We start from the raw sequence: 71794 nt of genomic DNA on the forward strand, positions 1-71794 counted from the left end.
AATTGTTTTTTCATTTCAAAATTTCAGAATGGAATACCGTCCACAACAACGACTGAACTAAAGATAACCACACAAGCAAACATGAACGAACATATTTTCTCCTGTAAAATTTATTTCAAATAGAAAAAGAGAGACCAAATTTCAAACACTTTTTTTTTTCAGAATAAAACCCTTTACATTGTTTTAATATTCCATTCCCTGAAAAGAAAACTATACTTACATTTTCGAAATAGACGATAAATTTTTTTATTAGTAGAAACAAATGAAATATTTATTTTGTTTCACGTACCACGAGCTTTAGATTTAAGATTGTTGAGAGCAGATTCTACAATATATCAGACAAGAATTAAACTTCTTTTTTTTCTGCACAAAAATTCAAAAGAGGCGTTGTCAATTCCCTTCATATTTTGTACATAATTTACAGTAATGCTGCTTAATTAACACGCGGCTCCCCAGACTTTTTTCCATGTTGCTCGCGATATAATAGGTGTTTCCAATTTCATTATTCGTTATAGGCTGTAAAGAATGAATTTTGATTTTGGCGTGATTGTCACGGCCATCTACATCCAAATGTAGGGTCGCTTCATTACGAATGTATCAGACGAACTGTGATTGTTCTCTTTTTTTAGCATTATTTTCTGTTCTTTTTTTATTTCTGTACTGACATATGATCTTGTTAGGTTTTTCAAATGTAGTGGGCAATAAATTTCCTTGAACTTTCACATATCTGAAAAAACTTATTATGCATAAAATACACAAAATGATACTTAAAGTTATATACATGTGATACTTGGATGAAACATGATTAATCCTTACAGAATCATCACAACGATAAATGATAGTTAATTGAAAAGGTCACTTACCACACAGTTCCTCTAAATGTCAATTATTCTCCAAAAATATTAATCCTCAATTTTTTTTTATACAAAGAAAGCAACGAACGAAGGGAATTGCAAAAAATAGAAAGTTAACCGCAATATAACAGTGGGCGAAAGGCAATATATTCGTAGAAGATTTAAGCAAATAAGAAATAATGGGGCTTGCACCGAATAATGTTCGTTGGGTGTTTGCGAACGTCAAATGCGTAATATATAAGATACCTCTCATTCATCACAATCAAGATCGCATCATCCACACACAAACGTGCTCATTTTACAAGAAACTGGTAATACTGAATGTTGCTTTGTCGTGAGAAATGTCATTTTCGGGTGTGTTTAAAGATGAAATTAAATCGTACTGGAACGACAGTTTGTGTACAACTTTATTTGCATTGTGAAATTACTTTTTCATATAAGAAATTCACGATTAAAATAGCGTTCCACATTCCTATACTGACATATGATCTTGTTACATGTGGGGTTTCCAAATCTAGTGGGCAATAAATTTGAGAGAATAAAATTTTTATATACCTGAAAGAACTTACTATATAAAAAACATACATATTGAGACTTAAAAATATATAAATGTTAGAGTTAGATACAATATGAATAAATCGTTCACAGGTTCTCAAACTATCGATGATAAACCGCAATGACACAATGATCGCGTGTGAAAGACAATTTATGACAATTTATACGATACACAATGGTATAAACGTTAGATACGTTAAACGATAACTCTTTTCAAAAAGGGTGTGGTTTAATCGATTGTCTATGTAAACATTTAACAAGACAAGACTCGTCAGACGAATGATAAATATGAAGTGGATAAACAATACTTACAATTACAAAGGTCACTGACCCTACAGTCCCATTTTAAATAATAAGTCATTTTCTGAAATTATAATCTTGGAATTATTTTTATACAACCCAACGGCCAGAGGGAATTAGGCAGAATATTAAAAAAATATTAGATGTGAAATATAGTCGTAAAGTATTTGAACAAATAGGAATTGATGAGACTTAATAACGTTCATTCGTTTGGGGAGTTATAGAATGCGTTATAATACTTCAAAATTAATCACCATCATGATCAAAACATATCACCTTCCACGCGAGCAAACGTTTTGTTATATTATTTTACAAGAAACTATTAATAATGAATATTATAGCCTTGTCTGGAGACGTGTCATTTAAAAGCGGATTTAAAGAAGGGATTTGAGACAAATGCCAATTATTCTCCAAAAATAACAATCCTTAGATTTTTTTTATACAAAGAAAGCAACCAACGAATGGAATTGCGAAAAATAGAAAGTTAACCGCAATATAACAGTGGGCGAATAGCAATATATCCGTAAAAGATTTGAGCAAATGAGAAATAATGGGGCTTACGCCGCTTTAATGCTCGTTGGGTGTTTGCGAACGGCAAATGCGTTATAGATAAGATACCTCTCATTTATCACCATCAAGATTAAGACCTACCGCATCCTTCACACACAGACGTGCTCATTTTACAAGAAACTGGTAATACTTAATGTTACTTTGTCGTGAGACATGACATTTTCGAGTTTGTTTAAGGAAGGAAACTGATAAAATGCACTCCAGTACCCTAAAGCCTTAATCGAACTAGAGAGACAGTTTGTGTGGAACTTTGTTTGCATTGTGAAATTACTTATTCATTTAGAAATTCACGAATAAAATAATGTCCATAACAAAGTATTACCGAGCAAGATGGTGCTGAGACTGAACTAAATATAATCACACAAATAAACAAAAAACAAAAATATTTTCCTAATTGAAATTATTTTCAAATAGTCATCACTTTAATAAATTTCATAACAGCAATAATTATTAGTAATCCAAAATCTCAATAACAATTTCAAACTCTTGTTGATTCAATCTTCAATCTCTTGTTGATTCAATCTTTTTACATTTTATGATCATTCCATTCTCTGACATGAATCAAAAATATCTGATAAATACATTTTCTGAATACAAGAAAAATTAGTTGAAAGTTAATGAAATACATACCTTGCTTCACATGTCAGGAGCTTTAGATCTGAGTTTGTTGAGTGCAGATTCTGCCATGTCAGCTCTTTCTTCAGCATCATCCAATTCGTGTTGCAGTTTACGATATTTTGATAAGTTTTGGTTGGCTTGTTCCTCGGCTTCTTCAGCTTGTCTCTTGTATGTTTTGACCTTGATTTGAAGTTTTGTCAACAAGATCTTGGATGCGGGTCAGATTCTTTTTGTCTTCTTCTGCTTGGTATGTCACTTCCTTCAACTTGCGTTCGTATTTACGTTAATCACCATCATGATCAAAACATATCAACTTCCACGCGCATAAACGTTCTGTTATACCATTTCACAAGGAACTATTAATAATGAATATTATAGCCTTGTATTGAGACGTGTCATTTGAAAGCGGATTTAAAGAAAGGATTTAAGACACTGCCTTCTCGTGCCCTGAATCGTATTACGACTACACAGCTTGGGTATAACTTTCTTCGCATTGCGGAATTGTTTTTTCATTTTTAAAATTTCAGAATGAAATACCGTCCACAACAACAACTGAACTAAAGATAACCACACAAAAAAACATAAACGAACATATTTACTCCTGTAAAATTTATTTCAAATAGAAAAAGAGAGAACAAATTTTAAAAACTTGTTTTCTTTACTAAAGATCTTTACATTGTTTCAATATTCCATTCCCTGAAAAGAAAACTATACTTACATTTTTTCGAAATAAACGATAAATTTTTTCATTAGTAGAACCAAATGAAATATTTATTTTGTTTCACGTACCACGAGCTTTAGACCTAATATTGCTGAGAGCAGATTTTACCATATATCAGACAAGAATTAAACTTCTTTTTTCTGCACGTAAACTCTAAAAAGGCGTTGTCAATTCCCCTTCATATTTTGTGCATTATTTACAGCAATGCTTCTTAAATAATCCGCGGCACTCAAGACTTTTCACTGTTGCCCGCGATATAATAGGTTTTTCCATTTTCATTTCCATCAATTGTTATGATGATTGTGGCGTGATTGTCACGGGCATCTACATCCAAATGTAGGGTCGCTTCATTACGAATGTATCAGACGAACTGTGATTGTTCTCTTTTTTAGCATTATTTTCTGTTCTACATTTCTGTACTGACATATGATCCTGTTAGGTTTTTCAAATGTAGTGGGCAATAAATTTACTTGAACTTTCACATATCTAAAAGAACTTATTATGCATCAAACACACAAAATGATACTTAAAGTTATATACATGTAAGACTTGGATGAAACATGATTAATCCTTACAGAATCAACACAACGATAAATGATAGTTAATTGAAAAGGTCACACAGTTCCTCTGAATGTCAATTATTCTCCAAAAATATTAATCCTCAATTTTGTTTTATACAAAGAAAGCAACGAAAGAAGGGAATTGCAAAAAATAACCGCAACATAACAGTGGGCGAAAGGCAATATATTCGCAGAAGATTTAAGCAAATGGGAAATAACGGGACTTGCACCGATTTAATGTTCGTTGGGTGTTTGCGAACGTCAAATGCGTTATATATAAGATACCTCTCATTCATCACAATCAAGATCGAAACATATCGCATCATCCACACACAAACTTGCTCATTTTACAAGAAACTGGTAATACTGAATGTTGCTTTGTCGTGAGACATGGCATTTTCGAGTGTGTTAAAGAAGGAAACTAAATCGTACCGGAACGACAGTTTGTGTACAACTTTATTTGCTTTGTAAAATTACTTTTTCATATGAGAAATTCACAAATAAAATAGCGTTCTACATTCCTATACTGACATATGATCTTGTTACATGTGGGGTTTCTAAATCTAGTGGGCAATAAATTTAGAGAATAACATTTTTATATACCTGAAAGAACTTACTATATAAGAAAACATACATATTGAGACTTAAAAATATATAAATGTAAGAGTTAGATACAATATGATTAAATCGTTCAAAAGTTCTCAAATTATCGATGATAAACCGCAATGACACGATACAATGAGAGTGTGTGAAAGACAATTTATGACAATTTATATGATACACAACGGTATAAACGTTAGATACGTTAAGGTTGAACGATAACTCTTTTCAAAAAGGGTGTGGTTTAATAAAATCAATTGTCAATGTTAACATTTAACAAGACAAGACTCGTCAGACGAATGATAAACATGAAGTGGATAAACAATACTTACAATTACAAAGGTCACTGACCCTACAGTCCCATTTTAAATAATAAGTCATTTTCTGAAATTATAATCTTGGAATTATTTTTATACAACCCAACGGCCAGAGGGAATTAGGCAGAATATTAAAAAAATATTAGATGTGAAATATAGTCGTAGAGCAGGGGTTCTCAAACTTTTGGTGTTGCGGAGCCCTTGGAAAGGTTGACTATTATTCACGGAGCCCCAAAATAAACGTAAAAATTGTTACTTTCCGATTAATCTTCCTGAGTAAGTTAAACGTACTTTACTCAATTGAAATACTAAACCCTTTCAATAGGGTTAATACAAGTCATAAATAAATCTAAATTTCAAAGATAAATTGTATATATTAGGGCTGTAAATTAGGGGTCGATTCTTTTCTCCTCTTGACATTTTTTGAAGACTTAAAAGGCCGCTAGTAACGTGCGCGATTGCATTTTGTTACAATCGCCGATTGTTTTCGTCAGCATGGCGTGTTTTTAAACCTCAAACATCTTTACGCCGGTGTTTATTCTCCCTAAATCAAAAATTTCCCTCGGCATATACATGTTTTGTTCTACAATGACGACGATAAATGCTTTTTCGTTCTCGTGGGGAATTATGAGTTCAATGTGAAAAACATGTTACCATAATATAATCATCGGCGACGAAATACAACAAAATAATAGTTAATAAAGAGGTAAATCCGCAATTCAAATTTCTTGATTGAAAAGCGGCGTTCTAAAATATTAGAACTAAAACTTAAAATGGAAGATAACACTATAAGTTTTGTTTCAGCAGACTCACATCAGAATAAAAACGCTTTTATAGACATTGTAAATCACAAAATTTGGTGTTATGTTAGGTTTTCTTCGGTTATTCAATTAGGCTTGCACGTAATTTACAAATTTACGGAATTACGGAATTATTTCGAATTACGCAAGCGAAGTCACGAATTACGTAAAGTCGTAATTATTGGTCGAGCGCTTTCGCGATTGAAACGAGCTCTCTTCAGAGCAGTCAATTCCGTCGATTGTAAAAAATTAAAGTTTAAGTAAAAGAAGTTAGAGTTCCGGTATTCGCAGCCGTTTTTCTCTCTCTTGTTAGGCAGATGGGGAGGGCATAACGCGTCATTTACTAACCTATTATCAACTTATCTAAGATGGCCAATGTACATATTAACCGTAAATAAGGAATAGAATTGTGTCGAGACCGATGGACGCCAACACACCTGGTTTCAACTTCTTCGGGTGAAATGAGTGAAGAATGTAAGAGATCAACTTATAAAACATGGTCTATTTGTAAATGTCGTGATAATTAATGTCGCGCTTATCAAACAGCAAGAGACGGAAGAGAAATTGCGTAATGAACCAACGCAACTTAGTCCTTTCGGCATCGGTAAAGCGATTGAGACGGCAGAGAAACAACATTACGACGGGATTTCCCGTGTTTATTCTGCGCGAAATCCATTTTCTATTACAAAATTTGATGTTCTGTTACCGGTTTTATCGTTATATATCTGTCCGGACTTGGCATTGCTCAATATGTTTTTCACAATGCCTCGCAAATCGCAATATGTCGGCCAAATATGATTACCTGTCTTTACCAAATGCGGCAACTTATTTTGATTTATCGTCGACCTGAATACCACCGGCACTCGACCAAACTTGTGTCAATCTTGGCAAATAGGATTGTCGACTTGAGTTAGAAAAATAAATTAATATTTTCATGAGTGCAAAATAAATGTCACAAAATGCATTGTTTTGCGATATAACTTTGTATTTTCGGAGAAGGCATGTCATATAAGTACGGTATTTTAAATAATGCGCGAATAATTAATATTTGATCTAAATTTATCGTAAATAATGTTATCACATTTAGGCCGCGAAATGATTTAATGTAAAATGAAGCATGGAATTCGGAATATCGTCAATAAGTCGGCATCAATAATTATTATAAAATGGTAACTAAGTAGTAAAGTCGGATATTGTAAAAAACGGTGAAATAACAAGTCTTCGTCGCGAGGCAAGCGAAAGTATAATCAAACGAGAGAATACGCTTGTAGTTGATTAATAAATTAGCAACCCGGAATTTTTATTCAATACGAAAGTCGTATTAATACGTCAATACGATTTTAAAAAAGTGAACTATCGTTTCTTAAATATATTACCAGTGTTGGTAATGATAAAATTGATCGCATAAAATTTGGTGATAAAGTTGATAAAGGAAAATCAAAGCTAATACAAAAGATAAAAATCAGAATAAAATTATTTTGAATTCACTCCTTGATATTTGTCTTTAACATCTGTCTCCGGCGTGTGGTACTGCCGGGAATATGAAAACCAAACTTCGATGTCCCATTCGGAATAGAAGTGGATTAAATTGGTTGGTATGCTAGGTTTAAATGTGTGAAAAAAATATCGCAATTACGGGGTCATTACGTAATCGATTTGGCCGTAATTACGGAATCGATTTTTGTCAATTACGTGCAAGCCTATTATTCATCGTAGTAACTGCGAAATTGAAACACAGTCAATTAATTATGCGCACGATGTACCATTTTTCCATTCTGAAACTACCGACGGAGCCGCATGCACCAAAATAAATTTTGCCAAGACCTTGTGATTTTTCAAACGGCGATATCTTGCTTAAAAATAATCTCGAGTGCGAAAGAACAAATCAAATTTAACAAATCCCAAGTTCGCAAAAATACGACTCCAATTTATTTATAGTTGGCAGTTTATCACGCAGTTTATGTTATTTTACAATAGTATTTTTTCATTTCAGTAATCCTAATGGTAGTCTCGAACGTGAGTAACGATGAGCACAATTATATTATTGCGACAAGACACTTCAAATGCTCGCAACGGTAATGAATTGAACATTTTACGCAACAGAAATCTCCTTATTGGTTTTTTTTTTAATCGCAAAGAATGTTGCGCTGAAATTTCCGATTCCAATTGTGAACCTCCTCCCTCCTAAGAATCCTGGCTGCGCTCCTGCTTATAAATAATGTCATTTTAATTCCGTCACTTTGCCATATTTCGAGGCTATATTGTTGTCAAATTTTATCAAAGCTGTTATTGCTTCTAGGAAAAGTTTTGAATTAGCCAAGTCAGTATTTTGAAAAGTAATAGAATAGCTCGCGGAGCCCCTGGTTTTCTCTCGCGGAGCCCTGGGGCTCCGTACGGAGCACTTTGAGAACCTATGTCGTAGAGTATTTGAACAAGTAGGAATTGATGAGACTTAATAACGTTCATTCGTTTGGGAAGTTATAGAATGCGTTATAATACTTCAAAATTAATCACCATCATGATCAAAACATATCACCTTCCACGCGCGCAAACGTTTTGTTATATTATTTTACAAGAAACTATTAATAATGAATATTATAGCCTTGTCTGGAGACGTGTCATTTAAAAGCGGATTTAAAGAAGGGATTTGAGACAAATGCCAATTATTCTCCAAAATTAATATTCCTTAAATGTTTTTTATACAAAGAAAGCAACGAACGAATGGAATTGCGAAAAATAGAAAGTTAACCGCAATATAACAGTGGGCGAATAGCAATATATCCGTAAAAGATTTGAGCAAATGGAAAATAATGGGGCTTACGCCGCTTTAATGTTCGTTGGGTGTTTGCGAACGGCAAATGCGTTATAGATAAGATACCTCTCATTTATCACCATCAAGATTAAGACCTACCGCATCCTTCACACACAGACGTGCTCATTTTACAAGAAACTGGTAATACTAAATGTTGCTTTGTCGTGAGACATGACATTTTCGAATGTGTTTAAATAAGGAAATTAATAAAATGCGCTCCAGTACCCTAAATCGTACTAGAACGACAGTTTGTGTCGAGCTTTATTTGCATTGTGAAATTACTTTTTCATTTAGAAATTCACGAATAAAATAACGTCCGTAGCAAAGTATTACCAAGCAAGATGGTGCTGAGACTGAACTAAATATAATCACACAAATAAACGAAAAACAAAAATGTTTTTTTCATCAAATTTATTTTCTAATAGTCATCACTTTAATAACTTTCATAACAGCAATAATTATTAGTAATCCAAAATCTCAATAATAATTTCAAACTCTTGCTCTTGTTGATTCAATCTTTTTACATTTCATGATCATTCCATTCCCTGAAATGAATCAAAAATATCTGATAAATACATTTTCTGGATACAAGAAATATTAGTTGAAAGCTAATGAAACACATACCTTGCTTCACATATCACGAGCTTTGGATCTGAGTTTGTTGAGTGCAGATTCTGCCATGTCAGCTCTTTCTTCAGCATCATCCAATTCGTGTTGCAGTTTACGATATTTTGATAAGTTTTGGTTGGCTTGTTCCTCGGCTTCTTCAGCTTGTCTCTTGTATGTTTTGACCTTGATTTGAAGTTTGTCAACGAGATCTTGGATGCGGGTCAGATTCTTTTTGTCTTCTTCTGCTTGGTATGTAACTTCCTTCAACTTGCGTTCGTATTTACGTTGGTTCTTCACAGATTCACCATTTCGGCGTTGCTCGGCATCAAGTTCATTTTCAAGTTCACGCACCTGCAATGTGTTTACAGTGAAATAACACATATTCGTATTTTCTAACCTTGAGATATTCTAGCTGGATACATACCCGGGTTTCAAGTTTTTGAACTTGTTTCTTTCCCCCTTTAAGAGCAACTTGTTCAGCTTCATCGAGTCTTTGTTGAAGATCCTTCACAGTTTGTTCCATATTCTTCTTCATTCTTTCCAAGTGAGATGAAAGATCTTGTTCTTTCTTCAATTCTTCAGCCATTGTTGCAGCCTGATGATAAATAAATTATTTAAATATTTTGAAGACAAAATTGAAATAAATTCAAAATCGAAACCCATAAAACCAATCTTACGTCAGTGATTGCTTTCTTTGCCTTTTCTTCTGCGTTTCTTTGTTCTTGAACAGATTCTTCAACTTCTCCTTGCATGGTTTGCAATTCACCTTCTAACTTGCGTTTCTGGTTAATAAGAGCAGTATTTTGTGTATGAAGAAGATTCGATCGTTCGCTGCTTTCAAGTAGTTCGGTTTCGGCGAGTTTGCGACCACGTTCTGCTTGTTCAAGTGCTGATCTCAGCTCTTCAATTTCAGCCTTGAGTAAATTTTCTCTACGATCAATGACAGCAAATTGTTCTTGAAGATCTTCAGAGTGACGTTGAGCTTCATCAACTTGCAATTCCAAATCCTTCAAAACAAAATATTTTTAAATATTCATAATGAACATTAGGAATATTAATAAAAATGAAAGAATAAGGTTACTTTAACATGAGCTTGAGCAGCTTTAACTGCTTTTTGTGAATCAGCGGCTTGTCTGGTTGAATGTCCAAGTTGAATTTCAAGATCATTAAGATCTCCTTCCATCTTCTTCTTCATACGAACTGCTTCTTGTCTGGCTTTGCTCTCAGAATCTAAAGTAGTTTGCATAGATTCCAAAGATCGTTGTTGATTGCGTCTAAAAAAAAAAAGTTTGTTTATTAAGCATAAAATGAATGAATGAATAAATCCCAGCTGCTAGTAATAATAAGCATATAATTACGCATTAACTGATGAATTGCTCACCAAATACAAAATTTATTTCTTTTATTTTAAACAATTTGTACATTTTGAATAGACGATTAAACATGAAAATGAAAATAACATCGCCACTGGCTTTATATTACAACACATACCTCTGATTGTCAATTTCTTCTTCTTTTTCGCTCAGTCTTCCTTCAAAATCTTGTTTAATTTGAGCCAATTCAACTTGTAAACGAAGGACTTTGGATTCTTCTCCTTCAATGGCACCTTCTGCTTCTTCCAGAGCAGCCTAAAAAAAGTATGCCGTTGAAAATGATGTACACTGTATACAAAATACCGGAGATACGAACTTTCTATTCACCTGAATTTCATTGCGCTCATGTTCAAGTGTTCGTTTTGCTTTTTCCAGCTCATGAATGCTTTTTCCTCCTTCTCCTAGTTGATCAGTAAGATCAGCAATTTCTTCTTGAAGATTTTTGTTTTCTCTCTTGACAGTTTCAAGGGCGTCAAGAGATTCTTCATATGCATTCTTCATTTTGAACAACTCGGTTGACAAACCTCGGGCCTCTTTTTGAGCTTGTTCTAAATCAACTTGCAATTCTTCTTCCTTTTGCTTGTGCTCAGCAAGAATCTGAAGTGTTAGTAATACGATTAAAAATCTGCTCATTTATACTTGGTAGTACGCCATATATTTATTGGGACCATGCAATGTGATATCTACCTTATCGAAATTTCTTTGCTTCTTATCCAAAGCAGCAGCCGCCGAGTTAGATCTCTCAAGATCAATTGTAAGATCTTCCAATTCTCCTTGGAGACGATTCTTAGTTTTTTCAAGACTTGCACATTTTGCTTGTGTGGCTTCAACTTGCTCTTCAGCTTCTTGTAAACGAGTAGCCAATTTTTTTCTACATGACAAATGAAAGTTATGATAAAAAAACACTGCATGACCGGTCAGTATGACTAAGTAGTTGTCAAGACTTACTTTGCCTCCTCCAATTCTTCAGTTCTCTGAATGGCGTCGGTTTCATATTTGTTTCGCCATTGTGCAACTTCGGCGTTTGCTTTCGATAACGCTCGTTGAAGTTCAGCCTTTGCCTCTTGTTCTTCTTCATATTGTTCACGAAGGAGATCATTGTCGTGTCTTGAAGCTTGCACAGAATGTGCAAGAGCAGCTTTTGCTTTGGCTTCTTCTTCAACCACTCGCTTGAGTTCTTCAATTTGTTGTGATGAACTGTTCTTGGTTCTTGTGAGTTGAGCCATCAAATGCTCACGTTCTTCGAGTTGTCGTGAAAGTTCACCTGTACAAAACAAAAATCCTGAGTAAGTAAAATTAAGATCATTCAAATTCAATTAGATGTTAGATTAGGTTTGATCGCGAAGCTAACACGTTTTATGGCTGGAGTCAATGACTCATGGAGAAGCTAATCTTTACACAACCTGTTGGACATACGTTTATATCATAGGCCTTCCCCATATTCGGATTTCCTGAAAAATTGCAAATCTATTAAACCCACCATTTTCAGAAGCAAATCTAGCTTTAGCAGCGTTCAGTTCATTTACTTCTTTGGTCAAGTTGTCGCATTTAGCCTTAGATTCACCAAACTGTTCCTCGAGGCTACGCGCCATTTTCTCGTAGTTGAGCTGTAATATTAGTGCAGAGTGTTAATTTCACTTATTTTAAATCTACCGAAAATGTGTCCAGAATTTGCTGACGTTTTACTCACTTTAGCTTTGGTAACACTTTCAACGTTGGCAGCGAGATCATCAATTTCCATTTTCATTTCGCTCTTTTCTTTTTCCAATTTCTGTTTGACTCTTTGCAAATTATCGACTTGTTCGCTCATTTCAGCACTTGAATCAGCATGTTTCTTACGCAATGTTGAAACCGTTGCTTCGTGAGAAAGATTAGATTCTTCAAACTCACGGCGAAGTTTAGAGAATTCTGCCTCGCGACGCTTATTGAGCTCAACCTGGAAAATGAGTATTATCATTAGTTCATATTTGTGTTGGTACTTTTCATGAATTCAATCAACAATAGCACTTACCTGAGCAGCAGTGGCACCACCTGCTTCTTCAAGTCGTTCACTTAATTCTTCCAACTCTCTTGAAAGATCAGCTCTTTGCTTTTCTACTTTTGCTCTTGCTGCACGTTCAGCTTCAAGTTCTTCTTCGAGTTCCTCAATACGAGCTTGTAGTTCTTTGATTTTCTTCTGAAGTTGCATAACAAGAGCTTGTTCATCTTCAAGTTTAGTTGCAAGTTGACTGTATTCAAATTCTTGCTTCTTCAATTTCTCTTCCAATCTCTGCTTATCGTTTTCAAGATCCATGACTGTTTCTTGAGTAAGTCTCAAATCTCCTTCTAACTTTCTCTTAGTTCTCTCCAGATCCATGCGAAGTTTCTTTTCTTGTTCGAGAGATGCTTCAAGCTAGAAATAGAATATCGGCAATTAGCAACTAATATTGCTCTGAAAATTTAACTGATATTGTAAACAAAAAAAATCACATACATCATCAACTTGTTGTTCAAGTTTTGCTTTTTGCTTAGTAAGACTGTTGACTTTGTCTTCTTCTCCTTGCAAATCATCCAATGTTTGTTGATGTGCTTCTTGAAGAGCTTTCTTTTCTTTTTGAAGTTTTGCGATCTGTTCATCTTGGGATGCTAGTTCTTCTTGTAAATTTTTCAACTGTTATTAAAAATATTACATATAGAATATTCGGTTCAGCCACAAATACGATTCTACAAATAATATATGATATACATACCTTGTTTTCAGTCGCGTGTTTTTCTTTCTCCACTTTAGCAAGAGTGATTTCAAGATCATCAATATCTTTCTTTAATTCGGAGCATTCGTCTTCTAGCTTGCGTTTCTTAGAAACCAATTCATTGTTCAATTCTTCTTCATCTTCTAGTCTCTCTTGTGTTTCCTTGATTTTTCCGTCTAATTCAACTTTTGTTCTAATAAGTTGATCGCAACGATCTTCAGCATCGTCAATTCTATCTTGTTCCTGTCAAAGAAAAAAATACCTTTAATTTGATAAATCCTATGTTTTACACGCATCCACGTGTAGGTACTTACAGACTGCAGCTGCAAAACCAAATCGTTCTTTTCTTGGATGAGAGAAACTTGAGATTCTTCAAGTTCCTTTCGTCTCTTAGATTCTTTTTCTAAGTTAGTTTTGAGATCTTCATTTTCGGCTTCTAATTGTTCAAGTTCTTTTGCGGCTTCAGCAGTTTGAAGGAGTGGTTTGATCTTGAACATAAGTTTCATCCATTCCCAGTCACGTACACCAAAGAAAGCACGAAGATTAGATTGAAGGACGCGGACTGCAACTCTAATAAATAAGTATCATATTGATAAGAACTGTAAAAATGGTTATACCATGCAAGATATATTGGTTAACCTAGTACCTTCTTTCGATGAGTTTATTGTATTCAATTCTCATCAGTTTACCGCGCATACGAGCTTGGATAAGTTTGAAGATGGAGGACAATTTGTTGTCACGAAGTTCTTCCAAAACACCCAACATACCAGCACGGAAGAAAACCTGAATGTATTTACATACGTTAATTTTTGTTGCTGTTTAATGGAAAAATAAAAATGTACAAGTTACGAAAACACCTGGAGAATATAGAATTTCTGCAATTCTTGTCACCATTATTTAATAATACCAATTATATTAAATAAGCATTTAATGTGCTGACCTTAGTATGACCTAACTTGTATTTTTCGTGATCGATGCCTTCAAGAGATGTGAGAATCTTTTCGGAAGCTTTCTTGCTGTCCAAGAACTGACCATCGGGAACGGCATTTGGATTGAGAATACGATATCTTTGCTTGAAATCACCATAAGGAAGTCTGTTGGGGAAACCTTTGCGGCAAATACGAATACCTTCCAACACACCATTACAACGAAGCTGATGTAAAACGACATGAGGATCCATAACTCCTGGAGTTTTTGTTTCATTAGGAACAATGCAACGGACGAAATGAGGAGCAGTAGATCTATGAAATATTTTTGTTAGATGAAATCCCGAATTATTGAATAACGAACTAAATTAGATACAAATATTTGATACTTACCTCAGATTAGTCATAAGTTTGTTCAAGCTCTCTCTGTGCATGGAAGATACAGTGTTGAAAGAACCTCCCTTCTTTCTCTTTCCACCAGATTTTGCTGCTGCAGCAGCTTCTTCTGGGCCCATATACCCTTCCCAAATAGTTTGCATGAGTTTTAAGGATGACTTTTTGTACAAGTCCACAACGCTGCTGTTAAGTGGTTCCTTGTTCTTCTCAAGCCAATCAGTAATGCTGTAGCCAACCTATAATACAAATTAATACGATATTTTATTTTGAATATGACATTTTCAGCACGATTTGAAAAATCATGAAAATCGATCCAACTTACGGTTCCAGCGTAATGATGAAGTTCGAAGTGAGATTCGAATTTTGTTTTCTTGATTGGCTTTCCGAATGCTTTCGTTTTGCCCAAATGATTTTGGTACAATTTGTCCATGAACGACTTGTCAGTGGCTTTCGGGAACATGCATTCTTCTTCGAGGATGGACATGATTCCAAGAGGCTGATGAAAAAATACGGATAACAATTTATATCAACAGTTTGGGAATTGGTTTATTGAACGTCGCTTTGTGAGTACCAACCTTCTCGATAAGTTCGATGCAAGCAGCCAAATCCATACCGAAATCAATGAAAACCCAATCAATTCCTTCCTTTTTGTATTCTTCTTGTTCAAGAACGAACATGTGATGGTTGAAAAATTGTTGCAATTTTTCATTGGTGAAGTTAATGCAAAGTTGTTCGAAGCTGTTAAACTGAAAAATCAAAATTCTAATAATAGTATGTTAAGTTGCACAATGTAGGCTGTAATTAGAAAAATTTGAAAACTCACGTCAAAAATTTCAAAACCAGCAATATCGAGTACACCAATGAAATAACTTCTTGGCAGTTTAGTGCTGAGACTATTGTTGATGATTTTGACCAACCAGTTGAAATGTTTTTCGAAAACACCTTTGCTCAATCCGCCAACACCGTATGTAACTTGTGGAACAGTTTGTCCTTTTGTTACGTATTCGTTTCCAACTTTTACGCGTGGATGGCACAAGTACTTGAGAAAATCGGCAGAGTTGAGGCCGAACAAATATGCAACTTTGTCGGCATCTGAAAGCGATGAATAGCGTTGAGAACATTTTATACACTAAACTGAAACACTGTTTACAACGTCAATAATGCTATGTATCAACCTTCTGTGCCATCAGGTTCAGCTTGTTCCTCGCGTTGTTTGTTTTTGAACTTCATGTTTTGTTGGTGCATAATACCAGCCATGATTCGATAGATTCCACTAACTTCTTCCGGTGTGAAACCAAGAACTTTAAAAGCATCCTGTTACATAAAATATATTCTGTGTTTTCTCAGGCATATATCAGACAAGAATTAAACTTCTTTTTTCTGCACGTAAACTCTAAAAAGGCGTTGTCAATTCCCCTTCATATTTTGTGCATTATTTACAGCAATGCTTCTTAAATAATCCGCGGCACTCAAGACTTTTCACTGTTGCCCGCGATATAATAGGTTTTTCCATTTTCATTTCCATCAATTGTTATGATGATTGTGGCGTGATTGTCACGGGCATCTACATCCAAATGTAGGGTCGCTTCATTACGAATGTATCAGACGAACTGTGATTGTTCTCTTTTTTAGCATTATTTTCTGTTCTACATTTCTGTACTGACATATGATCCTGTTAGGTTTTTCAAATGTAGTGGGCAATAAATTTACTTGAACTTTCACATATCTAAAAGAACTTATTATGCATCAAACACACAAAATGATACTTAAAGTTATATACATGTAAGACTTGGATGAAACATGATTAATCCTTACAGAATCAACACAACGATAAATGATAGTTAATTGAAAAGGTCACACAGTTCCTCTGAATGTCAATTATTCTCCAAAAATATTAATCCTCAATTTTGTTTTATACAAAGAAAGCAACGAAAGAAGGGAATTGCAAAAAATAACCGCAACATAACAGTGGGCGAAAGGCAATATATTCGCAGAAGATTTAAGCAAATGGGAAATAACGGGACTTGCACCGATTTAATGTTCGTTGGGTGTTTGCGAACGTCAAATGCGTTATATATAAGATACCTCTCATTCATCACAATCAAGATCGAAACATATCGCATCATCCACACACAAACTTGCTCATTTTACAAGAAACTGGTAATACTGAATGTTGCTTTGTCGTGAGACATGGCATTTTCGAGTGTGTTAAAGAAGGAAACTAAATCGTACCGGAACGACAGTTTGTGTACAACTTTATTTGCTTTGTAAAATTACTTTTTCATATGAGAAATTCACAAATAAAATAGCGTTCTACATTCCTATACTGACATATGATCTTGTTACATGTGGGGTTTCTAAATCTAGTGGGCAATAAATTTAGAGAATAACATTTTTATATACCTGAAAGAACTTACTATATAAGAAAACATACATATTGAGACTTAAAAATATATAAATGTAAGAGTTAGATACAATATGATTAAATCGTTCAAAAGTTCTCAAATTATCGATGATAAACCGCAATGACACGATACAATGAGAGTGTGCGAAAGACAATTTATGACAATTTATATGATACACAACGGTATAAACGTTAGATACGTTAAGGTTGAACGATAACTCTTTTCAAAAAGGGTGTGGTTTAATAAAATCAATTGTCAATGTTAACATTTAACAAGACAAGACTCGTCAGACGAATGATAAACATGAAGTGGATAAACAATACTTACAATTACAAAGGTCACTGACCCTACAGTCCCATTTTAAATAATAAGTCATTTTCTGAAATTATAATCTTGGAATTATTTTTATACAACCCAACGGCCAGAGGGAATTAGGCAGAATATTAAAAAAATATTAGATGTGAAATATAGTCGTAGAGCAGGGGTTCTCAAACTTTTGGTGTTGCGGAGCCCTTGGAAAGGTTGACTATTATTCACGGAGCCCCAAAATAAACGTAAAAATTGTTACTTTCCGATTAATCTTCCTGAGTAAGTTAAACGTACTTTACTCAATTGAAATACTAAACCCTTTCAATAGGGTTAATACAAGTCATAAATAAATCTAAATTTCAAAGATAAATTGTATATATTAGGGCTGTAAATTAGGGGTCGATTCTTTTCTCCTCTTGACATTTTTGGAAGACTTAAAAGGCCGCTAGTAACGTGCGCGATTGCATTTTGTTACAATCGCCGATTGTTTTCGTCAGCATGGCGTGTTTTTAAACCTCAAACATCTTTACGCCGGTGTTTATTCTCCCTAAATCAAAAATTTCCCTCGGCATATACATGTTTTGTTCTACAATGACGACGATAAATGCTTTTTCGTTCTCGTGGGGAATTATGAGTTCAATGTGAAAAACATGTTACCATAATATAATCATCGGCGACGAAATACAACAAAATAATAGTTAATAAAGAGGTAAATCCGCAATTCAAATTTCTTGATTGAAAAGCGGCGTTCTAAAATATTAGAACTAAAACTTAAAATGGAAGATAACACTATAAGTTTTGTTTCAGCAGACTCACATCAGAATAAAAACGCTTTTATAGACATTGTAAATCACAAAATTTGGTGTTATGTTAGGTTTTCTTCGGTTATTCAATTAGGCTTGCACGTAATTTACAAATTTACGGAATTACGGAATTATTTCGAATTACGCAAGCGAAGTCACGAATTACGTAAAGTCGTAATTATTGGTCGAGCGCTTTCGCGATTGAAACGAGCTCTCTTCAGAGCAGTCAATTCCGTCGATTGTAAAAAATTAAAGTTTAAGTAAAAGAAGTTAGAGTTACGGTATTCGCAGCCGTTTTTCTCTCTCTTGTTAGGCAGATGGGGAGGGCATAACGCGTCATTTACTAACCTATTATCAACTTATCTAAGATGGCCAATGTACATATTAACCGTAAATAAGGAATAGAATTGTGTCGAGACCGATGGACGCCAACACACCTGGTTTCAACTTCTTCGGGTGAAATGAGTGAAGAATGTAAGAGATCAACTTATAAAACATGGTCTATTTGTAAATGTCGTGATAATTAATGTCGCGCTTATCAAACAGCAAGAGACGGAAGAGAAATTGCGTAATGAACCAACGCAACTTAGTCCTTTCGGCATCGGTAAAGCGATTGAGACGGCAGAGAAACAACATTACGACGGGATTTCCCGTGTTTATTCTGCGCGAAATCCATTTTCTATTACAAAATTTGATGTTCTGTTACCGGTTTTATCGTTATATATCTGTCCGGACTTGGCATTGCTCAATATGTTTTTCACAATGCCTCGCAAATCGCAATATGTCGGCCAAATATGATTACCTGTCTTTACCAAATGCGGCAACTTATTTTGATTTATCGTCGACCTGAATACCACCGGCACTCGACCAAACTTGTGTCAATCTTGGCAAATAGGATTGTCGACTTGAGTTAGAAAAATAAATTAATATTTTCATGAGTGCAAAATAAATGTCACAAAATGCATTGTTTTGCGATATAACTTTGTATTTTCGGAGAAGGCATGTCATATAAGTACGGTATTTTAAATAATGCGCGAATAATTAATATTTGATCTAAATTTATCGTAAATAATGTTATCACATTTAGGCCGCGAAATGATTTAATGTAAAATGAAGCATGGAATTCGGAATATCGTCAATAAGTCGGCATCAATAATTATTATAAAATGGTAACTAAGTAGTAAAGTCGGATATTGTAAAAAACGGTGAAATAACAAGTCTTCGTCGCGAGGCAAGCGAAAGTATAATCAAACGAGAGAATACGCTTGTAGTTGATTAATAAATTAGCAACCCGGAATTTTTATTCAATACGAAAGTCGTATTAATACGTCAATACGATTTTAAAAAAGTGAACTATCGTTTCTTAAATATATTACCAGTGTTGGTAATGATAAAATTGATCGCATAAAATTTGGTGATAAAGTTGATGAAGGAAAATCAAAGCTAATACAAAAGATAAAAATCAGAATAAAATTATTTTGAATTCACTCCTTGATATTTGTCTTTAATATCTGTCTCCGGCGTGTGGTACTGCCGGGAATATGAAAACCAAACTTCGATGTCCCATTCGGAATAGAAGTGGATTAAATTGGTTGGTATGCTAGGTTTAAATGTGTGAAAAAAATATCGCAATTACGGGGTCATTACGTAATCGATTTGGCCGTAATTACGGAATCGATTTTTGTCAATTACGTGCAAGCCTATTATTCATCGTAGTAACTGCGAAATTGAAACACAGTCAATTAATTATGCGCACGATGTACCATTTTTCCATTCTGAAACTACCGACGGAGCCGCATGCACCAAAATAAATTTTGCCAAGACCTTGTGATTTTTCAAACGGCGATATCTTGCTTAAAAATAATCTCGAGTGCGAAAGAACAAATCAAATTTAACAAATCCCAAGTTCGCAAAAATACGACTCCAATTTATTTATAGTTGGCAGTTTATCACGCAGTTTATGTTATTTTACAATAGTATTTTTTCATTTCAGTAATCCTAATGGTAGTCTCGAACGTGAGTAACGATGAGCACAATTATATTATTGCGACAAGACACTTCAAATGCTCGCAACGGTAATGAATTGAACATTTTACGCAACAGAAATCTCCTTATTCGTTTTTTTTTTAATCGCAAAGAATGTTGCGCTGAAATTTCCGATTCCAATTGTGAACCTCCTCCCTCCTAAGAATCCTGGCTGCGCTCCTGCTTATAAATAATGTCATTTTAATTCCGTCACTTTGCCATATTTCGAGGCTATATTGTTGTCAAATTTTATCAAAGCTGTTATTGCTTCTAGGAAAAGTTTTGAATTAGCCAAGTCAGTATTTTGAAAAGTAATAGAATAGCTCGCGGAGCCCCTGGTTTTCTCTCGCGGAGCCCTGGGGCTCCGTACGGAGCACTTTGAGAACCTATGTCGTAGAGTATTTGAACAAGTAGGAATTGATGAGACTTAATAACGTTCATTCGTTTGGGAAGTTATAGAATGCGTTATAATACTTCAAAATTAATCACCATCATGATCAAAACAAATCACCTTCCACGCGCGCAAACGTTTTGTTATATTATTTTACAAGAAGTTAAATATTATGGACTTGTCTGGAGACGTGTCATTTAAAAGCGGATTCGAAGAAGGGATTTGAGACAAATGCCAATTATTCTCCAAAAATAATAATCCTCAATTTTTTTTATACAAAGAAAGCAACGAACGAAGGGAATTGCGAAAAATAGAAAGTTAACCGCAACATAACAGTGGGCGAATATATATATATATATCCGTATAATATATAATAATAAAATATATAATAATATATATAATAATATAATATATAATATAATAATATAATAATATATATATATATATCCTATATACCCGTAAAAGATTTGAGCAAATGGGAAATAATGGGGCTTACGCCGCTTTAATGTTCGTTGGGTGTTTGCAAATGCGTTATAGATAAGATACCTCTCATTTATCACCATCAAGATTAAGACATACCGCATCCTTCACACACAGACGTGCTCATTTTACAAGAAACTGGTAATACTGAATGTTGCTTTGTCGTGAGACATGACATTTTCGAGTGTGTTTAAGGAAGGAAACTGATAAAATGCACTCCAGTACCCTAATTCATACTAGAACGACAGTTTGAGTGGAACTTTATTTGAATTGTGAAATTACTTATTCATTTAGAAATTTACGAATAAAATAACGTCCGTAGCAAAGTATTACCAAGCAAGATGGTGCTGAGACTGAACTAAATATAATCACACAAATGAGCAAAAAACGAAAATATTTTCCTATTTGAGTTTATTTTCAAATAGTCATCACTTTAATAAATTTCATAACAGCAATAATTATTAGTACTCCAAAATCTCAATAACAATTTCAAACTCTTGTTGATTCAACCTTCAATCTCTTGTTGATAATTTTTTTTACATTTTATGATCATTCCATTCCCTGAAATGAATGAAAAATATCTGATAAATACATTTTCTGGATACAAGAAAAAATTAGTTGAAAGCTAATGAAATACATACCTTGCTTCACATATCAGGAGCTTTAGATATGAGTTTGTTGAGTGCAGATTCTGTCATGTCAGCTCTTTTTTCAGCATCGTCCAACTCGTGTTGCAGTTTACGATATTTTGATAAGTTTTGGTTGGCTTGTTCCTCGGCTTCTTCAGCTTGTCTCTTGTATGTTTTGACCTTGATTTGAAGTTTGTCAACGAGATCTTGGATGCGGGTCAGATTCTTTTCGTCTTCTTCTGCTTGGTATGTAATTTCCTTCAACTTGCGTTCGTATTTACGTTAATCACCATCACGATCAAAACATATCACCATCCACGCGCAAAACGTTCTGTTTTACCATTTTACAAGGAACTATTAATAATGAATATTATAGCCTTGTATTGAGACGAGCATTCAAAAGCGGATTTAAAGAAAGGATTTAAGACACTGCCTTCTCGTGCCCTGAATCGTATTACGACTACACAGCTTGGGTATAACTTTCTTCGCGTTGCGGAATTGTTTTTTCATTTCAAAATTTCAGAATGGAATACCGTCCACAACAACGACTGAACTAAAGATAACCACACAAGCAAACATGAACGAACATATTTTCTCCTGTAAAATTTATTTCAAATAGAAAAAGAGAGACCAAATTTCAAACACTTTTTTTTTTCAGAATAAAACCCTTTACATTGTTTTAATATTCCATTCCCTGAAAAGAAAACTATACTTACATTTTCGAAATAGACGATAAATTTTTTTATTAGTAGAAACAAATGAAATATTTATTTTGTTTCACGTACCACGAGCTTTAGATTTAAGATTGTTGAGAGCAGATTCTACAATATATCAGACAAGAATTAAACTTCTTTTTTTTCTGCACAAAAATTCAAAAGAGGCGTTGTCAATTCCCTTCATATTTTGTACATAATTTACAGTAATGCTGCTTAATTAACACGCGGCTCCCCAGACTTTTTTCCATGTTGCTCGCGATATAATAGGTGTTTCCAATTTCATTATTCGTTATAGGCTGTAAAGAATGAATTTTGATTTTGGCGTGATTGTCACGGCCATCTACATCCAAATGTAGGGTCGCTTCATTACGAATGTATCAGACGAACTGTGATTGTTCTCTTTTTTTAGCATTATTTTCTGTTCTTTTTTTATTTCTGTACTGACATATGATCTTGTTAGGTTTTTCAAATGTAGTGGGCAATAAATTTCCTTGAACTTTCACATATCTGAAAAAACTTATTATGCATAAAATACACAAAATGATACTTAAAGTTATATACATGTGATACTTGGATGAAACATGATTAATCCTTACAGAATCATCACAACGATAAATGATAGTTAATTGAAAAGGTCACTTACCACACAGTTCCTCTAAATGTCAATTATTCTCCAAAAATATTAATCCTCAATTTTTTTTTATACAAAGAAAGCAACGAACGAAGGGAATTGCAAAAAATAGAAAGTTAACCGCAATATAACAGTGGGCGAAAGGCAATATATTCGTAGAAGATTTAAGCAAATAAGAAATAATGGGGCTTGCACCGAATAATGTTCGTTGGGTGTTTGCGAACGTCAAATGCGTAATATATAAGATACCTCTCATTCATCACAATCAAGATCGCATCATCCACACACAAACGTGCTCATTTTACAAGAAACTGGTAATACTGAATGTTGCTTTGTCGTGAGAAATGTCATTTTCGGGTGTGTTTAAAGATGAAATTAAATCGTACTGGAACGACAGTTTGTGTACAACTTTATTTGCATTGTGAAATTACTTTTTCATATAAGAAATTCACGATTAAAATAGCGTTCCACATTCCTATACTGACATATGATCTTGTTACATGTGGGGTTTCCAAATCTAGTGGGCAATAAATTTGAGAGAATAAAATTTTTATATACCTGAAAGAACTTACTATATAAAAAACATACATATTGAGACTTAAAAATATATAAATGTTAGAGTTAGATACAATATGAATAAATCGTTCACAGGTTCTCAAACTATCGATGATAAACCGCAATGACACAATGATCGCGTGTGAAAGACAATTTATGACAATTTATACGATACACAATGGTATAAACGTTAGATACGTTAAACGATAACTCTTTTCAAAAAGGGTGTGGTTTAATCGATTGTCTATGTAAACATTTAACAAGACAAGACTCGTCAGACGAATGATAAATATGAAGTGGATAAACAATACTTACAATTACAAAGGTCACTGACCCTACAGTCCCATTTTAAATAATAAGTCATTTTCTGAAATTATAATCTTGGAATTATTTTTATACAACCCAACGGCCAGAGGGAATTAGGCAGAATATTAAAAAAATATTAGATGTGAAATATAGTCGTAAAGTATTTGAACAAATAGGAATTGATGAGACTTAATAACGTTCATTCGTTTGGGGAGTTATAGAATGCGTTATAATACTTCAAAATTAATCACCATCATGATCAAAACATATCACCTTCCACGCGAGCAAACGTTTTGTTATATTATTTTACAAGAAACTATTAATAATGAATATTATAGCCTTGTCTGGAGACGTGTCATTTAAAAGCGGATTTAAAGAAGGGATTTGAGACAAATGCCAATTATTCTCCAAAAATAACAATCCTTAGATTTTTTTTATACAAAGAAAGCAACCAACGAATGGAATTGCGAAAAATAGAAAGTTAACCGCAATATAACAGTGGGCGAATAGCAATATATCCGTAAAAGATTTGAGCAAATGAGAAATAATGGGGCTTACGCCGCTTTAATGCTCGTTGGGTGTTTGCGAACGGCAAATGCGTTATAGATAAGATACCTCTCATTTATCACCATCAAGATTAAGACCTACCGCATCCTTCACACACAGACGTGCTCATTTTACAAGAAACTGGTAATACTTAATGTTACTTTGTCGTGAGACATGACATTTTCGAGTTTGTTTAAGGAAGGAAACTGATAAAATGCACTCCAGTACCCTAAAGCCTTAATCGAACTAGAGAGACAGTTTGTGTGGAACTTTGTTTGCATTGTGAAATTACTTATTCATTTAGAAATTCACGAATAAAATAATGTCCATAACAAAGTATTACCGAGCAAGATGGTGCTGAGACTGAACTAAATATAATCACACAAATAAACAAAAAACAAAAATATTTTCCTAATTGAAATTATTTTCAAATAGTCATCACTTTAATAAATTTCATAACAGCAATAATTATTAGTAATCCAAAATCTCAATAACAATTTCAAACTCTTGTTGATTCAATCTTCAATCTCTTGTTGATTCAATCTTTTTACATTTTATGATCATTCCATTCTCTGACATGAATCAAAAATATCTGATAAATACATTTTCTGAATACAAGAAAAATTAGTTGAAAGTTAATGAAATACATACCTTGCTTCACATGTCAGGAGCTTTAGATCTGAGTTTGTTGAGTGCAGATTCTGCCATGTCAGCTCTTTCTTCAGCATCATCCAATTCGTGTTGCAGTTTACGATATTTTGATAAGTTTTGGTTGGCTTGTTCCTCGGCTTCTTCAGCTTGTCTCTTGTATGTTTTGACCTTGATTTGAAGTTTTGTCAACAAGATCTTGGATGCGGGTCAGATTCTTTTTGTCTTCTTCTGCTTGGTATGTCACTTCCTTCAACTTGCGTTCGTATTTACGTTAATCACCATCATGATCAAAACATATCAACTTCCACGCGCATAAACGTTCTGTTATACCATTTCACAAGGAACTATTAATAATGAATATTATAGCCTTGTATTGAGACGTGTCATTTGAAAGCGGATTTAAAGAAAGGATTTAAGACACTGCCTTCTCGTGCCCTGAATCGTATTACGACTACACAGCTTGGGTATAACTTTCTTCGCATTGCGGAATTGTTTTTTCATTTTTAAAATTTCAGAATGAAATACCGTCCACAACAACAACTGAACTAAAGATAACCACACAAAAAAACATAAACGAACATATTTACTCCTGTAAAATTTATTTCAAATAGAAAAAGAGAGAACAAATTTTAAAAACTTGTTTTCTTTACTAAAGATCTTTACATTGTTTCAATATTCCATTCCCTGAAAAGAAAACTATACTTACATTTTTTCGAAATAAACGATAAATTTTTTCATTAGTAGAACCAAATGAAATATTTATTTTGTTTCACGTACCACGAGCTTTAGACCTAATATTGCTGAGAGCAGATTTTACCATATATCAGACAAGAATTAAACTTCTTTTTTCTGCACGTAAACTCTAAAAAGGCGTTGTCAATTCCCCTTCATATTTTGTGCATTATTTACAGCAATGCTTCTTAAATAATCCGCGGCACTCAAGACTTTTCACTGTTGCCCGCGATATAATAGGTTTTTCCATTTTCATTTCCATCAATTGTTATGATGATTGTGGCGTGATTGTCACGGGCATCTACATCCAAATGTAGGGTCGCTTCATTACGAATGTATCAGACGAACTGTGATTGTTCTCTTTTTTAGCATTATTTTCTGTTCTACATTTCTGTACTGACATATGATCCTGTTAGGTTTTTCAAATGTAGTGGGCAATAAATTTACTTGAACTTTCACATATCTAAAAGAACTTATTATGCATCAAACACACAAAATGATACTTAAAGTTATATACATGTAAGACTTGGATGAAACATGATTAATCCTTACAGAATCAACACAACGATAAATGATAGTTAATTGAAAAGGTCACACAGTTCCTCTGAATGTCAATTATTCTCCAAAAATATTAATCCTCAATTTTGTTTTATACAAAGAAAGCAACGAAAGAAGGGAATTGCAAAAAATAACCGCAACATAACAGTGGGCGAAAGGCAATATATTCGCAGAAGATTTAAGCAAATGGGAAATAACGGGACTTGCACCGATTTAATGTTCGTTGGGTGTTTGCGAACGTCAAATGCGTTATATATAAGATACCTCTCATTCATCACAATCAAGATCGAAACATATCGCATCATCCACACACAAACTTGCTCATTTTACAAGAAACTGGTAATACTGAATGTTGCTTTGTCGTGAGACATGGCATTTTCGAGTGTGTTAAAGAAGGAAACTAAATCGTACCGGAACGACAGTTTGTGTACAACTTTATTTGCTTTGTAAAATTACTTTTTCATATGAGAAATTCACAAATAAAATAGCGTTCTACATTCCTATACTGACATATGATCTTGTTACATGTGGGGTTTCTAAATCTAGTGGGCAATAAATTTAGAGAATAACATTTTTATATACCTGAAAGAACTTACTATATAAGAAAACATACATATTGAGACTTAAAAATATATAAATGTAAGAGTTAGATACAATATGATTAAATCGTTCAAAAGTTCTCAAATTATCGATGATAAACCGCAATGACACGATACAATGAGAGTGTGTGAAAGACAATTTATGACAATTTATATGATACACAACGGTATAAACGTTAGATACGTTAAGGTTGAACGATAACTCTTTTCAAAAAGGGTGTGGTTTAATAAAATCAATTGTCAATGTTAACATTTAACAAGACAAGACTCGTCAGACGAATGATAAACATGAAGTGGATAAACAATACTTACAATTACAAAGGTCACTGACCCTACAGTCCCATTTTAAATAATAAGTCATTTTCTGAAATTATAATCTTGGAATTATTTTTATACAACCCAACGGCCAGAGGGAATTAGGCAGAATATTAAAAAAATATTAGATGTGAAATATAGTCGTAGAGCAGGGGTTCTCAAACTTTTGGTGTTGCGGAGCCCTTGGAAAGGTTGACTATTATTCACGGAGCCCCAAAATAAACGTAAAAATTGTTACTTTCCGATTAATCTTCCTGAGTAAGTTAAACGTACTTTACTCAATTGAAATACTAAACCCTTTCAATAGGGTTAATACAAGTCATAAATAAATCTAAATTTCAAAGATAAATTGTATATATTAGGGCTGTAAATTAGGGGTCGATTCTTTTCTCCTCTTGACATTTTTTGAAGACTTAAAAGGCCGCTAGTAACGTGCGCGATTGCATTTTGTTACAATCGCCGATTGTTTTCGTCAGCATGGCGTGTTTTTAAACCTCAAACATCTTTACGCCGGTGTTTATTCTCCCTAAATCAAAAATTTCCCTCGGCATATACATGTTTTGTTCTACAATGACGACGATAAATGCTTTTTCGTTCTCGTGGGGAATTATGAGTTCAATGTGAAAAACATGTTACCATAATATAATCATCGGCGACGAAATACAACAAAATAATAGTTAATAAAGAGGTAAATCCGCAATTCAAATTTCTTGATTGAAAAGCGGCGTTCTAAAATATTAGAACTAAAACTTAAAATGGAAGATAACACTATAAGTTTTGTTTCAGCAGACTCACATCAGAATAAAAACGCTTTTATAGACATTGTAAATCACAAAATTTGGTGTTATGTTAGGTTTTCTTCGGTTATTCAATTAGGCTTGCACGTAATTTACAAATTTACGGAATTACGGAATTATTTCGAATTACGCAAGCGAAGTCACGAATTACGTAAAGTCGTAATTATTGGTCGAGCGCTTTCGCGATTGAAACGAGCTCTCTTCAGAGCAGTCAATTCCGTCGATTGTAAAAAATTAAAGTTTAAGTAAAAGAAGTTAGAGTTCCGGTATTCGCAGCCGTTTTTCTCTCTCTTGTTAGGCAGATGGGGAGGGCATAACGCGTCATTTACTAACCTATTATCAACTTATCTAAGATGGCCAATGTACATATTAACCGTAAATAAGGAATAGAATTGTGTCGAGACCGATGGACGCCAACACACCTGGTTTCAACTTCTTCGGGTGAAATGAGTGAAGAATGTAAGAGATCAACTTATAAAACATGGTCTATTTGTAAATGTCGTGATAATTAATGTCGCGCTTATCAAACAGCAAGAGACGGAAGAGAAATTGCGTAATGAACCAACGCAACTTAGTCCTTTCGGCATCGGTAAAGCGATTGAGACGGCAGAGAAACAACATTACGACGGGATTTCCCGTGTTTATTCTGCGCGAAATCCATTTTCTATTACAAAATTTGATGTTCTGTTACCGGTTTTATCGTTATATATCTGTCCGGACTTGGCATTGCTCAATATGTTTTTCACAATGCCTCGCAAATCGCAATATGTCGGCCAAATATGATTACCTGTCTTTACCAAATGCGGCAACTTATTTTGATTTATCGTCGACCTGAATACCACCGGCACTCGACCAAACTTGTGTCAATCTTGGCAAATAGGATTGTCGACTTGAGTTAGAAAAATAAATTAATATTTTCATGAGTGCAAAATAAATGTCACAAAATGCATTGTTTTGCGATATAACTTTGTATTTTCGGAGAAGGCATGTCATATAAGTACGGTATTTTAAATAATGCGCGAATAATTAATATTTGATCTAAATTTATCGTAAATAATGTTATCACATTTAGGCCGCGAAATGATTTAATGTAAAATGAAGCATGGAATTCGGAATATCGTCAATAAGTCGGCATCAATAATTATTATAAAATGGTAACTAAGTAGTAAAGTCGGATATTGTAAAAAACGGTGAAATAACAAGTCTTCGTCGCGAGGCAAGCGAAAGTATAATCAAACGAGAGAATACGCTTGTAGTTGATTAATAAATTAGCAACCCGGAATTTTTATTCAATACGAAAGTCGTATTAATACGTCAATACGATTTTAAAAAAGTGAACTATCGTTTCTTAAATATATTACCAGTGTTGGTAATGATAAAATTGATCGCATAAAATTTGGTGATAAAGTTGATAAAGGAAAATCAAAGCTAATACAAAAGATAAAAATCAGAATAAAATTATTTTGAATTCACTCCTTGATATTTGTCTTTAACATCTGTCTCCGGCGTGTGGTACTGCCGGGAATATGAAAACCAAACTTCGATGTCCCATTCGGAATAGAAGTGGATTAAATTGGTTGGTATGCTAGGTTTAAATGTGTGAAAAAAATATCGCAATTACGGGGTCATTACGTAATCGATTTGGCCGTAATTACGGAATCGATTTTTGTCAATTACGTGCAAGCCTATTATTCATCGTAGTAACTGCGAAATTGAAACACAGTCAATTAATTATGCGCACGATGTACCATTTTTCCATTCTGAAACTACCGACGGAGCCGCATGCACCAAAATAAATTTTGCCAAGACCTTGTGATTTTTCAAACGGCGATATCTTGCTTAAAAATAATCTCGAGTGCGAAAGAACAAATCAAATTTAACAAATCCCAAGTTCGCAAAAATACGACTCCAATTTATTTATAGTTGGCAGTTTATCACGCAGTTTATGTTATTTTACAATAGTATTTTTTCATTTCAGTAATCCTAATGGTAGTCTCGAACGTGAGTAACGATGAGCACAATTATATTATTGCGACAAGACACTTCAAATGCTCGCAACGGTAATGAATTGAACATTTTACGCAACAGAAATCTCCTTATTGGTTTTTTTTTTAATCGCAAAGAATGTTGCGCTGAAATTTCCGATTCCAATTGTGAACCTCCTCCCTCCTAAGAATCCTGGCTGCGCTCCTGCTTATAAATAATGTCATTTTAATTCCGTCACTTTGCCATATTTCGAGGCTATATTGTTGTCAAATTTTATCAAAGCTGTTATTGCTTCTAGGAAAAGTTTTGAATTAGCCAAGTCAGTATTTTGAAAAGTAATAGAATAGCTCGCGGAGCCCCTGGTTTTCTCTCGCGGAGCCCTGGGGCTCCGTACGGAGCACTTTGAGAACCTATGTCGTAGAGTATTTGAACAAGTAGGAATTGATGAGACTTAATAACGTTCATTCGTTTGGGAAGTTATAGAATGCGTTATAATACTTCAAAATTAATCACCATCATGATCAAAACATATCACCTTCCACGCGCGCAAACGTTTTGTTATATTATTTTACAAGAAACTATTAATAATGAATATTATAGCCTTGTCTGGAGACGTGTCATTTAAAAGCGGATTTAAAGAAGGGATTTGAGACAAATGCCAATTATTCTCCAAAATTAATATTCCTTAAATGTTTTTTATACAAAGAAAGCAACGAACGAATGGAATTGCGAAAAATAGAAAGTTAACCGCAATATAACAGTGGGCGAATAGCAATATATCCGTAAAAGATTTGAGCAAATGGAAAATAATGGGGCTTACGCCGCTTTAATGTTCGTTGGGTGTTTGCGAACGGCAAATGCGTTATAGATAAGATACCTCTCATTTATCACCATCAAGATTAAGACCTACCGCATCCTTCACACACAGACGTGCTCATTTTACAAGAAACTGGTAATACTAAATGTTGCTTTGTCGTGAGACATGACATTTTCGAATGTGTTTAAATAAGGAAATTAATAAAATGCGCTCCAGTACCCTAAATCGTACTAGAACGACAGTTTGTGTCGAGCTTTATTTGCATTGTGAAATTACTTTTTCATTTAGAAATTCACGAATAAAATAACGTCCGTAGCAAAGTATTACCAAGCAAGATGGTGCTGAGACTGAACTAAATATAATCACACAAATAAACGAAAAACAAAAATGTTTTTTTCATCAAATTTATTTTCTAATAGTCATCACTTTAATAACTTTCATAACAGCAATAATTATTAGTAATCCAAAATCTCAATAACAATTTCAAACTCTTGCTCTTGTTGATTCAATCTTTTTACATTTCATGATCATTCCATTCCCTGAAATGAATCAAAAATATCTGATAAATACATTTTCTGGATACAAGAAATATTAGTTGAAAGCTAATGAAACACATACCTTGCTTCACATATCACGAGCTTTGGATCTGAGTTTGTTGAGTGCAGATTCTGCCATGTCAGCTCTTTCTTCAGCATCATCCAATTCGTGTTGCAGTTTACGATATTTTGATAAGTTTTGGTTGGCTTGTTCCTCGGCTTCTTCAGCTTGTCTCTTGTATGTTTTGACCTTGATTTGAAGTTTGTCAACGAGATCTTGGATGCGGGTCAGATTCTTTTTGTCTTCTTCTGCTTGGTATGTAACTTCCTTCAACTTGCGTTCGTATTTACGTTGGTTCTTCACAGATTCACCATTTCGGCGTTGCTCGGCATCAAGTTCATTTTCAAGTTCACGCACCTGCAATGTGTTTACAGTGAAATAACACATATTCGTATTTTCTAACCTTGAGATATTCTAGCTGGATACATACCCGGGTTTCAAGTTTTTGAACTTGTTTCTTTCCCCCTTTAAGAGCAACTTGTTCAGCTTCATCGAGTCTTTGTTGAAGATCCTTCACAGTTTGTTCCATATTCTTCTTCATTCTTTCCAAGTGAGATGAAAGATCTTGTTCTTTCTTCAATTCTTCAGCCATTGTTGCAGCCTGATGATAAATAAATTATTTAAATATTTTGAAGACAAAATTGAAATAAATTCAAAATCGAAACCCATAAAACCAATCTTACGTCAGTGATTGCTTTCTTTGCCTTTTCTTCTGCGTTTCTTTGTTCTTGAACAGATTCTTCAACTTCTCCTTGCATGGTTTGCAATTCACCTTCTAACTTGCGTTTCTGGTTAATAAGAGCAGTATTTTGTGTATGAAGAAGATTCGATCGTTCGCTGCTTTCAAGTAGTTCGGTTTCGGCGAGTTTGCGACCACGTTCTGCTTGTTCAAGTGCTGATCTCAGCTCTTCAATTTCAGCCTTGAGTAAATTTTCTCTACGATCAATGACAGCAAATTGTTCTTGAAGATCTTCAGAGTGACGTTGAGCTTCATCAACTTGCAATTCCAAATCCTTCAAAACAAAATATTTTTAAATATTCATAATGAACATTAGGAATATTAATAAAAATGAAAGAATACGGTTACTTTAACATGAGCTTGAGCAGCTTTAACTGCTTTTTGTGAATCAGCGGCTTGTCTGGTTGAATGTCCAAGTTGAATTTCAAGATCATTAAGATCTCCTTCCATCTTCTTCTTCATACGAACTGCTTCTTGTCTGGCTTTGCTCTCAGAATCTAAAGTAGTTTGCATAGATTCCAAAGATCGTTGTTGATTGCGTCTAAAAAAAAAAAGTTTGTTTATTAAGCATAAAATGAATGAATGAATAAATCCCAGCTGCTAGTAATAATAAGCATATAATTACGCATTAACTGATGAATTGCTCACCAAATACAAAATTTATTTCTTTTATTTTAAACAATTTGTACATTTTGAATAGACGATTAAACATGAAAATGAAAATAACATCGCCACTGGCTTTATATTACAACACATACCTCTGATTGTCAATTTCTTCTTCTTTTTCGCTCAGTCTTCCTTCAAAATCTTGTTTAATTTGAGCCAATTCAACTTGTAAACGAAGGACTTTGGATTCTTCTCCTTCAATGGCACCTTCTGCTTCTTCCAGAGCAGCCTAAAAAAAGTATGCCGTTGAAAATGATGTACACTGTATACAAAATACCGGAGATACGAACTTTCTATTCACCTGAATTTCATTGCGCTCATGTTCAAGTGTTCGTTTTGCTTTTTCCAGCTCATGAATGCTTTTTCCTCCTTCTCCTAGTTGATCAGTAAGATCAGCAATTTCTTCTTGAAGATTTTTGTTTTCTCTCTTGACAGTTTCAAGGGCGTCAAGAGATTCTTCATATGCATTCTTCATTTTGAACAACTCGGTTGACAAACCTCGGGCCTCTTTTTGAGCTTGTTCTAAATCAACTTGCAATTCTTCTTCCTTTTGCTTGTGCTCAGCAAGAATCTGAAGTGTTAGTAATACGATTAAAAATCTGCTCATTTATACTTGGTAGTACGCCATATATTTATTGGGACCATGCAATGTGATATCTACCTTATCGAAATTTCTTTGCTTCTTATCCAAAGCAGCAGCCGCCGAGTTAGATCTCTCAAGATCAATTGTAAGATCTTCCAATTCTCCTTGGAGACGATTCTTAGTTTTTTCAAGACTTGCACATTTTGCTTGTGTGGCTTCAACTTGCTCTTCAGCTTCTTGTAAACGAGTAGCCAATTTTTTTCTACATGACAAATGAAAGTTATGATAAAAAAACACTGCATGACCGGTCAGTATGACTAAGTAGTTGTCAAGACTTACTTTGCCTCCTCCAATTCTTCAGTTCTCTGAATGGCGTCGGTTTCATATTTGTTTCGCCATTGTGCAACTTCGGCGTTTGCTTTCGATAACGCTCGTTGAAGTTCAGCCTTTGCCTCTTGTTCTTCTTCATATTGTTCACGAAGGAGATCATTGTCGTGTCTTGAAGCTTGCACAGAATGTGCAAGAGCAGCTTTTGCTTTGGCTTCTTCTTCAACCACTCGCTTGAGTTCTTCAATTTGTTGTGATGAACTGTTCTTGGTTCTTGTGAGTTGAGCCATCAAATGCTCACGTTCTTCGAGTTGTCGTGAAAGTTCACCTGTACAAAACAAAAATCCTGAGTAAGTAAAATTAAGATCATTCAAATTCAATTAGATGTTAGATTAGGTTTGATCGCGAAGCTAACACGTTTTATAGCTGGAGTCAATGACTCATGGAGAAGCTAATCTTTACACAACCTGTTGGACATACGTTTATATCATAGGCCTTCCCCATATTCGGATTTCCTGAAAAATTGCAAATCTATTAAACCCACCATTTTCAGAAGCAAATCTAGCTTTAGCAGCGTTCAGTTCATTTACTTCTTTGGTCAAGTTGTCGCATTTAGCCTTAGATTCACCAAACTGTTCCTCGAGGCTACGCGCCATTTTCTCGTAGTTGAGCTGTAATATTAGTGCAGAGTGTTAATTTCACTTATTTTAAATCTACCGAAAATGTGTCCAGAATTTGCTGACGTTTTACTCACTTTAGCTTTGGTAACACTTTCAACGTTGGCAGCGAGATCATCAATTTCCATTTTCATTTCGCTCTTTTCTTTTTCCAATTTCTGTTTGACTCTTTGCAAATTATCGACTTGTTCGCTCATTTCAGCACTTGAATCAGCATGTTTCTTACGCAATGTTGAAACCGTTGCTTCGTGAGAAAGATTAGATTCTTCAAACTCACGGCGAAGTTTAGAGAATTCTGCCTCGCGACGCTTATTGAGCTCAACCTGGAAAATGAGTATTATCATTAGTTCATATTTGTGTTGGTACTTTTCATGAATTCAATCAACAATAGCACTTACCTGAGCAGCAGTGGCACCACCTGCTTCTTCAAGTCGTTCACTTAATTCTTCCAACTCTCTTGAAAGATCAGCTCTTTGCTTTTCTACTTTTGCTCTTGCTGCACGTTCAGCTTCAAGTTCTTCTTCGAGTTCCTCAATACGAGCTTGTAGTTCTTTGATTTTCTTCTGAAGTTGCATAACAAGAGCTTGTTCATCTTCAAGTTTAGTTGCAAGTTGACTGTATTCAAATTCTTGCTTCTTCAATTTCTCTTCCAATCTCTGCTTATCGTTTTCAAGATCCATGACTGTTTCTTGAGTAAGTCTCAAATCTCCTTCTAACTTTCTCTTAGTTCTCTCCAGATCCATGCGAAGTTTCTTTTCTTGTTCGAGAGATGCTTCAAGCTAGAAATAGAATATCGGCAATTAGCAACTAATATTGCTCTGAAAATTTAACTGATATTGTAAACAAAAAAAATCACATACATCATCAACTTGTTGTTCAAGTTTTGCTTTTTGCTTAGTAAGACTGTTGACTTTGTCTTCTTCTCCTTGCAAATCATCCAATGTTTGTTGATGTGCTTCTTGAAGAGCTTTCTTTTCTTTTTGAAGTTTTGCGATCTGTTCATCTTGGGATGCTAGTTCTTCTTGTAAATTTTTCAACTGTTTTTAAAAATATTACATATAGAATATTCGGTTCAGCCACAAATACGATTCTACAAATAATATATGATATACATACCTTGTTTTCAGTCGCGTGTTTTTCTTTCTCCACTTTAGCAAGAGTGATTTCAAGATCATCAATATCTTTCTTTAATTCGGAGCATTCGTCTTCTAGCTTGCGTTTCTTAGAAACCAATTCATTGTTCAATTCTTCTTCATCTTCTAGTCTCTCTTGTGTTTCCTTGATTTTTCCGTCTAATTCAACTTTTGTTCTAATAAGTTGATCGCAACGATCTTCAGCATCGTCAATTCTATCTTGTTCCTGTCAAAGAAAAAAATACCTTTAATTTGATAAATCCTATGTTTTACACGCATCCACGTGTAGGTACTTACAGACTGCAGCTGCAAAACCAAATCGTTCTTTTCTTGGATGAGAGAAACTTGAGATTCTTCAAGTTCCTTTCGTCTCTTAGATTCTTTTTCTAAGTTAGTTTTGAGATCTTCATTTTCGGCTTCTAATTGTTCAAGTTCTTTTGCGGCTTCAGCAGTTTGAAGGAGTGGTTTGATCTTGAACATAAGTTTCATCCATTCCCAGTCACGTACACCAAAGAAAGCACGAAGATTAGATTGAAGGACGCGGACTGCAACTCTAATAAATAAGTATCATATTGATAAGAACTGTAAAAATGGTTATACCATGCAAGATATATTGGTTAACCTAGTACCTTCTTTCGATGAGTTTATTGTATTCAATTCTCATCAGTTTACCGCGCATACGAGCTTGGATAAGTTTGAAGATGGAGGACAATTTGTTGTCACGAAGTTCTTCCAAAACACCCAACATACCAGCACGGAAGAAAACCTGAATGTATTTACATACGTTAATTTTTGTTGCTGTTTAATGGAAAAATAAAAATGTACAAGTTACGAAAACACCTGGAGAATATAGAATTTCTGCAATTCTTGTCACCATTATTTAATAATACCAATTATATTAAATAAGCATTTAATGTGCTGACCTTAGTATGACCTAACTTGTATTTTTCGTGATCGATGCCTTCAAGAGATGTGAGAATCTTTTCGGAAGCTTTCTTGCTGTCCAAGAACTGACCATCGGGAACGGCATTTGGATTGAGAATACGATATCTTTGCTTGAAATCACCATAAGGAAGTCTGTTGGGGAAACCTTTGCGGCAAATACGAATACCTTCCAACACACCATTACAACGAAGCTGATGTAAAACGACATGAGGATCCATAACTCCTGGAGTTTTTGTTTCATTAGGAACAATGCAACGGACGAAATGAGGAGCAGTAGATCTATGAAATATTTTTGTTAGATGAAATCCCGAATTATTGAATAACGAACTAAATTAGATACAAATATTTGATACTTACCTCAGATTAGTCATAAGTTTGTTCAAGCTCTCTCTGTGCATGGAAGATACAGTGTTGAAAGAACCTCCCTTCTTTCTCTTTCCACCAGATTTTGCTGCTGCAGCAGCTTCTTCTGGGCCCATATACCCTTCCCAAATAGTTTGCATGAGTTTTAAGGATGACTTTTTGTACAAGTCCACAACGCTGCTGTTAAGTGGTTCCTTGTTCTTCTCAAGCCAATCAGTAATGCTGTAGCCAACCTATAATACAAATTAATACGATATTTTATTTTGAATATGACATTTTCAGCACGATTTGAAAAATCATGAAAATCGATCCAACTTACGGTTCCAGCGTAATGATGAAGTTCGAAGTGAGATTCGAATTTTGTTTTCTTGATTGGCTTTCCGAATGCTTTCGTTTTGCCCAAATGATTTTGGTACAATTTGTCCATGAACGACTTGTCAGTGGCTTTCGGGAACATGCATTCTTCTTCGAGGATGGACATGATTCCAAGAGGCTGATGAAAAAATACGGATAACAATTTATATCAACAGTTTGGGAATTGGTTTATTGAACGTCGCTTTGTGAGTACCAACCTTCTCGATAAGTTCGATGCAAGCAGCCAAATCCATACCGAAATCAATGAAAACCCAATCAATTCCTTCCTTTTTGTATTCTTCTTGTTCAAGAACGAACATGTGATGGTTGAAAAATTGTTGCAATTTTTCATTGGTGAAGTTAATGCAAAGTTGTTCGAAGCTGTTAAACTGAAAAATCAAAATTCTAATAATAGTATGTTAAGTTGCACAATGTAGGCTGTAATTAGAAAAATTTGAAAACTCACGTCAAAAATTTCAAAACCAGCAATATCGAGTACACCAATGAAATAACTTCTTGGCAGTTTAGTGCTGAGACTATTGTTGATGATTTTGACCAACCAGTTGAAATGTTTTTCGAAAACACCTTTGCTCAATCCGCCAACACCGTATGTAACTTGTGGAACAGTTTGTCCTTTTGTTACGTATTCGTTTCCAACTTTTACGCGTGGATGGCACAAGTACTTGAGAAAATCGGCAGAGTTGAGGCCGAACAAATATGCAACTTTGTCGGCATCTGAAAGCGATGAATAGCGTTGAGAACATTTTATACACTAAACTGAAACACTGTTTACAACGTCAATAATGCTATGTATCAACCTTCTGTGCCATCAGGTTCAGCTTGTTCCTCGCGTTGTTTGTTTTTGAACTTCATGTTTTGTTGGTGCATAATACCAGCCATGATTCGATAGATTCCACTAACTTCTTCCGGTGTGAAACCAAGAACTTTAAAAGCATCCTGTTACATAAAATATATTAGACGGTTGTAAAAAAATGTATATATCAAGAAAAAATACTAGAAATTGAATACACAAACAATAATGTCTCACGTCAGTTAAAATTAATTCTTCTCCGTCATCGAGATTGTTGACGGTAACCACTCCTTGACTGATGGATTTATAGTCATAAGGATCTTTCGTCAGTAGAAGTTGATCTATGAATCAAAGTTGAGATATGCAGTTATTTGAAATTATGAAAAAAAAGACAAAGTGACAGATGTCATATATATGTGAGATATATATATACCTATGAGTTCAGGTTTTGATCCAGAGATGAGCTGATAAAAGATATGATAATTTCTCTCTCCCCCTTGTTGCCAAATGACACGAGATTTTTCAAGGAGATCTACAAAAAGAATACAAGTTAAAAATTACTTTGAATCTTACAATGCTGATGTAGATATACTCAAGGATTATGTCAGTACTCACAATGCTCAATATCTCCAGATGCAAGACTTCCGGTACTTCCAAAGTGAATTCGGATGAATTTTCCCTGAAATAAAATATTGACATTATAGTTATATTGTATTGAATCACCGAGAGGAGAAACAATAAAAATATTTTAGACTTACAAATCGAGAGGAGTTGTCATTTCTTACAGTCTTCGCGTTACCAAACGCTTCCATAGCAGGGTTGCATTGGACGATTTGATCTTCAAGTGTTCCCTAAAAATACAAATGATGAACAATTATATCAAGGGAAATTAAATACTTTACAGTTTTCTACGACTCGCGCCTGTTCGATGGTTCCATCGGTAAATATAAAACATTTTGCTTGCATCGCAACTTCTGAATTATATTAACCAGTGCAACACGCCTTAAGTTGTAGTGTAGCAAGATCCTGGTTTCTAACATGTTATTCAATATTCAATTTGTAATTATTTATCGTTCACTCGTCACTCATCCTTATTACCTTATCATCATTTCCGCCTGCATTTCCATCAGCAGCCACTAAAGCAAAATACTGAATGACTTTCTTTGTGTTTACTGTTTTACCGGCTCCAGATTCTCCACTGTGTAAAAATTGCAAACAAAATATTTTTTAAAATGTTAACGTCAGAAAACAAATTATAAATGGAATTAAAAAATTATAAATTACTCACGTAATCAACATAGATTGATTTTCTCGATCTAAATTAAAACAAAACATATTTTTAAATTAAAATAGAAATTAGATTTGTCAACAGAATTATTAGCTACTTACTCATCAACATCTCGGTATAAGCGTTATCGGCAATGGAATACAAGTGAGGAGGCATTTCAGTTCGTCTCTTTCCCCTGTAAGCGTTGATGACGTATGGAGCGTATGCAGGCAACATCTTGTACGGGTTCACGGTGACGCAGAAAAGACCGGAGTATGTCTAGATATTGCAATAGAACATAAATACACGATTAGTGATCTACATAGGCGTCTTAATAACAGTGTAATTGAAATACTCACGTAAATCATAAAAGCTTCATATCTTTCTTTGAGATTGTTGAGTACACTGGCTTCGTTCAGATGAGTCATGTTTACCATGTCTTCGCATTTGTTGTATCGAGGTGGGTTCATCAGTTGAAGATCATCTTCTTTTACAGTTACCTCCTATGTTATAAAAGTGATATTCAGTCATGTTATATTCGGTAATATTAACCTTGAACAAAAATTGATCGACTATTTTCTTATAAACTGCCTTGTACCTTGCCGTCATCACATGTTTTCAATTTTGCTTTTCCTCCTTCAATAGCAATCACTTCTCCCCTCAAATAGCTCTTTTCTTTGTCGGGAACCCATGCGTACTTTTTGCCTGTTGAAAATAGATTTGAATAGTTTTTTGCCTATAACAATTCGTTTGTTTTTAATTTGTAAGAGGACGGAGCATTCTTACCATCAGGTTTCTGAGTTTGCAAGACAAGCATTTCCTCTTGGGACATGCGAAGATACGGCGCAGCATCTTGAAAAATTGACAGATCTAAAGTCGCCATCGTATGTATAGGTTGAAGCTTTTAACCTCGGTCGTACAGCTATGAAAATGTTGCTCGAATGAGTGAGTTTAGCGTTGATGCAAATGCTCTGAATAGCAAAACAGAAATCATATAAAAACAGTCAAACGCTTCGTCGGTTGTATTCAAGCAATGGTTGAGATCCTTACCTGAATTATTCACGACTGATACCAGAAAACTCTGGAAGCTAAAACTTTATACGACCGCACATCTGGAACGGTGCGAAACACATTTTCGCACCTTCGGCGACAAGCGATATATCGTACATAGAATTGCTAATTGAATGAGAGTGAATATGGTACTAGGTATAAGTAAGCGCCTCAAAATAAACGCTGCGGTGTAAGTCTGCAATTCGCTATGTCGTAACTGATGAACATTTTTATTAAATTAGATAATACTTCCGAATTTTTTTGGAATCAAATACATTAAAAAACATCTAAAGTGCAGTGTCATTTTATAAAACTAGTTTATGCATTTAGATAAAAACTTATATTGATAAGCAAGACTGTTATGTTTTTCTTTCGTCATGAAAAATACCTTTTTTAAAGTTCTTTTAATGGACATATAACACTAAGAAAAATACACATATAAATACAGCAAAACAGTAAAGAAAAGACTTTTTTAATTTCATTGCTCTTCGTTATGAAATTGTGACACATCGTCTACCATCTTTAAATTTCAAGCATGGTCGACAACTTGGACATTGATAGTTTCTGACATTACATGCAATGCTAAGTTTATTCCGCAATTTTTCATTTCAACACATTAACTTACAGACTAAATTTTCACGATCTTTGCCAGAAATCAGACACAATTACGAATTTACAAAATACATATCTGGCTTAGCAATACATTAAATATTGACGAAGTTTTTAGTAATACTGAAAATTCCTAAAAGCAAATTATACTAGTACGTTTTGAAAAATGTCATATTAATTATGTTTCAATTACAGTTTTTATTGAAATACACCAATTTTTTTTTTTTTATAAGACACACATTATACGAGATGATACTAAAATCTTCGAATCATTGATAAGCTTTTATGGAGTACACTAGGTTATGGATAAATTCAAAATGACTCAAAAGGAAAATCTCAAACAAAGAACATAATCAGCATTTTAATTTTATTCCGTCATCTTTGTGATTATGGTATGGCATGGGAAGGAATGATGAGGCTGAAGTCACATTTCTCACGTAATCACCGCTGTTGTATCTTGTCATATACGACATTGTCCCACATATGCTTTGTCTTTATTATGATCGAACTTGATACCAACTTGTATAAATCGGTCGAATTTTATTAACATTGGCATCTTAATTCTTCAAAGGTTTCTTTTAATTTTTTGGAAATTTTGGTAATTTATTTTATGAATGAAATGTATTAAAATGATTCACATATATATCGTGATTGAATATTTTTTTATTATCATACACTGACCAATAGGATAACCGTCATTTCAGAAGTATAAGCGTTCGAATGATACGAGTCCACGGGGCTTATTTAATTTTGTTTATATCATGCGGGCACAATTAGCAAACCCGATGCTGATGACTGGAATTTTTCTGTTAAAAGTGACGTATTTTCATTCCATTAAAAAAAGAAGCATTGGAGCGTTATGGTGTACATAACTGCCTAGTGTGTTGCTTTTCCTGTGTGTGTATCGACGGGAAACCTTATTGGCGTTTTTCTATTACCCTCTTACGGTTACGGCTAAAGCTCAATCGCTTCGAAAGTTTGTTGCTGCTCCGAAAAGACGATTTTGAGCGGTTCGGTAGTCACTCAAGCCTACATAACCATTAAGTCAAAAAGATATATGTCTGTATCATTTACTCGTAGATACAATTTTGGTCTTTGGCTATGTTAACAACTGATTGTTGGTTGATAACCCCAGAGCATGCGATTTACGTTTTTTTAATCGCCTAACGCATTAATCGCGACCCTTCTTTCAATAGAGCCATAATTAATATTTTTTAACAAAATGATTATTACCGATATACATAACATAACAATAAAAAACAATATAAATTTTACGCAAAATTCGTATCGACTTGCAGGAGAGCCTATATTTACGAATAATTGTTACAGTTATTCAATCGGACTGTAACTTGTAAACAGATCTGAGTGAATTAGAAATGGATCTTCTAGTGGTGATGAAATTCGGCATCGATAAGCGCCTTGCTGCCAAGCTATGTTTCACAGAACTCGAACATCATATATTTGAATATTTTGAAAACAGACAAAAATAAATGAAGATAAACGGAATATGTTTATATTTTAAATTGACACATGGACATGGCGAAGAATTCACCTCTAATAAGCCAGAGTGTATGCTCATTTCATAGGATAGGATAGGATTTACATATTTATCCCGGGGTATGGAATTATTTAGTTATTTGTTTTTCAGAACCATGGACTTGATGGTGGAGGAAGCCGTAACTGACCAGCGGTTACGTAAACCACCCTACGGCGCCGAGGAGTCCAGCAATCCTCTCGCACATAACCATCCCGCATAGGATTCGAACCTGCGAACCCACTTAGAGTAATCAGAGGCGCGTAATTCCTAACGCTTAGCACGATGGTAATGAAATAAATTTCTATTCGAGTTTAGGGAGCACCCGAACTTATTCGATTTTTCGGCTTTACAAAATGCTTACGTGTCACTGTTATATTCAATATGCATTTAATTGCTTTGGAATTCTTAAATTCTGGCCCATTAGTCTCGGAGAGAGGCGATTTTTTACCTCCAAAGGGTTGCGCAATAACAATACTAATGACAACAACGTTTTAGACAAACAATCCTTATATATATATATAAATGTTTGTCGTTGTCTTGGGATGCCGGTAGTAAATACAGTAGGCAGTGAAAACACAATAAGCGACAAATTCCACTTATGGCTTAAATCCGGGTGGTCCAAATTGCGGCCCGCCGACACATTCCGTGCAACTCGCAGAAAAAATTTAGCGTACACTACTAAATCATTGGCAGATATTTGTATTTATTAGCAGAACAATTTTGATTTAATTTTAAACTATTCCAACTGGGAATATAATATTCTTTTTCTTAATCTTGATGTCGGGATTGATGTTTGTTGAAATCACGGAATTTTATTGTTGAATATATAAACGTCAAGACGGTGGTCATATTGGAATGACGTCCTGTGATCTGTAAAATGAATTGTCTTGGGCAGACCGGACCAAGCCGGTGAGATGAGCTCGCGTCACGTAACTCTTCATTTGAAGAGACGTTTTGTGCCTTTATTTCAGTCAAAACATTCCTCTATTTTCAGGCGTTGGCCATGTGACAGCAGTGACGAACCGCAGAGCTGACTTAGCGCCGCGCGATCCTTTTTTTTTTATCTGGGTCCGAGGTCCCAACTTAGACGGACTTGGTTGTTTTTTGACGGTAGCACTAGACCTGCTAACGCTACAAGTGATAAATTCATCATACAATCATTGTAGAAAAAATGTGATTGAGATAAACTGAGAGTAAACGTATTTTCTTACTCACAACAACGTTAAACCACAGTGTATGGTGTGTTTCAAAGTAATATCTGTCACGAAAGAATATGATTTTAGGCGACATTACAAAACTAAACACGAGAAAAGATACCGGAAATACCACGATATTTCTCGGGAGACAATTTTAAATAACTAAAGGCTTTTTATAGATTCATTTAAAAACTGATTAGAACGATAAACTCTCATTCTTAAATATATTTAATTAAAGTGAGTAAACTCGCGATGTTTTGATCACTTTTGGATTTTCTCCGACTGCGGCCCGCAAGACCTTCTCGAAAATTTTTGCGGCCTGTCTACCTCGCAACCTTGGACTACCCTGGCTTAAATTATAGTCTAAAATCTTCTGAAACATCAGTAGAAATCATAACACTGCAATTCCACCATAAAATGCATGGGACCAGAATTCATTGCAGCGATAGACATGATCCAGCGCATTTTAGGCTAATATTGGATAGAGTTAGCAAGCGTCATTTACTCTATCTCTGTTTGTAAGGTGAGAAACCATCAACGATATTTTTGCGTTTACTCATTTCGATTTCAAGTTATGTGCGGTTATTTCATTATTTGAGCTACTGCCGATTTACGATGAACTTTCACTTTCAGCTAATATATATTTGTCAGTTCCCAGACGTTCTGCTTGGGCTAAGGATTGCCAAAATCGCTCGGCAAACGGTACTGTTATCATGTCCAACTTTCAGTCTACGTCATAATAATAACCTTCAGCTCTCATTTGACATTGTTTCGTCAATATATTGAGTCATACCCAGCCCACACGAGATCCAATTTTTCTTGTTTTAATTGTTTGGAAAGCGTTGAGTCTGTCGCATCTTGAAATATAATTTGTAACATTTTGATAGAATTTACTCACATACGTTTGCAGAAAAACACTACATTCAATCTACATTGTTATTTTGTCTGTCAAGATCCTGTTTTCCTAGCCTTAAACTTTGCACTGTGATTCTGATAAGATTAGTTTCATTATTATTTAAATGATTCCTTATAAAATTCTTTAATCACAGCGAAGCTTCCTAGATTATTCCGTTATCTCGCTAACGCGTTGGAAAAAATATAAAGCAAATATATGAGCATGCGTGTGAGATTTCAAAAGAATAGGGAGAACCATTGTGAACTTGGTTTCTGGCGGTTGTCAGCAGCCTGCAATGAATGATGGCAGCAAAAATCGTTCCGTAAGCTGCGAAAAGCCCTTTGCAATCAAAATAGAGTTTTGGCGATTGCTTTTTTTTCGCTATTCGCGGCTAAAATCCAATCTTTAAAATCTCCACTCTCCACAAACTAGACTTGGGCATCGAGACTATACGTTTTCTTCAGCCTGCTAAGGAGCCTTGGTAACATCTGAAACAGCAGTATTGCATCATTACATATGACTGAGGAGTCATACAACAATTCGTCATATCTTAGCAAACTATATTACGCGAAATAAGCAGTCAATTCCCATTGAGCACAATTTCTTCCATGTAAGATTAGATAACATCGTTACAGCAAATCCGTCCTATAATGTCGAACATCGGGATCAACTGCGAAAAGTGTTCAAGACCGAATATGGATGAATAGATTCATTCAGCCTACATGAATGTTTCCGATCGCCCCACAGTATATAACAATCCTATTGCCTGATTAGTTACGGAGAGTTGTCACACAGTGAATTCGAGAAAGCGAAGGCAACCATACAGAGTAATAAGCATTACTGCAGTGTACGATAAGTCAACAAGCTATCGTTGCTGACGCATATATATATATGTTTCTCCAAAAATTTTTTAATGGTCGTACTATGGTTCCTTTTGCGACTTGGTGATGACATCGTGTTTTTTTACCCAAATATTCATTTATTCGAACTATCCAAGCATTCGCTGTTAAAAATGAAAGGCTACTAATTCTTGCCAATTTTCGGGAAAATTTGAATTGCCACAGTTGAAATAAAACTCTTTTGGCGACAAACCGACCAATTTGAACAGAAACAGTTCAAAGTGGGTTTCAATATTCCTATTGCCTAAATTACGAATTCGCTATTGTTTATGTTATGTATTATTATGTATTTGTTTTATTTATTGTAGGTATCCTCAATCTCGATTAGTTCTTATTTTCGAGTAATTTATTACTGTTGTTGTTTCCGATTAATGTCACATTTAATCTGCGATTTTCAACCCTGGCTTGGATTTCTCATTCGCTCATTCGCTCGCTATTATGGGTGTTTCAACATTTCTTAATGCTGTGCAGGTATTATGTTATTTTTACAAATTGATATTTAATTGTTTGTAGTTTAAACAAACAATGATGCAACTATATAAAATGTATTGGGCTCGCACAATTTCTAAATATGACATGATCTTTCGTAAGTGCAATCCGACGAAGAGGACCAAGAATTGAAAAGTATACTGAAAGGCTATTGCCGGAAAAATACAATGAATTTCTTTTGCATCTACTGTGGTGGAACTTGAGTACACGATGAGAAATAAAGTTTTGATCTTGATATAACATAGCTAGCATGTTAAACTGAAACATGCATTATTTTTTCTCTTTAATGAATATATTCTATTGGTGTCATTAGCAAGAAGTTTACACATAAAATACTCATCTGAATTCTATCAGTTTTTCATTGTCGTAGATTGGGATGCTATTTAAATAAATAAAAAAAAATTTCACATCAACCGCTGATCAAATGTAGCACCACGAATAAATACTGAATTTACGTAATTAAGTCGTGTAGTTCAAACTAATATTTTTATGGCACGATTTGCAGACTGCAGACTGATTTGACTCTTGCTGCATGGGTATAATATTTAACTTTCCGTTTGATATAAAATTTTTAATTCCCATACTCACTTCTCGAATTCCTGCAAATGGAGATTCAATTAATTTCTAGTAACTGCATTTTGGTCGCGGATAGTATGATATATATCGATATATAAAAAAAAATTTTTTGTAAGAGTTCAAATATTTTTCTCGGTCGAATGCTGCTTTGAAGTGTGGCAGTTGAATACCATTTCAGTTCTCCATTGGTTTATGCGGAGAATGCCGTAACATTTGTGCGCTACATTCGCAGTTTAAGTTAGATGCGCTATGCAATAACTGTTCTAGCAGCATATTACAGCTGTTATCACTTGTGGTGCTAATAATTTTACCAGCGCTGCGAAAATGTGACGAGTATAAAAGGAGATTCTGATAGCATTTAAAACATTATACATTCTACTTCGTTGGTGTACATTGTCTCTGATTCAAATATCGGATTTGAGATTTCGCTATAATTTAATAGTTATAACCTTTAGAGGTTTATTATCCAAGGTTAGGATTTATAGACAGTGAAGTTCGACAAATTCAGCAGCAATGGCAACTCTGGATTTATCTATATTCCAAGATGCTGCTCAATACTTGCGAATGTCTCAAGAAGAAATGCTAGTTTTACAAACTCAGAAACCCGATGGTGAGTTATCCTTATTTACACAACATTGAAAAATATTATGGAATTATTAATTGCATTATTCGCATTTACAGGTAAGAAATATGCCTGGGTTCCGGATAAGGAGAAGTCTTATGTCAGAGGTGAGGTTCTTGGAATCGAAGGAGGAAAAGCAAAACTGAAGACGTGTGACGATGGAAAGGTACCATATACAAACTTATTTTTGTATTATATATTCTGCATTCTTTTTTTAAAACTACTTTGCATTCCATTATTATAGGAAGTAACTGTGAAAGAAGATGATCTTCAACTGATGAACCCACCCCGATACAACAAATGCGAAGACATGGTAAACATGACCCATTTGAACGAAGCCAGCGTACTCAACAATCTCAAAGAAAGATACGAAGCCTTCATGATTTACGTGAGTATTTCCATTACATTGTTATTAAAACGCCTTTGTATATCACTCATCGTGTATTTATGTTCGATTGCAATATTAGACATACTCCGGTCTTTTCTGCGTCACCGTGAACCCGTACAAGATGTTGCCTGCATACGCCCCATACGTCATCAACGCTTACAAGGGAAAGAGACGAACTGAGATGCCCCCTCACTTGTATTCTATTGCTGACAATGCATACACTGAGATGTTGATGAGTAAGTATGACTAGCGATGTTACTACAACTTGGTAACTTTGAAAACAAATACTCATATTCATATACGATTCTTTTTCCGTTTCAGACCGCGAGAACCAGTCAATGTTGATTACGTGAGTGCCTTAAATTAAATATAATATCATGCAAATACAGAAAGTATGCAATGATCATTTTTTATTATTTTTCATTATTTACACAGTGGAGAATCTGGAGCCGGAAAAACTGTGAACACAAAAAAGGTCATTCAGTATTTTGCTCTTGTTGCCGCTGACGGCAATGCTGGTGGAAATGATGATAAGGTATGGACAATTATATACCAAAAAATACTTCTTTCTTGCTTTTATCTGATTTAATAAATTTGCTCATTATCGCACTTCAGGGAACTTTGGAAGATCAAATCGTGCAATGTAACCCTGCTATGGAAGCGTTCGGTAACGCAAAAACTGTAAGAAACGACAACTCTTCTCGTTTCGTAAGTTGCTTATTATTTGAAAATATTCTTGTACTGTTGATAAAAGCTATAATCATTCTAAGCACGCCTTATAATTGCAGGGAAAATTCATCCGAATTCATTTTGGTAGCACCGGAAGTCTAGCATCTGGAGACATTGAGCATTGTAAGTGAAAATTAAAGCTTCATTCATACTTCTGGAAATATTTTCATTGTATTCATATTTACTATTGTTAATTCCCAGATCTTCTCGAAAAATCTCGAGTCATCTGGCAACAGGGAGGAGAAAGAAACTACCATATATTTTATCAGCTAATCTCAGGATCAAAACCGGAACTGATTGGTACATATAAGACATATAATAAGAATCATTTTCTCTGTATTTATTGTGACGTTAAACGGCTAAATATATGTATTATCTTCCACAGACCAACTTCTTCTCACAAAGGATCCTTACGACTACAAATCCATTAGTCAGGGTGTTGTTTCTGTCAACAACTTAGATGACGGAGAAGAATTGCTTTTAACTGATGTAAGGAATTTTAGTTAAATATTCAATATTGATAGTAAAAATTTTATCATAAAATTAAAGAAACATAGAGATTATTACTTGTTATAGGATGCATTCAAAGTTCTTGGGTTTACACCAGAAGAAATTAGTGGAATCTATCGCATCATGGCTGGTATTATGCACCAACAAAACATGAAGTTCAAAAACAAGCAACGTGAAGAACAAGCGGAACCTGATGGCACAGAAGGTTCATATACAACAATTTTAAGTTTTCTAAACCCAGTGTTCCACTTTATTGTATGAGATGTACTCAATTAACGCTATTCATCGTATTCAGATGCCGACAAAGTTGCATATTTGTTCGGTATGAACTCTGCGGATTTTCTCAAGTACTTGTGCCATCCACGCGTAAAAGTTGGAAACGAATACGTAACTAAAGGACAAACTGTCCCACAAGTTACCTATGGTATTGGCGGATTGAGTAAAGGTGTTTTTGAAAAACATTTCAACTGGTTGGTCAAAATCATCAACAACAGTCTCAGCACTAAACTGCCAAGAAGTTACTTCATTGGTGTACTCGATATTGCTGGTTTTGAAATCTTCGACGTAAGTTTTCTTAATAGCAGCTTACATTGTGCAACTCAACATACTAATATTTAAATTTTGATTCCCCAGTTTAACAGCTTTGAACAACTTTGCATCAATTTCACCAATGAAAAATTGCAACAATTTTTCAACCATCACATGTTCGTTCTTGAACAAGAAGAATACAAGAAGGAAGGAATTGATTGGGTTTTTATTGATTTCGGCATGGACTTGGCTGCTTGCATTGAACTTATCGAAAAAGTTAGTATTCAAATATTTTCAATTTGAATAAATGTATTTATATATCACAGTTCAATGTAATAATACTTGTACATTTTACAGCCTCTTGGAATCATGTCTATCCTTGAAGAAGAATGCATGTTCCCGAAAGCTACAGATAAATCTTTCATGGACAAATTGTACCAAAATCACTTGGGCAAAACCAAGGCGTTTGGAAAGCCAATCAAAAAGACAAAATTCGAATCTCACTTTGAGCTTCACCATTACGCTGGAACTGTAAGTATTCGAGTTGTTTCGATTTCTTCTCTGGTTACAAAGATTTAATAATTACATTTTATATTTAATCAAGGTTGGATACAGCATCACCGATTGGCTCGAGAAAAATAAGGAACCATTGAACAACAGCGTTGTAGAATTGTACAAAAAGTCGTCATTGAAACTTATGCAAACTATCTGGGAAGGTTATATGAGCCCGGAGGAAGCAGCTGCAGCTGCGAAATCTGGAGGAAAGAGAAAGAAGGGAGGTTCTTTCAACACTGTATCTTCTATGCATAGAGAGAGCTTGAACAAACTCATGACTAACCTGAGGTACATAGTATAACAAATGGAATATTCACTTATGCAATATTCCTTTGACTGGTAATATTTAAACTATCATGATGTATTTTCCAGATCAACTGCTCCACATTTCGTCCGTTGTATTGTTCCCAATGAAACAAAAACTCCAGGAGTTATGGATCCTCATGTTGTTCTACATCAGCTTCGTTGTAATGGTGTTTTGGAAGGTATTCGTATTTGTCGCAAAGGTTTCCCCAACAGACTTCCTTATGGCGATTTCAAACAAAGATACCGTATTCTTAACCCAAATGCCGTTCCCGATGGTCAATTCTTGGATAGTAAGAAAGCTTCCGAAAAGATTCTCACATCCCTTGAAGGCATTGATCACGAAAAATACAAACTCGGTCACACTAAGGTGAGAAGAGTTGAATATTGATGCGATTCGTTGTCATTTAGTATTTTGAAATTTTCACAACATCGTATGAATTTTCATAGGTTTTCTTCCGTGCTGGCATGTTGGGTGTTTTGGAAGAACTTCGTGACAACAAACTGTCATCAATCTTTAAACTTATTCAAGCTCGTATGCGCGGTAAATTAATGAGAATCGAATACAACAAACTTATTGAAAGAAGGTAAATAGAAACATTTAACAATTTAAACTTAATCATATTCTGAAATTACTTGATTGAAATGTCTCATCTTATCTTAATAGTTCTAAATATACACAAATACGAACATCGTCGTGAGCAACGGTACAATATATGTTATGTGCTTTCTCACATTATGGTGCATTTTCCTATGCACGGTTTAAAACAATTATATTTTTATTTTTTGTATTTATGTTTGCAAACCCATTAGTATTCCTTCAGTTCCCAGTACTCATTTGATTATCTCGTAGTCCTCAGCAACAAAACAAAACAAAATTTATCCTTTTCATAACCTAATCAATAAAACTTATTCAGAGTGGCAGTCCGCGTTCTTCAATCTAACCTTCGCGCTTTCTTTGGTGTACGTGACTGGGAATGGATGAAACTTATGTTCAAGATCAAGCCACTCCTCCAAACTGCTGAAGCTGCAAAAGAACTTGAACAATTGGAAGCCGAAAACGAAGAACTCAAGACCAACTTTGAAAAAGAATCCAAGAGACGAAAGGAACTTGAAGAATCTCAAGTTTCTCTCATCCAAGAAAAGAACGATTTGGTTTTACAGTTGCAGTCTGTGAGTATCAATGTGGTGATGCGTGCAATACATTTGGAATTATCCAATTCACGTTTTAACTTTATCTGACAGGAACAAGATAGAATCGACGATGCTGAAGATCGTTGCGATCAACTTATTAGAACCAAAGTTGAATTGGACGGAAAAATCAAGGAAACACAAGAAAGACTAGAAGATGAAGAAGAATTGAACAATGAATTGGTTTCTAAAAAGCGCAAGCTAGAAGATGAATGCTCCGAATTAAAGAAAGATATTGATGATCTTGAAATCACTCTTGCTAAAGTGGAAAAAGAAAAACACGCTACTGAAAATAAGGTATGTGCAAAATATCACCCTAGTTCTATATGCCTTAAAACAAAATTAACTCCGTTGATATATTGTTTGTTTATGTTTTTTATTTACAGTTGAAAAATTTGCAAGAAGAACTAGCCACACAAGATGAACAGATCGCTAAACTTCAAAAAGAAAAGAAAGCTCTTCAAGAAGCACATCAACAAACATTGGATGATTTACAAGGCGAAGAAGACAAAGTCAACAGTCTTTCTAAGCAAAAGGCAAAACTTGAACAACAAGTTGATGACGTAAGCATAACATACTTACCATACGTTCCGCTTTGGGCGAGACAGTCCCGCTTTAAAGTCTTGTCCCGCCGTCCCGTCAAGTCAGCTAAAAGTCCCGCTTTTGCGTTCAGCCATCCAGCATAATACACGAACATGTTCTCGTTACTGTTGTTTCCGTGTAGCGCAGCGCTAGCCTACCTACTGAAGGTGAATGCGTTTGTTTCCCACTGATTCTCATTGATAGCAGACGTATCGCATGTAAAACCAATACTAATTAGTCTAAAATCGAATTATTTGTACCGGTATCGTTAACGTCAATTCCTTTCTATTTTTCAAACTGAACCCGATATTTGTACAGAGAATATGCGCATAAAATTTCGATACCAATATGGTCGATAAAGACAGCTTTAAATGTAGGAATGAAGGCCTATGTAGTAAAATCGGAAAATGATAAGTTACAAAATCACAGCTAAGGGGTCGTTGTCTTTTGAGGCGTCCCGCTTTGAGGTCACAAAAAAATGGTAACCCAATATATATACATATTTTGATACATTGTATGATGATAATTACATTTTGTTTCCAGCTTGAAGCTTCTCTCGAACAAGAAAAGAAACTCCGAATGGATCTGGAGCGAACTAAAAGAAAGTTGGAAGGAGATTTGAGACTTACTCAGGAAACAGTCATGGATCTTGAAAACGATAAACAGAGATTGGAAGAGAAATTGAAGAAGCAAGAATTTGAATACAGTCAACTTGCAACTAAACTTGAAGATGAACAAGCTCTTGTTATGCAACTCCAAAAGAAAATCAAAGAACTTCAAGCTCGTATTGAAGAACTTGAAGAAGAACTCGAAGCTGAACGTGCAGCAAGAGCAAAAGTTGAAAAGCAAAGAGCTGATCTTTCAAGAGAGTTGGAAGAATTAAGTGAACGACTTGAAGAAGCTGGCGGTGCAACTGCTGCACAGGTAAATAAAAGGACGCACATAGTTTCTATACTTATAATATTGCTTAATACATAATATACTGAAACAATGAATTTACTTTTCAGCTTGAACTGAATAAACGCCGTGAGGCTGAATTTTCAAAACTTCGCCGCGAGTTTGAAGAATCCAATCTTGCTCACGAAGCAACAGTTTCAACATTACGTAAGAAGCATGCTGATTCAAGTGCTGAAATGAGCGAACAGGTCGATAACTTACAAAGAGTCAAACAGAAATTGGAAAAAGAAAAGAGTGAAATGAAAATGGAAATTGATGATCTCGCTGCCAACGTTGAGAGCGTTACTAAGGCTAAGGTATGTATTAGTTTTTTTACGGTTTATTATTATCAGTAGATGTATATATTCAACTGATAGATATATATATTCAATATTCTTGTGTTTTAGCTTAACTATGAAAAAATGGCTCGCAATCTAGAAGAACAGTTCGGTGAAGCAAAATCCAAGTGTGACAACTTGACAAAAGAAGTAAACGAATTGAACGCATCTAAAGCGCGATTCTCCTCAGAAAATGGTAAGTTGACATTCAGAAATCAAGTGCTTTCCCTTAATAAGTGATTTGTTCTAAAGAATATCGCCAACAAACTTCACGCAAATCAAAGTGTCGTTAATAATGTATTTAATACTGTTTTTATATTGATTACTGTTTTATAGGCAAGAATTATTTTCTCATATTTTTCCAGGCGAACTTTCGCGTCAACTCGAAGAACGTGAGCATTTGATGGCTCAACTTACAAGAACCAAAAACAGTTCTTCACAACAAATTGAAGAACTCAAGAGAGTTGTTGAAGAAGAAGCTAAAGCGAAAGCTGCTCTTGCACATTCTGTACAAGCTTCAAGACACGATAACGATCTTCTTCGTGAACAATATGAAGAAGAACAAGAAGCAAAGGCTGAACTCCAACGAGCTCTATCAAAAGCAAACGCAGAAGTTGCACAATGGCGAAACAAATATGAAACCGACGCTATTCAGAGAACTGAAGAATTGGAAGAAGCAAAGTAAGTTACCACCATCATTTAGAAACAAAATTTTATAATTAGCTCTCATACATGTAAAATTCCTAATATCTGTCATGCAGGAAGAAGTTGGCCACTCGTTTGCAAGAAGCTGAAGAGCAGGTCGAAGCCACCCAGGCAAAATGTGCAAGCCTTGAAAAAACAAAGAACCGACTCCAAGGGGAATTGGAAGATCTCACAATCGACCTTGAGAGATCTAACTCGGCTGCTGCAGCTTTAGACAAGAAGCAAAGAAACTTTGACAAGGTAAATAAATATATGCTCAAAATCTGACAAACACAGAGTTATTATTTGGACACATTAAGCAAATTACTAATGCTGAAATGGTTTTTAGATTCTTGCCGAACACAAACAAAAAGAAGAAGAATTGCAAGTAGATTTAGAACAAGCACAGAAAGAAGCTCGTGGTTTGTCAACTGAATTGTTCAAGATGAAGAATGCTTATGAAGAATCTCTTGATGCTCTTGAAACTGTCAAGAGAGAAAACAAGAATCTTCAAGAAGAAATTGCTGATCTTACTGATCAGCTAGGAGAAGGAGGAAAAAGCATACATGAACTTGAAAAGGCAAAGAGAACTTTGGAACACGAACGCAACGAAATACAGGTATTTAACACGACTTGATGATTGATCATCAATTTTAGTTGATATCATAAAGTATTTTTTCTTGAATATGATTTCAAATTGCAGGCCGCTCTAGAAGAAGCAGAAGGTGCCATCGAAGGTGAAGAATCAAAGGTCCTCCGTTTACAAGTGGAGATGGCTCAAATCAAACAGGACTTCGAAAGAAGACTCAGTGAAAAAGAAGAAGAAATTGATAGCCAAAGGTAAGTTAAGACTCAAATTAGCGATAATGAATAAACTCGGAAACGATTTTGCAACTGCTATCATTTGCTGCGCAACCAGTTTTAATACGTATTTGCAATTATCGGCAAAATTTCAATAGAAAACTCATAAATTTTTATTTCATATACTCAAAAATAAAAACATTATTCAAACTTGCAGACGAAACCAACAACGGTCCCTTGAATCAATGCAAACTACTTTGGATTCTGAGAGTAAGGCAAGACAAGAAGCAGTTCGTATGAAGAAGAAGATGGAAGGAGATCTCAACGATCTTGAAATTCAACTTGGACATTCTACTCGACAAGCTACTGATTCCCAGAAAGCAGTTAAAGCTGCCCAAGCTCATGTTAAGGTTCGTACGTTTACGAAATAAATATAATTTTTAATTTGAAATGTCTTAATATATCTCTTATGTCTATCTTAAATTTTATAATAGGATTTAGAATTGCAAGTCGATGAAGCTCAACGTCACTCTGAAGATCTGCAAGAACAATTCGCTGTCATCGATCGCAGAGAAAACTTACTGAAGGCTGAAATTGATGAGTTGAGATCAGCACTCGAACAAGCAGAACGCGGCCGCAAACTTGCAGAAACTGAACTACTTGAGAGCAGCGAACGATCCAATCTTCTTCATACACAAAACACCGCACTTATCAACCAGAAACGCAAGTTGGAAGGTGAATTGCAAAACATGCAAGGAGAGGTTGAAGAATCTGTTCAGGAACAGAGAAACGCAGAAGAAAAAGCAAAGAAAGCAATTACAGACGTATGATCATTAGCAATTTAGTATTATACCACGAGACTAATTCCCAAAATATATAATGCTTATTAAATATTTTACTTACAGGCTGCAACAATGTCTGAAGAACTTAAAAAGGAACAAGATCTTTCATCTCACTTGGAAAGAATGAAGAAGAATATGGAACAAACTGTGAAGGATCTTCAACAACGACTCGATGAAGCTGAACAAGTTGCACTTAAAGGAGGAAAGAAACAAGTTCAAAAACTTGAAACTAGAGTATGTATAATATGCAAATGCAACCGACCGTTTACACGGTTTTCTATTATACACATACTTATATGTAACTCTATCATTTTAGGTCCGCGAACTTGAGAACGAACTTGATGCAGAACAGCGTCGAAATGGTGAATCTGTGAAAAACCAGCGTAAACATGAACGTAAGTTGAAGGAAGTCACTTATCAAGCAGAAGAAGACAAAAAGAATCTGACCCGCATTCAAGATCTTGTTGACAAACTTCAAATCAAGGTCAAAACATACAAGAGACAAGCTGAAGAAGCCGAGGAACAAGCCAACCAAAACTTATCAAAATATCGTAAACTGCAACACGAATTGGATGATGCTGAAGAAAGAGCTGACATGGCAGAATCTGCTCTCAACAAACTCAGATCTAAAGCTCGTGATATGTGAAGCAAAGTAAGTTGAAATGTCAAACGAATAAATTTTGAGACATAACTTGCTAGAACTCCTACATTACTAAGCTCATTTTTCACATTTGCAGGAAATGGAATAAATCAAACGCCATCATGAAATTTGGAAGGACTTCATGCTGCATCGTTTATTTTTGTTATGAATAGTATCTTCATTTCGTACTCTTGCCTTTCTTACATTTTCCATACCATTCTCTTTATTTTTCCTTTTCAAGTCCATGCCTATCCGTGATTTTGGTCTTGTGATATTTACGACTGAATATGCGTTGCTCGAATTATTTGAATTTTTTTTCACTCCGATCAATCAATCATGTGATATGTTTTTGTACTTACGTGATGTCTTTTTTTTTATTACAATGAATTAATACAAATGTTGCAAATTACTTTACTTGTGTTTAATAATCAGTATAGATCACGTCAGGGAAAATCAAAATGGGTTCTTATTTGTCCGTTCATTCGAATAAACAACGGGTTTTTAAACTTTTTTTTGATACGGACCCGGAAAATATTTTCTTGGTTGTGCGAACCCCTTGCAAAGCGAACTGTACAAAATGCAGAAACAGGATGAGAAATCAAGGGATAATCGACATTACATCTCAGATGCACAATTAAAGGGCTAAAATAGGCGAAACCACAAGACAAGCAAAATATCAGTTATCGTTGAAATTTTTTCAATTCATTCCATTCTTAACATTTTCACTGATCTTTCACCGACCCATTAGAAGTATTTCCCCGGCCCCTTGCGGGTTCGCAGGCCCCAGTTGAGAACCCACGGAATAACTAACAACCAGTCAATCAATGGATAAAAATGCAACCAAGTATTATTTACAACATAGAAAATCCGTAAAGTTTACTGGTCGTACGCCGTTACGACTACGCAAACACACACACGCACACGCACAATTCTAATTGATTATTATCTACTATACAGATGAAACAATGTAGGGCTTCATATCGTTATGGTGCGACCTATTGAGATGAGCTAGAATTATCGCTTCATCGCTCATATACCTTATTAACCTCCTCCAAACGATATATAATTAGTGATGTATACGTGCTCTAGACATAAATAGGAATGCTCATGCAATTTTTTTCCAGATTGTTCAGATTGAGAAGATTAAGCGACAAAGCATTTTCGAAGCTCAATGTCGTAAAATTATTATTTTGAGATCTTAGGTAAACTATACTGTTAGGTATTCCACAAACTTGTAACATGTCATAATTCCATGAATGTTATTGCTCTTTGGAATATCAAATTGTCAGAATTGCTACTATCGGGGAAATGGGTCCCTACCCTGCGTGTTCTTATCCCAATGCTATTAAACGTATGTTAAAGCCAAATGTTAGTATAATGCATAGTTGTACGATCGATTTGAAATGATCTAAAACAGTTATTTTGACCTATATATACCTAAACCTTTACACAAGTCATATAGTTTAAATCCAAATCAGTAATGCCACGAAAACATAAAAAGCTATATTCTCAAGTCTCAACTGTCGACCAGTGGCCGAAAGCATGTTATTGATCGCTCGGTACTGAAAAGCTACTGCCTAAAGACTAAGGTGTTGCTACGATAAATCACCATCAGGGAAATTGCTGAATTGGCATATTTTTATTGAATTCAACACGATGATAATACGACTGTGTTAAAACAATGAAAGTCATAGTTACATTCACATTCGATACATTACAGATATTTGAACATTATATATATTTAAAAATAAAGACGTTTTCATTCTGACCCAGTCCTGGCTGACTGACAGCCACACGAGCTACATAATCATGTGTTTTGCAGTCATTTGAGCCAATCTGATAAGCGAACTGCAAGTATAATTACACGCAGGTCATTTTCTTTGATTACTCCTACTCCAGCAGAGCTCTGCGCCATCCAAGATTGATCGTTATTTTTGAAGATGATGTTCGACTGCCCGTCAATCCTATTTTCTTCAAGTCTGCTTCACGCCACCCTTGTTGTCGGCACGCTTTTTTTCATATCCAGCTTTTTCCATATAATTGACGATCGCAGCATAATATTGACATCCGTTAAAATTCCTTGAATTCATTCAACATGCTGTGTTTTGTTATATTAAAATTATTTCGTTCGAATACCGACATACTTTTTGCGTTTTTATTTATTTTAATGCAAAAGTGTTTTTCGTTCAATGTAAAAGCAAGATGTCATGCATACATAGAATTTCATACACAGAACTTCAGAATAATTATAATTTTCATCTGCTTCTGGAACTGGTAATTTTATATGAAAGGGTCTAGTCTAGAATTATGCATTATCTCTGAATCGCTCGTTTACCCTGATTTTTCATTTCACAAGAAAGATTTTTCACTCCACTGTTTGAAGGCAAGTATGTTGCATTTCAAAAGTATGATAACAACGCCAAAATAAATCAGAAATTCGTTATCTGTAAACATAATCAGACTACTTGGCACTAGGCCGCTATTTTCCAAGGTTATATGAATCGTGTATTTCATCAAACATGGATATTATGAAAAAGTAATATACATGGTTTGCGGTTATTAAAAACTTTTATCATCTAAGAAAAGCTGTGTCATGTTTCATGTGTAAATTATAGCACATGTACAGTTATGATAAATCTGGATATTGCACACCGCTATATACGTGGCGAAACTGTTATCAAAGGCAATGTACCAAAAACACCATGCAGAAAAAAACATCAAATTATTTAAAGAGTGATTTTCCACCTAAAATTTTTTTTTAGAAATTTAGTATAAAACCTGGTTCAAGGTATTCCTCGAACTGCTATTCTGCGCGGTACGCAAAATTAACAAGAACATTTGGGTATCAAGATGCCCTTTACGCGACCTCACAGACAACATTCAATTTATCGGAAATTTACACTTGGATATTGAGAGAATATCTAAATTTCTCATTAGGCTTTGACGCTTCCGGTCTTTAATGTTTACAAAAACCTAACTTTCATTTATTCTGTAGAAAGTTTTGTAAAATACCTTAATGAGCTGAATTTTGCCAAGCTGTGCGACAAACAAAGGGCAATCTGACCGTATCTACAAAATTGTAACCTCACGATGTAGTGAACGAACGCATTGCATTCTATTCAATGGCCACCCAATACGGAATCAACCGAGACCCAATTTTGTCGGGAGACATTGTGTCGAATTTGAATGTTTAAGTGACATTAGTAAAAATTCAAGTTTGAGTACAAATACAAAAGTCCAGTAGTCGGCCAACTGCAGAATTAATTTACATTGCTGAACTTTAGAGTGTGCTACTCAGTATTGTTTATTCTTGTCAGCTTATTCTTATTAGTTAAATAAATTGTCTAGGAAAATTATATGAAACACTTATGACCTTGGAAATCTTTTGGGGGTATGGAGTTTTGCGTATGGGGAGGTTTTTAAACTAATTTGTACGACGGTTTGGAAATTGAGGGTAATTTTTAACAAGACTCTGAAGACAATCATATTTAAACATGTAGCTTCTGTATCTACGTGTCATTGTGCCTCCAGGGAGTGAATAGTGTGACTAAATTGTTGTTGTTATTTTGATGGCTGTTGTTGTGAAATCACTGCACCAAACGATTATACAGTAATGGAAGTGAGTCCCTAACTGCCTGTCCTTATTAAATAAAATATATATTTTTTTATATTGCTTTCAACTGCAGTAAAATCACTAACATGCAGCTACATTTTCATTCATTTTTTGATAGTCGTTAATTCAGGTTTACATTTATTTCACAAACGCCGCTGCACGGCTAGAAAGAATGAAATGCAAAGTAGCATTCCTTGTTCTGGGATATCCCCAAAATTTTCTGCGGGCTCATACCTTGTTCCTGCATCCTCAAAAGGGAACTGCAATAATAAACAAAAGGAGTCGCCTAAAGTCAATGCTCCGTGCAATCACAGAAGCTAAGACAAATAACCCCCATTCCCCGGTAAAACTGTCTAATACCAAATATCTGCCTTTCTGTTTTGTCCACTGAATATTTATTGAACATGAATTATAAAACAATTAGAAAGAACTGTTCATCCTGATTTGATAAATTCTAATTTTTGTAACATAATGTTGGCAAATATGAAACGTGTCAAATCAGACAGAAAACAGCTAATTGTTTGGAGCGAAAGACACAGCTTGCGCTCGCGTCGCGTAACTGATCTTCGATTGTGTGATGCGATCTCTATTAGCAGTGTTCTCTCTTAGCGAGAGCAAAAGTTCAACAATATTCAGCTGTTTAACACATTGAGTGCGAATGCGTTTGCCGTGTTGCGGTTCAAATGTTGGCGTATAAAAACTCAACCACATTTCGATTTTAATCATTATCGTCGCTGATGAATATTCGTACACATCAAGCATTGTTCTGTAAATTGTAATCTTCCTCGTATCCAGGGAGTCAAAGCTCTTCCTGTAACTCTGAATAGACAACAATAACTTATGCCTGTATTTTTTAATATTCAGATAAATTAGGTGAACGAATAAAAATTATTTAAAGAGTAAATTTTAAGCACCCAGCAAATATGGCTACTTTGGATTTATCAATATTTCAAGATGCAGCACCTTACTTGCGAATGTCTCAGGAGGAAATGCTGAAATTGCAAACGCAAAAACCAGATGGTAATATTTCCTTATAATAATCTGCTTATAAATTGAAATTTGAAATTATATCTAACCCATGTTATTCCATTATTCCAGGTAAAAAATATGCCTGGGTTCCAGACAAGGAAAAATGTTATTTGAAAGGGGAGGTTCTTGGTATTGATGGAGGAAAGGCGAAACTGAAGACAAGCGACGACGGAAAGGTGCTGTATACAAAGCTTGTACGTAGATACACATTTTGTATATTTGATATTTACTGAAATCGAACTTTTTTGATAGGAGGTAACTGTCAAAGAAGATGATCTCCAACTGATGAATCCACCGCGATACAACAAATGCGAAGACATGGTAAACATGACCCACTTGAACGAAGCCAGCGTACTCAACAATCTCAAAGAAAGATACGAAGCTTTCATGATTTACGTAAGTATCTACATAACCTTGTTTATCAAACGTCTGTTTGTATATCACCAATCGTGTAATTATGTTATATCGTAATATCTAGACATACTCCGGTCTTTTCTGCGTCACCGTGAATCCGTACAAGATGTTGCCTGCATACGCTCCATACGTTATCAACGCTTACAAGGGAAAGAGACGAACTGAAATGCCTCCTCACTTGTATTCCATTGCCGATAACGCTTATACCGAGATGTTGATGAGTAAGTAGTTATTGACTATAATTATATATATATATATATATATTTGATTTCTATTCAATTTTTCATATATATATTTTGTTTTATTTAGACCGAGAAAATCAATCTATGTTGATTACGTGAGTAATTTATAATATTTCAAATTTATTATATTGTTTATGACATGAACATTGTAAATGGAATTTTTTTTTACACAGTGGAGAATCTGGAGCTGGTAAAACAGTGAACACTAAGAAAGTTATTCAGTATTTTGCGTTGGTGGCTGCTGACGGAAATGCAGGTGGAAATGATGATAAGGTGAGTGACAACTTAACAATTTAAATATTAGATAACATATTGAAAACCAGCAGCATGCTCTACTACAATTTTAAATGATATTTTGTTACATTGATTAATCTAATTTAAAAGCTACGATGAACATGCATGATCTGTTTAGAACTGAAGCAGTAAAACAAGCAAGTTTGAAACATAAAAAACTGCCGGTCGTTTTCGATTGCAAACCCGGGTAAATAATGGTATGATTAATTACCGCTTGGTATAATGCTTATGTTTTTGTATTTGAAGGGAACACTTGAAGATCAAATCGTCCAATGCAACCCTGCTATGGAAGCGTTTGGTAACGCGAAGACTGTAAGGAATGACAACTCCTCTCGTTTTGTAAGTATTATATTTTTTTTATGTTTTCTCTCACTGCGATTTAATATAATATAACTATAATGTCGTTATTATATTTCAGGGAAAATTCATCCGAATTCACTTTGGAAGTACCGGAAGCCTTGCATCTGGAGATATTGAGCATTGTGAGTACTGACAGAATTATGGAGTTTATCTGCTTCAGCATTATATTCGATTCGAAGTAATTTTAAACTTGAATTCTTTTTGTAGATCTTCTTGAAAAATCTCGTGTCATTTGGCAACAAGGTGGCGAGAGAAACTACCATATCTTTTATCAGCTCATCTCTGGATCAAAACCTGAACTCATCGGTATATATTACACATATGATATTGATCACTTAACCTTCATTCTATAATTTCACATTATCACATGTACAAATTTTGTTCAACAGATCAACTGCTTCTTACGAAGGACCCTTATGACTATAAATCCATCAGTCAGGGAGTGGTTACCGTCAACAATCTCGATGACGGAGAAGAATTGATTTTGACTGACGTGAGACTTTTGGTTGTTTGGATGTGTTGAATTTATATTATTTGTAATAATACTTTTTTTTATTAACTTTATGATTTATTTCAAAGGATGCATTCAAAGTTCTTGGTTTTACACCCGAGGAAATTAGTGGAATCTATCGAATCATGGCTGGTATTATGCATCAACAAAACATGAAGTTCAAAAACAAGCAACGTGAAGAACAAGCTGAACCTGATGGCACAGAAGGTTCATATACAACAATTTTAAGTTTTCTAAACCCAGTGTTCCACTTTATTGTATGAGATATACTCAATTAACGCTATTCATCGTATTCAGATGCCGACAAAGTTGCATATTTGTTCGGTATGAACTCTGCCGATTTTCTCAAGTACTTGTGCCATCCACGCGTGAAAGTTGGAAACGAATACGTAACAAAAGGACAAACTGTCCCTCAAGTTACCTATGGTATTGGTGGATTGAGTAAAGGAGTTTTTGAAAAACATTTCAACTGGTTGGTCAAAATCATCAACAACAGTCTCAGCACTAAACTGCCAAGAAGTTACTTCATTGGTGTACTCGATATTGCTGGTTTTGAAATCTTTGATGTAAGTATCCGTTATTTATTTTTTATCATGTAGTCATACAATGAGCATATAGTTTTCAAATAACCCATGAATCACTTTAATATAGTTCAACAGCTTCGAGCAACTTTGCATTAACTTCACCAATGAAAAATTGCAACAATTTTTCAACCATCACATGTTCGTTCTTGAACAAGAAGAATACAAGAAAGAAGGAATTGATTGGGTTTTTATTGATTTCGGTATGGACTTGGCTGCGTGTATCGAACTTATCGAAAAGGTTCGTATTTACAAAGCAATGTTTAATAAAATAATTTCCAAATTGTTAATATATATAAATTTTTATCCATATTTTTACATTAGCCTCTTGGAATCATGTCCATCCTCGAAGAAGAATGCATGTTCCCGAAAGCCACTGACAAGTCGTTCATGGACAAATTGTACCAAAATCATTTGGGCAAAACAAAAGCATTTGGAAAGCCAATCAAGAAAACAAAATTCGAATCTCACTTTGAACTTCACCATTACGCCGGAACTGTAAGCATGAGTTTTATATGCTCCTAGCTACAATTCTGTTTTTCTTTTTACATTACATAACTCATTTCACATTAATTTTCTATTGAAGGTCGGATACAGCATCACTGACTGGCTTGAGAAGAACAAGGAACCATTGAACAACAGCGTTGTAGATCTGTATAAAAAGTCATCTTTGAAACTTATGCAAACTATCTGGGAAGGATATTTGAGCCCAGAGGAAGCAGCTGCAGCAGCAAAGTCTGGTGGCAAAAGAAAAAAGGGAGGTTCTTTCAACACTGTATCTTCCATGCACAGAGAGAGCTTGAACAAACTCATGACAAATCTGAGGTATGTAATAAACACATGAATATATTATTTCATTTACTACAAACATACATTCGACGTTTCATCTCACGAATGCAAATTTTCCAGATCCACCGCCCCACATTTCGTCCGTTGTATCGTTCCCAACGAAACAAAAACTCCAGGAGTTATGGATCCTCACGTCGTTTTACATCAGCTTCGTTGTAATGGTGTGTTGGAAGGTATTCGTATTTGCCGCAAAGGTTTCCCTAACAGACTTCCTTATGGTGATTTCAAGCAAAGATATCGTATCCTAAATCCAAATGCCGTTCCCGATGGTCAGTTCTTGGACAGCAAGAAGGCTTCTGAAAAGATTCTCACATCCCTTGAGGGAATCGACCACGAAAAATACAAGTTAGGTCATACTAAGGTAAGCATAGTTAATGCATATTTTGTTAATTTATGAGTAGCTGGGATAAATTATGGTCACTCTTATTACCTATCATTTACTATCCCCAGGTTTTCTTTCGTGCTGGTATGTTAGGTGTTTTGGAAGAACTTCGTGACAACAAATTATCTTCGATCTTCAAACTTATTCAAGCTCGTATGCGCGGTAAATTGATGAGAATTGAATACAACAAACTTATTGAAAGAAGGTAAGAGAGTTTCTATTATCATTCTTATGATGGAATAAAGAATGAACCTCATCCTAACTGAATCTAACCTTCATTTAGAGTTGCAGTTAGAGTTCTTCAATCTAACCTTCGTGCTTTCTTTGGTGTACGTGACTGGGAATGGATGAAACTGATGTTCAAGATCAAGCCACTCCTCCAAACTGCTGAAGCAGCTAAAGAACTTGAACAACTGGAAGCCGAAAATGAAGAACTCAAAATCAACTTGGAAAAAGAGTCAAAGAGACGAAAAGAACTTGAAGAGTCTCAAGTATCTCTCATTCAAGAGAAGAATGATTTGGTTTTGCAGTTGCAATCTGTAAGTACTAAAATTGCATAATGTAATGTGAGCATAGCGAGGACTGTACCAAAATAATTTGAATATATTTTATTACAATAGGAACAAGATAGAATCGACGATGCAGAAGATCGTTGTGATCAACTTATCAGGACAAAAGTTGAATTAGACGGAAAAATCAAGGAAACACAAGAAAGACTCGAAGATGAAGAAGAATTAAACAACGAATTGGTTTCAAAGAAACGCAAGCTAGAAGATGAATGCTCTGAATTAAAGAAGGATATCGATGATCTTGAAATAACTCTTGCTAAAGTGGAAAAAGAAAAACATGCAACTGAAAATAAGGTATGTTGTCCATGATTTGCATAATGCAATTATAATGAGCTAAAGCCTAAATCTAAATCTTCGATTTATGTTGCATCTATTATTTTAGTTGAAAAACTTGCAAGAAGAACTCGCATCACAAGATGAACAGATTGCAAAACTTCAAAAAGAGAAGAAAGCACTTCAAGAAGCACATCAACAAACATTGGATGATTTACAAGGGGAGGAAGACAAAGTCAACAGTCTCACTAAGCAAAAAGCAAAACTTGAACAACAAGTTGATGATGTATGTATATACTACTACTATTATTCAAATTTAATTTATTTATATTTGCGTTTCAATTTATAATTTCATTGTATCTTTAGCTTGAAGCATCTCTCGAACAAGAAAAGAAACTCCGAATGGATCTGGAGCGAACTAAGAGAAAGTTGGAAGGAGATTTGAGACTTACTCAAGAAACAGTCATGGATCTTGAAAATGATAAGCAGAGATTGGAAGAGAAATTGAAGAAGCAAGAATTTGAATATAATCAACTCGCAACCAAACTTGAAGATGAACAAGCTCTTGTTATGCAACTTCAAAAAAAAATCAAAGAACTTCAAGCTCGCATTGAGGAACTAGAAGAAGAACTCGAAGCTGAACGTGCAGCAAGAGCAAAGGTTGAAAAGCAAAGAGCTGATCTTTCTCGAGAGTTGGAAGAATTAAGTGAACGACTTGAAGAGGCAGGCGGTGCCACTGCTGCACAGGTAAAAATAAAAACACACTCATTGTTCATATACATATTTTAATTTAATGACATAATTAAACAACATATTGAATTCACCTTTTAGCTGGAACTGAACAAACGTCGTGAAGCTGAATTTTCAAAACTTCGCCGCGAGTTTGAGGAATCTAATCTTTCCCACGAGGCAACAGTTTCAACATTACGTAAGAAACATGCTGATTCAAGTGCTGAAATGAGCGAACAAGTCGATAATTTACAAAGAGTCAAACAGAAATTGGAAAAAGAAAAGAGCGAAATGAAAATGGAAATTGATGATCTGGCTGCTAACGTTGAAAGCGTAACGAAAGCGAAGGTATATTATATATCAATGTATTTCATGCTTTTTATTACTGATTATACTGAATACTAAAACTTTTTTGGTATTTAGCTCAATTACGAAAAAATGTCGCGCAATCTTGAGGAGCAATATGGTGAAGCAAAGGCAAAGTGCGACAATTTAACGAAAGAAGTTAACGAATTGAACGCGGCTAAAGCACGATTTGCGTCAGAAAATGGTAACTTGATATACAGTTTGAAATCTTGGCATGTAATAAATAATCATTGATTTATTGTTTTCATACTAATCAACGCATACTTTCCATAAGGTGAATTATCCCGCCAACTTGAAGAACGTGAACATTTGATGGCTCAACTGACAAGAACCAAGAACAGTTCATCACAACAAATCGAAGAACTCAAGCGAGTCGTTGAAGAAGAAGCCAAAGCGAAGGCTGCTCTCGCACATTCTGTACAAGCTTCAAGACACGACAATGACCTTCTTCGTGAACAATATGAAGAAGAACAAGAAGCAAAGGCTGAACTTCAACGAGCTTTGTCAAAAGCAAACGCCGAAGTTGCACAATGGAGAAACAAATATGAAACCGACGCAATTCAGAGAACTGAAGAATTAGAGGAGGCAAAGTTAGTAAATCGATCAATTTGTTCTCGCATATTTTTCATTGTTCGGCTCATATTTATAACTTAACATTTATTCTCCAGAAAAAAGTTGGCCACCCGCTTGCAAGAAGCCGAAGAACAAGTTGAAGCAACGCAAGCAAAATGTGCAAGTCTTGAAAAAACAAAGAACCGTCTCCAAGGGGAATTGGAAGATCTTACGATCGACCTCGAGAGATCAAACTCAGCTGCTGCAGCATTAGACAAGAAGCAAAGAAACTTTGATAAGGTTGGTCTATAATAAAAAACATTCTAGTTTAAACATGCATGTCACTACAGTGGCCATCGTCTAATTTGAAAACCTAATATTCAGATTCTTGCTGAGCACAAACAAAAAGAAGAAGAGTTGCAAGTCGATTTAGAACAAGCACAAAAGGAAGCCCGTGGTTTGTCAACTGAATTGTTCAAAATGAAAAACGCTTATGAAGAATCCCTTGATGCTCTGGAAACAGTCAAACGAGAAAATAAGAATCTCCAGGAAGAAATTGCAGATCTTACTGACCAACTAGGAGAAGGCGGAAAAAGCATTCACGAACTTGAGAAGGCGAAGAGAACTTTGGAACATGAACGAAATGAAATACAGGTCAGTCTTGCCTCCGACAATGTCGAATTAATTAAGTTTCGTTTTTTAAAATCAATTTATTTAATCTCTATAATTAAAATGTACAGGCCGCTCTGGAGGAAGCAGAAGGTGCCATTGAAGGTGAAGAATCAAAGGTTCTTCGTTTACAAGTAGAAATGGCTCAAATTAAACAAGACTTTGAAAGAAGACTGAGTGAAAAAGAAGAAGAAATTGATAGCCAAAGGTAATTCATTAAAATATGGTTAAATCGTCAGATTTTTTTTTATATATTTTGCCAGTTTTACTTGGAAAGTAGACGTTTTACTATAATTTCAGTCGCAGTCAAGTATTAATATATTTTGAATATCACAGACGTAACCAGCAAAGATCTCTTGAATCTATGCAAACTACTCTGGATTCTGAAAGCAAAGCAAGGCAAGAAGCAGTTCGTATGAAGAAGAAGATGGAAGGAGATCTCAACGATCTTGAAATTCAACTCGGACATTCTACCCGACAAGCTACTGATTCCCAGAAAGCAGTTAAAGCTGCTCAAGCCCATGTCAAGGTAAATTTGGTTGCCAAGCATAACTTATACCTCAACTACATTATATTAGTTATTATAAAATGTTTTTGTGCTTTAGGATTTGGAATTGCAAGTGGACGAAGCTCAACGTCACTCTGAGGATCTGCAAGAACAATTTGCTGTCATCGATCGCAGAGAAAACCTGCTGAAAGCTGAAATTGATGAGTTGAGATCAGCACTTGAACAAGCAGAACGTGGCCGAAAACTTGCTGAAACTGAACTTCTCGAAAGTAGCGAACGATCCAATCTTCTTCACACACAAAACACCGCTCTTATCAACCAGAAACGCAAGTTGGAAGGTGAATTGCAAAATATGCAAGGAGAGGTTGAAGAATCTGTTCAAGAACAAAGAAACGCAGAAGAAAAGGCAAAGAAAGCTATTACAGATGTAAGTTTTCATAAAATCGAAAATTCATATACATTTTCGAGACTTCTCAATAAAGAATTCAGTGTTTCATTTGTTAGATTAACCTTCTTATTTTTTCAATTCAGGCTGCAACTATGTCTGAGGAACTTAAGAAAGAACAAGATCTTTCATCTCACTTGGAAAGAATGAAGAAGAACATGGAACAAACAGTGAAGGATCTTCAGCAACGACTCGATGAAGCCGAACAAGTCGCACTTAAAGGAGGAAAGAAACAAGTTCAAAAACTTGAAACTCGGGTATGTATAATATTACCAATGCAGTACTATCAAATTGTAAATATTTTTTACATAACTGAATGACTTTTCGATCTTTTAGGTGCGCGAACTTGAAAATGAACTTGACACCGAACAACGTCGCAATGGTGAATCTGTGAAGAACCAACGTAAATATGAACGCAAGTTGAAGGAAGTGACATACCAAGCAGAAGAAGACAAAAAGAATCTGACCCGCATCCAAGATCTCGTTGACAAACTACAAATCAAGGTCAAAACATACAAGAGACAAGCTGAAGAAGCCGAGGAACAAGCCAACCAAAACTTATCAAAATATCGTAAACTGCAACACGAATTGGATGATGCTGAAGAAAGAGCTGATATGGCAGAATCTGCTCTCAACAAACTCAGATCTAAAGCCCGCGATATGTAAAACCACTCATAGATTCTCAATTTTTATATTAGATTTTTCTTTACCGTATTTCCCAGTTTTGATAATTTAATACCTTTTCCATTTTCAAGCGCTGAATAGCTTCAATGTAGTCACAAGTTATGTAATTTATAATGATGCCACTCAACCTATCTGATTTATTTTTATTTTTTATAATTTTAAATTTAAGAGTTTGCCTATCCATGCTTTTTTTGTGTACATTTATTACAAACACTGTTATTGAAATACGTTTTTCATGTAATCGGATCAATTCATGTGATATGTGTTTTTGTTTTTTTATTTTTTTTATAAATATGTCATAATTTTCCTACTGTTTAAAACTGTGTCAATAAACATGACTACTACTGCAATATGTGTTCGAACGTTTGATACGTGACAAATCTGAAATACTCTCTCTAGTTTTCCAATTGGGTTGTTGTAATTCAACAACTGAGCTGTTTTTATCAATAAAATTTACTCGTGTTGAGGTGTTACACGTCAAATATTTTTCTAATAATGTTGTGTTGTAGCTAAAGACATCGTTGGAAACGTCGAAATTTGATAACAAGTTAGTCGGAAGTAGTCGGGGGAACAATGTTAGCAAAGAAATGAATTGAAAGGATCTTATTTTTTATACTTTTAATGAGTTAAACTGTTGTGTGAGTTCTAAAGACACAATGCTTGCATATATGGACAAGGAGATCAAAGTACTAACCGAGACGTAGCAGTATCCCCTGTAGCCTATACGCAAAAAGCTGTTATCCGATATTTCAAATGTTTCAGAACAGATCATGTCGCACCCCCGTAGCAATTCTCATTGGTGCTGTTTGAGAATTTGAATTGCACAAGCAAATATACTGTGAATTGTGCTGTAAAATCGAAATCACGCTTCACATCTAATCAAATCTGTTCATTTGCTATGGACATGGCGCTGTACAAGCAACTAATCAAAAATGAGATATGAATCTACACGTTCACCCTGAACTCGATTGAACTACTTATATGCTTGAGGTATTATTCAATGAAGCGGGTCGACAAACCCCCCTTTTGGAATGTGTAAAAAAGACGACCTATAGGCGCGCATAAAAGCGCATAAAACTTTATGGCTCCGTCTCCGGATGCCGTCAAGTAAAAGCGACATGATCGTGAAGGCGATTTTTAGACCTTACCCCGATCTTTGACCCCCATAAAATTTTTCCTATACTTTACCATTGCCAAATTTTCGGTGCCTATTTTAAAAGTGGTTTTAAAGGTTGGCGCCTGTAAAATGGGGTATCATTCTGATTCATAGCAATCAACAATCTGTTTTTAAAAGTACCGGTAAAGAATTTCAGCCTAGTCTATCACAGCTATTTCTACACTAATTTTTGATTACTGCAATTAAACTGAAACTCCTAAAAAGACAAAGTGAACATTGAATTATTTGATATATATTTAGATATCCGAAACACAACTTAAAACTAACAAATAGATTTTAAAAACGAGAAAACAAGGTAATGTTCACGGCGACGCCTTAAAATCTGTCTGAGCCAGAAGTGTCTGGGCGGATGCGAAACTAAGTTCCTTTTTGCATCTTGCTGATTGGCCAATGTCATGAAGTAAACAAGGAAGTCGATGCTCGGGGAAACATCCATTCAGTCCGCAATTTCCATTTGAAGCCCATGTTCTCGGCGAATTCTGACATATTCAGTTTCGATTTCTAAAAACATTATGTACCACACATAGCAATTTTCAGAACATCAGCTTTCTTAGAAACTCGCGTTTTGCGGCCTTCGGCCAGACCACCTGTTACAGTCAAACTTGGCAATTACAAATTTCAGGATGCTTCCGAGGTATGCGTACCAAGATAGAACACAACTTAAGAGCGGTATGCGTACCGGGTTAGGATTCAGGTTGTGCGTCATCTTGGTACACATACTTCCGGTTTAAGCATATGGCGAACCAAAGCCTCTCGTCCTGTGACTATTTCCTGTCGGGTATGAGATTAGTTAGTTATTTGTTTTCGGAAGCATGGACTTAATGGTGGAGGAAGCCGTAACCGACCAGCGATTACGTGAACCACCCCACGGCGGCGAGGAGTCCAGCAATCCTCTCGCACATAACCATTCTGCATGGGATTCGAACCTGCGAACCCACGCAGAGTAATTAGAGGTGCGGTGGCGAGCGTATTCCTAGCATGAATAACGGATTGTTAAACGATAATGAATAAACGAACACCGAGTTTCATCAGATAATTCAGAGTCTTGAAACTTTTTATCTGAAGAGGAATGATGTCGTTTCCGAGGCCTCGCTCGCGTGCCGGATAAATGGGCTCGCGTGCCAGAGGTTGCCCACCCCTGAGCTACCCTATACGATCTCTCCTGCCTGGACAAAACGCATCACATACGTGGGC

General features: G+C 35.0%; 5 protein-coding genes and 2 pseudogenes across 5 annotated transcripts; 2 read left to right on the forward strand and 5 right to left on the reverse strand.

Annotated features, from left to right (window-relative positions):
* Positions 1-2914: 2914 nt before the first annotated feature.
* On the reverse strand, positions 2915-3174 carry LOC144430792 (paramyosin, short form-like; annotated as a pseudogene).
* Positions 3175-9094: 5920 nt separating this feature from the next.
* LOC144430516 (myosin-6-like) lies at positions 9095-16048 on the reverse strand. The gene is made up of 22 exons (XM_078118511.1): positions 15916-16048; positions 15564-15832; positions 15316-15486; positions 15063-15236; positions 14738-14976; positions 14359-14659; positions 14065-14201; positions 13733-13988; positions 13419-13661; positions 13163-13339; positions 12701-13081; positions 12380-12625; positions 12170-12296; positions 11638-11953; positions 11377-11560; positions 11017-11286; positions 10808-10944; positions 10398-10590; positions 9994-10323; positions 9741-9911; positions 9332-9667; positions 9095-9252 (listed from the first exon to the last, which is right to left on the reverse strand). The coding sequence occupies exons 1-21, from the start codon at positions 15995-15997 to the stop codon at positions 9338-9340; spliced, it is 4734 nt and encodes a 1577-aa protein (XP_077974637.1). The 5' UTR covers positions 15998-16048; the 3' UTR covers positions 9095-9252; positions 9332-9337.
* Positions 16049-21800: 5752 nt separating this feature from the next.
* LOC144430589 (uncharacterized) lies at positions 21801-22064 on the reverse strand (the record flags this gene model as incomplete). The annotated part of the gene is made up of 1 exon (XM_078118606.1): positions 21801-22064. A coding segment is annotated over one exon (264 nt), but the record flags the coding sequence as incomplete, so codon positions are not given.
* Positions 22065-25192: 3128 nt separating this feature from the next.
* On the reverse strand, positions 25193-25452 carry LOC144430517 (paramyosin, short form-like; annotated as a pseudogene).
* A 5844-nt stretch (positions 25453-31296) lies between these two features.
* Positions 31297-40424, reverse strand: LOC120329212 (myosin-6-like). Its single transcript, XM_039395754.2, has 32 exons — positions 40240-40424; positions 40052-40158; positions 39813-39956; positions 39576-39732; positions 39475-39502; positions 39285-39384; positions 38945-39037; positions 38802-38865; positions 38620-38718; positions 38424-38527; positions 38194-38332; positions 37842-38110; positions 37594-37764; positions 37341-37514; positions 37016-37254; positions 36637-36937; positions 36343-36479; positions 36011-36266; positions 35697-35939; positions 35441-35617; positions 34979-35359; positions 34658-34903; positions 34448-34574; positions 33916-34231; positions 33655-33838; positions 33295-33564; positions 33086-33222; positions 32676-32868; positions 32272-32601; positions 32019-32189; positions 31610-31945; positions 31297-31530 (listed from the first exon to the last, which is right to left on the reverse strand). The coding sequence occupies exons 1-31, from the start codon at positions 40334-40336 to the stop codon at positions 31616-31618; spliced, it is 5784 nt and encodes a 1927-aa protein (XP_039251688.2). The 5' UTR covers positions 40337-40424; the 3' UTR covers positions 31297-31530; positions 31610-31615.
* Positions 40425-47080: 6656 nt separating this feature from the next.
* LOC120329214 (uncharacterized) lies at positions 47081-56762 on the forward strand. Its single transcript, XM_039395757.2, has 32 exons — positions 47081-47314; positions 47386-47492; positions 47571-47714; positions 47794-47950; positions 48036-48063; positions 48150-48249; positions 48330-48422; positions 48503-48566; positions 48645-48743; positions 48829-48932; positions 49020-49158; positions 49249-49517; positions 49587-49757; positions 49839-50012; positions 50086-50324; positions 50409-50709; positions 50790-50926; positions 51257-51512; positions 51585-51827; positions 51917-52093; positions 52656-53036; positions 53120-53365; positions 53456-53582; positions 53752-54067; positions 54148-54331; positions 54420-54689; positions 54774-54910; positions 55089-55281; positions 55366-55695; positions 55777-55947; positions 56030-56365; positions 56451-56762. Exons 1-31 carry the CDS (start codon positions 47218-47220, stop codon positions 56357-56359), a joined length of 5784 nt encoding a protein of 1927 aa, XP_039251691.2. The 5' UTR covers positions 47081-47217; the 3' UTR covers positions 56360-56365; positions 56451-56762.
* A 4069-nt stretch (positions 56763-60831) lies between these two features.
* Positions 60832-69773, forward strand: LOC120329216 (myosin-6-like). The gene is made up of 31 exons (XM_039395759.2): positions 60832-60986; positions 61065-61171; positions 61248-61391; positions 61474-61630; positions 61719-61746; positions 61825-61924; positions 62192-62284; positions 62364-62427; positions 62513-62611; positions 62695-62798; positions 62885-63023; positions 63114-63382; positions 63468-63638; positions 63722-63895; positions 63984-64222; positions 64307-64607; positions 64697-64833; positions 64912-65167; positions 65249-65491; positions 65580-65756; positions 65837-66217; positions 66302-66547; positions 66623-66749; positions 66840-67155; positions 67234-67417; positions 67502-67771; positions 67858-67994; positions 68123-68315; positions 68392-68721; positions 68826-68996; positions 69076-69773. Exons 1-31 carry the CDS (start codon positions 60890-60892, stop codon positions 69403-69405), a joined length of 5784 nt encoding a protein of 1927 aa, XP_039251693.2. The 5' UTR covers positions 60832-60889; the 3' UTR covers positions 69406-69773.
* Positions 69774-71794: the final 2021 nt, after the last annotated feature.

The sequence above is a fragment of the Styela clava genome, chromosome 12, assembly GCF_964204865.1.
Source record: "Styela clava chromosome 12, kaStyClav1.hap1.2, whole genome shotgun sequence".
Classification (NCBI taxonomy): Eukaryota; Metazoa; Chordata; class Ascidiacea; order Stolidobranchia; family Styelidae; genus Styela; species Styela clava.

Coding starts and splice junctions, on each gene's coding strand:
- LOC120329214 (XM_039395757.2), top strand. CDS start 47,218: ATGGCAACTCTGGATTTATCTATATTCCAAGATGCTGCTCAATACTTG. Junction 48,423..48,502: donor ACGACAACTCTTCTCGTTTC/GTAAGTTGCTTA, acceptor TTATAATTGCAG/GGAAAATTCATCCGAATTCA. Junction 50,325..50,408: donor AAACTCATGACTAACCTGAG/GTACATAGTATA, acceptor TGTATTTTCCAG/ATCAACTGCTCCACATTTCG.
- LOC120329216 (XM_039395759.2), top strand. CDS start 60,890: ATGGCTACTTTGGATTTATCAATATTTCAAGATGCAGCACCTTACTTG. Junction 63,383..63,467: donor CTGGTTTTGAAATCTTTGAT/GTAAGTATCCGT, acceptor ACTTTAATATAG/TTCAACAGCTTCGAGCAACT. Junction 68,722..68,825: donor CAAAGAAAGCTATTACAGAT/GTAAGTTTTCAT, acceptor TTTTCAATTCAG/GCTGCAACTATGTCTGAGGA.
- LOC144430516 (XM_078118511.1), bottom strand. CDS start 15,997: ATGGCTGGTATTATGCACCAACAAAACATGAAGTTCAAAAACAAACAA. Junction 13,989..14,064: donor AATAAACTCATCGAAAGAAG/GTACTAGGTTAA, acceptor CTTATTTATTAG/AGTTGCAGTCCGCGTCCTTC. Junction 13,662..13,732: donor TGGTTTTGCAGCTGCAGTCT/GTAAGTACCTAC, acceptor TTTCTTTGACAG/GAACAAGATAGAATTGACGA.
- LOC120329212 (XM_039395754.2), bottom strand. CDS start 40,336: ATGGCGACTTTAGATCTGTCAATTTTTCAAGATGCTGCGCCGTATCTT. Junction 39,957..40,051: donor AAACATGTGATGACGGCAAG/GTACAAGGCAGT, acceptor TTTATAACATAG/GAGGTAACTGTAAAAGAAGA. Junction 32,869..33,085: donor GAAGAAATTGACAATCAGAG/GTATGTGTTGTA, acceptor TTTTTTTTTTAG/ACGCAATCAACAACGATCTT.